General features: G+C 43.3%; 4 protein-coding genes and 1 pseudogene across 5 annotated transcripts; 4 read left to right on the top strand and 1 right to left on the bottom strand.

Annotated features, from left to right (window-relative positions):
• Positions 1-133, top strand: part of LOC100597630 — a 445-nt pseudogene extending 312 nt beyond the window's left edge.
• Positions 134-11620: 11487 nt separating this feature from the next.
• Positions 11621-14107, top strand: LOC100597969 (epididymal secretory protein E3-alpha). Its single transcript, XM_003280902.3, has 2 exons — positions 11621-11722; positions 13281-14107. The coding sequence occupies exon 2, from the start codon at positions 13307-13309 to the stop codon at positions 13748-13750; it is 444 nt and encodes a 147-aa protein (XP_003280950.1). The 5' UTR covers positions 11621-11722; positions 13281-13306; the 3' UTR covers positions 13751-14107.
• Positions 14108-33139: 19032 nt separating this feature from the next.
• On the top strand, positions 33140-35978 carry EDDM3B (epididymal protein 3B). The gene is made up of 2 exons (XM_003280903.4): positions 33140-33241; positions 35166-35978. Exon 2 carries the CDS (start codon positions 35184-35186, stop codon positions 35625-35627), a length of 444 nt encoding a protein of 147 aa, XP_003280951.2. The 5' UTR covers positions 33140-33241; positions 35166-35183; the 3' UTR covers positions 35628-35978.
• Positions 35979-46580: 10602 nt separating this feature from the next.
• Positions 46581-47988, top strand: RNASE6 (ribonuclease A family member k6). Its single transcript, XM_012503852.2, has 3 exons — positions 46581-46642; positions 46756-46852; positions 47216-47988. Exon 3 carries the CDS (start codon positions 47221-47223, stop codon positions 47671-47673), a length of 453 nt encoding a protein of 150 aa, XP_012359306.1. The 5' UTR covers positions 46581-46642; positions 46756-46852; positions 47216-47220; the 3' UTR covers positions 47674-47988.
• Positions 47989-67012: 19024 nt separating this feature from the next.
• LOC115830345 (ribonuclease pancreatic) lies at positions 67013-68729 on the bottom strand. Of its 2 annotated transcripts, none has more exons than XM_030808343.1 (2): positions 68454-68729; positions 67013-67750 (listed from the first exon to the last, which is right to left on the bottom strand). In XM_030808343.1, exon 2 carries the CDS (start codon positions 67723-67725, stop codon positions 67255-67257), a length of 471 nt encoding a protein of 156 aa, XP_030664203.1. In that variant the 5' UTR covers positions 67726-67750; positions 68454-68729; the 3' UTR covers positions 67013-67254. The 2 variants fall into 2 exon arrangements, with proteins under 2 accessions (XP_030664203.1, XP_030664204.1); XM_030808344.1 differs by lacking the exon at positions 68454-68729 and adding an exon at positions 67906-68094.
• Between the last annotated feature and the right edge of the window lie 2510 nt (positions 68730-71239).

Genomic DNA, 71239 nt, shown 5'->3' with positions numbered 1-71239 from the left:
GTCAGTGGGAGAAGTACCACAACAGCTCAATAGCTACACAGAGAGCTTCAACTACATTGAATTCCACTGTGGCAAGGATGGGTATGTTGATAGCATAGGAGACCTGAGGATGGTGGAGCCTATCAGCAACTAGAAGGTCTATGCACATCCTCAGGGATTGATACTCAGTGCTTCCCAAGTGGTGGCCCCTGCCTCGATCAATAGCCCCTGACACTCCCCACTTGCACTTATGCGTCAGTGTTTTCCAAAACTTAGAATTATGAATCGCATGATTTCTTGATGCCATAACCTTGCCTGTGTTGTTTCTCTGCCTGGAATACACTTTTGTCTTCATTTACCTAATTTACTCCTACATGTTTGTCAAGATTCAGCTCGTAATGCATCTGATCTTTACTACTAACCAAGATTTTTCCTGATATTCACTCTAAACCTACACAAGGTGGATGATCTTCCCTTCCCTAAATAAATTGTATTATCCCAATATGTGTGACATTCTGCATATGATGTGTGTAAAGTAAGTATGGTGTAATTGGTATGGGTGTGTGAGATCTGGGCTATGTTTGCCTATGACTTACGCTGTGCAAGGAGTTTAGGGTGTATTTTATGTGGCTGTGTCTGTGCGTGTGATATGTTTGTGTATATCATGAGGATGTAAATGATTATAGGCTAAGCTGGAGACAAATTGTGATGTAGACACTGATTGTGTTGACAATTTGATATAATCAAAAAGGTCATAATCCATTTTTAATGATTTTATTAAAGTGAAAAGATGGGGATGGCCACTCTGTGACACACAGACTCCAGAGAAAGTTAAGCTTTTGCTTATGTAGGAAAAAGACGAAGAAATTAAAAAGGATTACAATATTTTCTATACCAGGCTGGTTCAAGAGTTACAACAAATTAATTAGTTACAGATTTGTCCCCAACCCCAAGACTTGTTTTTATTTATTCATAGCTGTGCTTATTTCTGTTCCAATTTTAAAAGAGTGTATTTAACATTCCATCTCAAGAAAATGTGATAGCAATGAAGTCTTTACATAAAAAACAGAAGAGGGGAGTTCATCCATAATGAAGATCAGCAGTGGAGTGGGAATGAGTCTTCCCTGGCCCCCTTCAGTCATTTTACATTTCATACAACAATGCAGGTAAGGAAGGGTCTTAATCTCTAATCAGAGAAACCAAGGTCACCTGCCTTGGTTACAGCTGCCTAGTATGTGACTCAGGCCACATCATCACTTTTTTTTTTTTTTCTCTTTGAGACGGATTCTCACTCTGTCGCCCAGGCTGGAGTGCAGTGGCCAGATCTTGGCTCACTGCAACCTCCACCTCCGGGTTTCAAGCGATTCTCCTGCCACAGCTTCCCGAGTAGCTGGAATTACAGGACAGTGTCACCATGCCCAGCTAATTTTTGTATTTTTAGTGGAGACTGGGTTTCACCATGTTGGTCAGGCTGGTCTCGGACTCCCGACCTCAGGTGATTTTCCCGCCTTGGCCTCCCAAAGTGCTGGGATTACAGGCATGAACCACCATGCTCAGCCCATCATCACATTTTAAGGTTCAAAATAATATAGAGTTCCAACAGCTTAGATTTTGAGTGAATTGCTTTCACGGTGGTAACATGCTTAGTTCCACTCAGATTCTTGGGTAAAGGCAGAACTGACTGGGTATAAAACACACGGCATGCTTCCTGGCTTATGGTAGTCGCTCAGTAAAAATTCTTTCCTTTCTCATATTACTCTTTGGTTTTCTACTTTAATTTTGACTTTGATAAACAAACATAACAAGTGCCCATCAACATTTCTGTCCCTGACTCTAGAGATGGGGATTTCTTTTATTTTTTATGTATTTATTTTTTTGAGACAGAGTCTCACTCTGTCACCCATGCTGGAGTGCAGTGGCACGATTTCAGCTCACTGTAATCTCCACCTGCTGGGTTCAAGTGATTCTCCTGCTTCAGCCTCTCCAGTAGCTGGGATTATAGGCGTGGGCCACCATGCCTGGCTAATTTTTTGTATTTTTAGTAGAAACAGGGTTTTGCCATGTTGCCGAGGCTGATCTCAAACTCCTGAGCTCAGGGAATCTGCCTCCCTTAGCCTCTCAAAGTGCTAGGATTATAGGCGTGAGCCACCAGGCCTGGCCTAGAGATGCGGATTTCTTTCTTTTCTTTTCTTTCTTTCTTTCTTTCTTTTTTTTTTTTTTTTTGAGACAGAGTTTAGCCCTTGTTGCCCAGGCTGGAGTGTAATGGTGCAATCTCGGCTCACTGCAACCTCTGCCTCCTGGGTTCAAGAGATTCTCCTACCTTAGCCTCCTATTAACTCAGGATTACAGGTGCGCACCACCACGCCCCAGTAATTTTTTTGTATTTTTAGTAGAGATGGGGTTTCGCCATGTTGGCCAGGCTGGTCTCGAACTCCTGACCTCAAGTGATAGTGATCTGCCCGCCTCGGCTTCCCAAAGTCCTGGGGTTACAGGTGTGAGCCACCACACCCAGCCCAAAACTGGTGGAGGTGCCGGAGAGTGAACTGCGGACCTCGTACATGCCAGGGATTTCTAATGCAAAACTACAGTAGGCTATCATCTGTATGTAAGCTATCAACCACACACTCACAGATATCTCTACTAGACTCAATTCCTTAACTATGTTTCTAAGAAGTTTAATGCATGTTAGACGGGCTAAGGCATTACATTTCCTAAGGATGACACATCAAGTAGAAGATATTAGCACAAATGATTTTATTTGATAACAAAAATGTTCGCTTGGCAGAAACATAGGATGGAGGTTGGAGGACTTTAAAATACAATGGTCCTCAACAACGGACTTAAGACCTCAATTTTAGGCCGGGCGCGGTGGCTCACGCTTGTAATCCCAGCACTTTGGGAGGCCGAGGCGGGCGGATCACGAGGTCAGGAGATCGAGACCACGGTGAAACCCCGTCTCTACTAAAAATACAAAAAGAAAAATTAGCCGGGCGTGGTGGCAGGCGCCTGTAGTCCCAGCTACTCGGAGAGGCTGAGGCAGGAGAATGGCGTGAACCCGGGAGGCGGAGCTTGCAGTGAGCCGAGATTGCGCCACTGCACTCCAGCCTGGGCGACAGAGCGAGACTCCGTCTCAAAAAAAAAAAAAACCTCAATTTTGTTCATGGAATGAATGAGAAAGGAAATAGGAGAAAGAAATGTTGGGTTCACAGGCAGGTAGGAACTATGTGAAATTCTGTTTGCTAACTGTAGGAGAGAGATACAAAGTAAGAAATGCTTGTTTCATGTAATTTTGCCTAGGTCCAGTATGGGGAGGAAAAGTGCTAAACATTAAAGTACCTTGTGTTCTTCAGCCTCCTGCAATGTTGAATGGCTCTGGCCTTGAAACAATTACAGAAAAGACCAAAGTATCAACATTATTTATGAGGTGACTGGCACTTCTTTAGAACTCCAGTCTCAATGAGGAGTCAGTGTATCTACATTGGTCATCATGTTCCAAATGCAGTTCCTCAACTTTGCAATTTTTGAGTGCACCTGGGGAGGAACAGACACCTGGGGAAGACAATCTCTACTAACCAAACTCAGAAGAGATTAGTATCAAACCAGTAGCAAGGCCAGGCATGGCGGTTCATGCCTGTAATCCTAGCACTTTGGGAGGCCGAGGCGGGCGGATCACAACGCCAAGAGATTGAGACCATGCTGGCCAACATGGTGAAACCTCATCTCTACAAAAATACAAAAATTAGCCGGGTGTGGCGATGTGTGTCTGTAGTCCCAGCTACTCGGGAGGCTGAGGCAGAATAATCGCTTGAACTCGGGAGGCAGAGATTGCAGTGAGCCGAGATTGCGCCATTGCACTCCAGCCTGGTGACAGAGTGAGACTCTGTCTCAAAAACAAACAAACAAAAAAAAAAAAAAAAAAAAAAAAAAAACCAGTAGCTCCTCCTCAATGGTCAATTTCCATATGGGGAAAAATACTAATTATTTTTCTCATTTGATAAATGCTCTTCAAAATATAGTGTAAGAGAGGAAAAAATTTTCCTTCTACCCTTTTAGGATCTTAGCTGGGGCCCCTATAAGAAAAGTCAGATTAACAAAAGAAAAACAAACAGAATGTGGTAACATGTGTATCTCATGTATACATGGGAGAAGCTCAGAGAGTAACTCAAAGAGGTGGCTAGAATGCCATCTTCAGCTATTTAGATGGCTAAATGCCATCTTCAGCTAAAGCAAAGGAAAACGCACGTGGGGAGCAAGTCATAGGGAAATGACCAGGAAAACTATAGTAAATGAGGGAAAGGTTTGTCATGTAGATTTGTGTCGAGTACCTTCTCCACTGAGAAGGGTCTCTTGTGATTTAGAGTCACCTTTCTCTATCTGGCACAGAGAAGGAGACATCCCATTCATAAGGGAGGTTTCCCGTATGAATGCACATTACCCTTACAAAAGGCCGATGCATACTCTATTTTCAGAGCTTGTCTCGTGTATACTGTTTCTCAAAATAGGCAGTTCAAAATAATCTTTACATTACAGAGCATACCTTGTGGTGGCATATTCTGATCTCCTATAGTAGATTCTCACAAATTTCTCATGTAAGTAGCTCTTTAAAAGTTGCTTTTACCAAAGGGTAAGCAGATGGTAATTCAAAACAGTATAGGAGGAAAGTGCATTTAAGGGCAATTAGTATATTAGGTTTGTATATCAGTGGAATGTGAAGCTGATACAGAAATGAATGAATATGCAGCTACCCAAATCAGGGATAAACATCAGAGCTTTATAAGCTCTAGCTTTCCTGATATCCATCCCTTATTTGAATAGCTGCATATTAATTTCCTTAGGGACCTATCTTCCTCTTTGGTAGACCTTATAGGTGAGGCTGTCCACTAAGGCTTGCAGTCCCTTCTACTAAGCCAAGCAATTGTCATGAGATCCAAGCTAGGCTAAATGACCCTTCTTTTGTAGGACATAAATATATGGCACCCTAAAATATGCCCCAGATACAAAGTCCTGTGAATTAGTGTTTGTGTTGCTCTGCATCCTCACCAGCTTTGGTGATATCAGTTTGTATTGCATTTCAGCCATTCTAATAGATGTGTAGTATTATCACATCTATTGTGTTAATTTGCAGTTCTCTAATGATAATGATGCACTGAAAGGATTAACAGCCCATCAAAGTAGGAAGAATTATAGTTACACATTAATCATTGCATGCTGGTCCACTTGGAGCAGCTTCCCTGCAGCTGCTAACTAACCAAGAGTCACGTAGCATGCTGACCACCTGCTCCCGCATTGTTCCTATAGGTAGAAACTCACAAACAAGAATCGTGGGTCTTTTTTGCTCAAGAATTGCTTCAGGCATTTCAGATCCTGAACTCTAGTGGAAAGGCTGAAACCAACCAGTCCGAAGACCCCCACCATGGAACTGGCTCAGAAGAATGCACTTTTGGCATCTCCCTGTCCCAAGACTGCACTCCTCACTTCTCAAGAATCAAAAATCCCTACACTTCAGCCACTGTCCAGACCCCTCACAAACCCTACCCTAAACCTCTTGGAGAGGTGGATTTGACTTTTCCTCCCATCTCCTTGTCTGACTGTCATAAAAATATTACACTATTTCTCTGCTGCTATCACCATTATCTCAGTATGTTGACTTGCTGGGCATAAGGCAAGGAATCTATTATGGTTAAAGTTTAGTGGAGAGCTAGCCTGGAGGCTCCTCATGGGCATTTGTCCATGGTTCGATACTCTCTTGCTGCTGTGGCAAACCTGGAGATTCACCAAAGTATCTGGAGTCTTCCTTGCCAGCATGGCACTGCCAACTTTCAGCTCAGGCTCACTTGCAGGGGAGAAATGGTTTCCAGAATGGGAAAACATCTCTGGTAAGTGTTCCAACATCCTCTTTTCCTTCTCCTAATCTGCTGGCCTTCTTAGAGGTCTTGTCACCTCTTTGGAGGTCCTGTTGTCCCTCCTTCACAAAGGGCCCTGCTCAAGGCTGCTCAAGGACATTCTTACCAGTTGGAAGGAGCACATAGGGCACTGTACAGCAGAACTATTCCTGGGCTCTTTGGGTTTTAGTTCTGAAATCTGTTTTTTTGTTTTGTTTTGTTTGTTTGGTTGGTTGGTTTTTTTAAAACAGAGTCTCGCTCTGTCACTGAGGCTGGAATGCAGTGGTACAATCTTAGCTCACTGCTGTTGGCTCTCCCTCCTTCACCTGGTGAAGGAACTATGGCCAGGCCACCAGCATTTGACCAAGCGGCCAGGAATGACAAGATGTTTAAAGAAAGCAGAAAGAAATCCCTTATGGACAGTGTTTTGTGTTGCTTTGGCAATATAAGCTGATACAGAAAAATGGAAAGTTATAGTACAGGAGAATGTTACTAAGCCTGTACTGCTGGAATCATAGGAAAAAGACCTATCAAGGAATTAAAAGAAAATAACTAAAATCAAAGGGAAGATGATACTTTGCTAGTTCAATTAAATGAGCTGTTGGCTCTCCCTCCTTCACCTGGTGAAGGAGCTATGGCCAGGCCACAGGCACTTGACCAAGAGGCCAGGAATGACGAGATGCAGGAATGGCCTCCTCTTCTCACACCTGTCAGAGGACCTAATTTGGCCAGGGAACCACTTTAGCCCCAGCAGGACGATTTTCCCTTCAATAATTACCTACAGGAGGTGTTGATGCTGGCACAGGGCAACCCATGGGGCTCATTTGGGTACACTCTCCATTCTCTGTTTCTGATTTATTAAATTTGAAAAATAGTATTGCTACCTAGTTAGATGATCCAAAGCCAGTGGAAAATTTGTTCTCTTCTATATTGTTTTCTTCTATATCCTATGTCCCATAATCCTACCTGGACCAGTGTTCAAACCTGGACTCTGAAAGGGCATGCCAAAGCAGATGAGCCTTAAGAAAGTTCAGGAAGTAAGGCATAAGCCCAATGAAAGCCCTTCAAGTTTTCTGGACTGCATTTTGAAGTGTTCAAGGAATACACTGATATTGGTCCGAAGGCCTCAGAAAATTTAAAGATGATGCACATGACATTTATTAACCAGAGTGTCCCTGACATCCAGTGAAATTTGTGACAAGTTGAAGGGGCACTGGACATATCTTTGTCTCAAATGGCAGAAACAAAGGTGTTCACCAGCAGAGACCTGGTCAGAAACAGAGAGAACTATAAAACATGTAGCAACAAGCCATCTCGCTAGCAGCTGCTTAAGGAACCCTCGGACCATGGCATGGACCCACCACAGGACCCTCACGTAAGTTAGGACCCCCTGGGACCCAGGCTCCCTATAAGTAGGAACACTCTACTTATTGAACTTCATGTGCCAACTACAGACGGAAAGGCCATTGGAAAAAAGACTGACCAAACCACAAAGTGGCCAATAATGGGAAAATCAACTTCCAATTCACCAAATGCCTGAAATATCTCAGGGATCTGGGGCTGAGAACTTCTGTAATAAGAATCAAAAATGATGGGGCCCGAGGGCAGCCTCTGATCCAGCTAGTACCCTCCATATTTCCCACGTGGAGCCCTGAGTCATTATGATGCTGAGAAATCAATTTTTAGCCTTTCTAGGAGATACCAGTGCCACCTACTTAGTATTAAACACACACTTGTTCAAATTGTCTTCTGAAACTATGAAAGTGAAGGCAGTTTTAGAGGAGACCCTAAAAGAACCATTCCTGCAACCCCTAGATTTCCAACTGTGACAGACCTGCCTAAAGCATCGCTTCTTACATATGCCTGAATACCTTATCCACTTCTTGGGACAACATCTCTTGACTGAACTGAATGCAAACGTTACCTTTACCCCAGGATGGGTGAATATTACAGTGTCCGAGATCAAGCCTGTACCTTGCAAGCTGCATTGTTGCAGCAACAGGCTCAGAATCTCTCTCTCATCCTGGAAGAATTCCTACAAGAGGTGGGTACTGATTCCCATCCTGGGCAGATGGGAAACCAGAGAGTGCTAAGTCTGCAGTCCCAGTCCCAGTCAAAGTATATGAGGGAACCACACTGCTGAGTCTTAAACAATACTACCCGAGAGAAGAGGTATGAGGAGGTATTCAGTTTTTGTTGTCTGATTTCCTCCAGTCTTTGTACTCAATAGACCTTGCTGGTCCTCGTGTAAGAAATCTTATCTGGACTTCTCTTAACTGACTACAGCAGAGCATTGTGAAAATACAGCTGCCACTATCTCTCTCCAAGGGAATCCTCGTGTGACCACAGTAGGTGTGTGGCCTGATGCCTACATTCATCTTCTCATCTGTGTCTCAAGGAGTATGGGGCTAGGGTTTTGGGGTTTTTTTTAGTTTCTGTTTTGTTCGTTTTGTTTTTGAGAGAGAGGGTCTCACTCAGTCACCCAGGCTGGTGCTATCATAGCTCGCTCCAGCCTTAAACTTCTAAGCTCAAGCAATCTTCCTGCCTCCGTTTCCCAAGTAGCTGAGGTTACAGGCACGTGCTACCACTACTGGCCTTAAAAATTTTTCTTTTTTTTTTTTTGGTAGAGTCAGGTTATCATTATGTTGTCCAGGCTGGTTTTCAACTCCTGGCCTCAAGCGATCCTCCCATCTCAGCCTCCCAAGTAGCTGGGACTACAGGCATGTGCCACCACACCCAACTAATTGTTTTAATTTTCTGTAGAGATAGGGTTTCTCCCTATGTCGCACAGGCTTGTCTCAAACTTGTGAGCTCAAGTGGTCCTCCCACTTTGACCTTCTAAAGTGTTGGGATTACAGGTGTGAGCCACTATGCCCAGCCCCTACATTTCAATATGGGTGAGTGAAAATAGAGATGTAATTTTCTGCACTGCACTACTGCATTGATCCTATGAATTCCATCCATGGAGCCCTTGGAAGCCCGTGGATCACAGATTAAGACACCTATAGACATTGTCATCCCCTGAATGAGGAACCTAAGTCACTTTTACGGTTTTGTGAAACAGTAGTTCACAAACATTTAAGAATTGAATAGTGGCTAACAAAAGAAATATTGGCTTGGTGCGGTGGCTCACGCCTTTAATCCCAGCACTTTGAGAGGCCGAGGCGGGTGGATCACCTGAGGTCAGGAGTTTGAGACCAGTCTGGCCAACATGGCAAAACCTGGTTTCTACTAAAAATACAAAAATTACCCGGATGTGTTGGTGGGTGCCTGTAATCCCAGCTATGCAGGAGGCTGAGGCAAGAGAATCACTTGAACCCAGGAGGCAGAGGTTCCAGTGAGCTGAGATCATGCCTGGGCTACAAGAGTGAAACTCCATTCCAAAAATAATAATAATAATAATAATAATAAAAGGACATAGCAAGGAATTAACAGAAAATAATTAAAATCAAAGACAATAAAGGATGAACATAATTTTCAAGTGATTTAAAATTTATATTTAAAGGGGAATACCTCCTTAAAAACTGAAATCAAAAGTCACTGCCCAAGGAGCTTCTGTTACAGAAGCTGGTAGACAACTCTAGGAAGTAGACCCATTAAGTGGTTTCCAGAAATACTGGTTGGGTTACCTTCCTGGGCTGCATTGGCAGTGGCTAATTTCTGTAAATATAACCATATACTTTTCCCCAGTTTAGTTTAGATTGCTTCCTAATTGGCTTTATATTCAAAAAGCTTTAGGACTTTGGGCTTAGCTCATAGAAGAGTTCATGGATGTACGCTTGGAGTCCATGATATTTTTTTTTCCATATTAAAAGTGGAATATCAAGTATTTGAGAAACACTAGCTCATACATTGGCTCAGGTGGCTTCTCTCTCTCACCTCTCTCTACATTCATTGAGTCATTACTTGAATTTAAGTCTTCAACAGATAATGCACATTTGTCAGAAAGAGCTCTGGATGTGGGGGCACATGACAAACAACTGATTTTCCCTCAGAATCGCCTCTCAAGTCATCCAAATTCAGATGCCCAGAATTGTTCCCTTTTTGCTCTCCCCTGTCCCCCAAAGACCTAGAGAGTAGAAGGATGCACAGAACCTGCTCTAAAACTATCTCCCGTCCATCCAGTCTATCAGCATATGATTTCCTATTACTCAAGGACGGCTTCACAGGAGCGCGGGTTTGAAGATAAGTTCTAGATATAAACTGAACCTTTTGTCATTCCAACAATAAGGTGGCCAAGTGAGAAAATCAACTAAGGTGGTTTGGCTAGAAGCAGCCTTTGGAGGTGTTGATAGAAGAGATTTGCAAAAGTCTTACTTTATTCATAAATCATAACTTTGACTAGTGTTGATGAACCAGTTTTGGTCACATTTGCCAATTTGTGGGGAGTTGGCATGGAAAATATGGTGGAAAATTCAGGCTGTGATGTTAAAAGTAACCATTGGACACTTGCACAAACTCAGTTGAAGAGTTTGTGGTCTTGTCAGTTTGAGCTGAGTTCAGGACTGAATCTTGAGGTCTTGAAAAACAACTTAGCCAGAACCTTGTGACCTATACTTCACAGTCAGATGTTACATATAGTAGCATTGTAGAAACTATGGCTAGGCTATGTGACATTTTAATAGTAAGCAGGCAGTGTCACCAAACAGCTAAAGGTTAGAATTAAAAAACTGAGTAGAGAAATTTCAGATATGGGCTACCTAATCATTCATAGCTATTTGGCCACTGTTTTCACTAGATATTCTTTCACCTCTCAATGAAGGTCTCACAATTCACAACATTAAAAGTGATTTTCTGGCCTGACTAAGTGGCTCATGCCTGTAATCCCAGCACTTTCAGAGGCTGATGTGTTGAGGATTAGTTAGGCTCAGGAGTTCAAGACCAACCTGGGCAACATGGTGAAACCCTGTCTCTACAAAAATTAATACAAAAAACTAGCCAGGCATGCTGTTGCATGCTTATAGTCCCAGCTACTTGAGAGTCTGAGGTGGGAGGATTGCTTGAGCCTGGCAGGTTGAGACTGCAGGGAGTAGTGTTTGTGCGACTGCACTCCAGTCTGGGTGACAGGGCAAGACCCTGTCAAAAAAAAAAAGGCAAAGGGCTGGGCGCAGTGACTCACACCTGTAATGCCAGCACTATGGGAGGCTGAGGTGGGCAGATCACGAGGTCAGGAGATCGAGACCATCCTGGCTAATACGGTGAAACCCCATCTCTACTAAAAATACAAAAAATTAGCTGGGCATGGTGGTGGGCGCCTGTAGTCCCAGCTACTCAGGAGGCTGAGGCAGGAGAACAGTGTGAACCCGGGAGGCAGAGGTTGCAGTGAGCCAAGATCATGCCACTGCACTCCAGCCTGGGCAACAGAGTGAGACTGTTTAAAAAAAAAAAAAAAAAAAAAAGTTGTTTCGCTTAGTGAAGTTGAAGTTGCCGTGTAACATAGCATAACCATCCAGGGACTTCCCCAGAAGTTTGTTAGAATTGACAGCAGATGCTAAGTCTCTGGTTGTCTCCTGATAGAACCAGATAACCCCTTTCTGGGGTCACCTAGGGTCTTGCAATTATTTTGTGCCCAGGGCTCAGCCTTTGATGTTTGTAGCCTTTGCTCGAGGCTACTGTTTGAGTGAACCCAAGTGTTCCAGATGAAACGATAAGGGAACAAGTTCACATAATAAGGCTGTTCCCCATCACCACCTCCCACCTCCGCTACCCATCAGCTGGAGCGCTGCAGCTCCCCCTGCTATTCCTTTCTCTACTGCTGCAGATTTCCAGGGCTCTGAGGAAAGGAGGACTCAGACTCTGCTCTTCAGATCCACACGCTGATCCCCACTACAATCAGTGACCTTAACTCGGAGTCGAGTAGGGTAAGAAGGGCTCTGCTGAAGATGTTCGGGGGACAGCCGGGAGCACTGGAAGGAGGCTGATTGAACTTTTAGACAGCAAACAATGAAGAAGGATCCAAATCTTGGAAAACAAACACCTGAATTCTGGTCAGCCTCAGTCCCACTGTACAGGCTTTCCCTGCCCCTCCCTTCCTTCACCACCAGTCCTCCTAAGCACAATGCATTAAAGCTGCGTGCATCCTGCTCTTCTATCCTGTGTAGGCCTTTATCACCAGGACAGGGTTCCACAGATGAGGAACCCTGTGTCTGATGTGGGCATTTGACATTGTTAGAAGTGCTCTCACAGGCTTGCATCTCATTAGACTCTCACAGGTCTGTAGGGAGCTGTGATTAGGCCTATCTGAGGACACCGATACTCAGAGCTATGAATCAGGCTAGAGGTTCAGTAGGGCCAGGAATACTCCTCATGGCAAATGAGGACAGAGAGCTGGTAAAGAGATAACTTTTTCAAACGACTATACATCCTATGCTGTGACCACAGTAGCTCTGCGGGGGACTGTTTTAGTTTTGGTGCCTGATTGATTGCAGCAACAGTTTTAAACTGATGTCCTTTTGTGATGGCATTGTCAATAAGCTCTAACAAGTGAAGATCATTTGTAATAGCAATAATTAGGGAAATGGTCTCTGAGAAGGGATGTGGATAATTAATAGTGATCACATGTTTCACCCAGACTTTGGAGAAATTGTTATAAGGAAGTCAAGTTTGGAAAAACATCATTTTTCAGAGAAGTGCAATTGCAGCCTGGGCTATGGTTTCCAGAATCAGTGCCTTCTGCCTAGGAACCACCTCCCAAGTAGTTACTCATCTTCTACATTCCCTTAAAATGCAACAATCTTTTCCACTTTGCAGACAATAAGCTTAAAATGTCATTTTTCTATTGGACACATGATCTCCTGAGAGTTTATTTGGTAAAAGAGAGCTAGATAGTGATTGGCTCCTCAAATTGGGTAGAAGACAGGGTAGACAGGAGATATTTGAAATTCTTAAAAGGTACTTTATCTATATTTTCCAAATTTGTGTCTGGCTCTCACAGGCTAAAGCATATTTTTAGTTCTTAGAAACTGTATTCTTTTTTTTTTTTTTGAAACGGAGTATTGCTCTTGTCATCCAGGCTGGAGTGCAGAGGCGTGATCTCGGCTCACTGCAATCTCTGCCTCCCAGGTTCAAGCGATTTTCCTGCCTCAGCCTCTCGAGTAGCTGGGTCTACAGCCACCACATCCAGCTACTTTTTGTATTTTTAGTAGAGACGGGGTTTCACCATGTTGGCCAGGGTGTTTCTTGAACTCCTGACCTCAGGTGGTATACCTGCCTTGGCCTCCCAAACTGCTGGGGTTACAGGTATAAGCCACTGCGCCCGGCCCAGAAACTGTATTCTTTGATGAGAATCATCATCTTCTAATAGGGAACCAAATAGCAATACGGTGCCCAAGTGCCTGCTTGGCAGGGAAAGGAAGTTTAAGGTGGAGCTCAGCTCTCTGAGTATTGTCCGGATAATGCTTTTCTTTCTCTTCCCTGTAGACACGCAGGTGGCCCTGGTGACTGAGATGACATCCTCTCTAAAGATTTGGGGCACACTCTTGGCCCTGCTTTGCATCCTTTGCAGGCTTTGTGTATACGGTAACAACATTTACTGGAGAGAATTCATAAAACTTCATTACTTAAGTCCAAGTCAAGAATTCAAAGAGTACAAATGTGACGTCCTCATGAGAGAAAAAGAAGCTCTGAAAGGCAAGAGCTCTCATATGTTCATGTATAGCTTATGGTTCAAAATTCAGCGTGCATGCATCAATGAGAAGGGGAGCGACCGATACAGAAATGCATATGTATGGGCCCCAGGTGCCCTCAAAGTACTAGGGTGTCACTGGGAGAAGTACAACAATAGGTACGCAGAGAGCAGAAGCTTCAGCTACGTTGAATTCCATTGTGGCATAGATGGATATGTTGATAGCATAGAAGACCTGAGGATTATAGAACCTATCAGCAACTAGAAAGTCTATGCACATCCTCAGATATTGGTAGAGTATTCAGTGCTTTCAAAGTGATGGGCCCTGCCTCCATCAATAGCCCCTGCCACTCCCCACTTACATTTATGTGTCAGTGTTTTCCAAGTACTTAGAGTTTAGGTACCTCGTGATTTCTTGATACCAAATCTTCATGTGGTTTCTGTATCTGTAATACAATTTTGTCCTAATTTGCCTAATTTACACCCACATTTTTTCCAAGATTCAGCTCATATGGCATCTGTCCTTGACTAACCTAAGACTTTTCCTGATATTGACTCTCTTTATACCTACCCAAGCTGAACGACCCTCCTTTTCTTAAATAAAATATATTATTCTAATGTATGTGACGCTTATATATGTTATGTGTGCAGAGTATGTATCGTGTGATTGGTATGGGTATGGGTGATCTAGGCTATTTTTCCCTATGGTTATGCAAGGGGTTTAGTGTGTACTTTATGTGTCTGTGTCTAATGTATGTGATATGTTTATGTATATCATGTGGATATAAATGATTGTGTGCTAAACTGGAGACAAGTAGTGATGTAAGCACTCATCATGGTATCAATTTGAAATAATCAAAAGGGTCAAAATCCAGTTTTAAAGAGTGGGCTGGGCACTGTGACTCATGCCTGTAATTTCAGCACTTTGGGAGGCTGAGACAGGTGGATCACCTGAGGTCAGGAGTTTGAGACCAGCCTGGCCAACATGGTAAGGCCCTGTCTCTACTAAAAGTACACAAATTTGCCAGGCTTGCTGGCGCATACCTGTAGTTCTAGCTATGGGAGGCTGAGGCAGGAGAATCTCTTGAACCTGGGAGGCAGAGGTTGCAGTGAGCCGAGATTGCGCTACTGCACTCCAGCCTGGGTGACAGAGCAAGACTCCATCTCAAAAAAAAAAAAAAAATGTTTACTAAAGTGAAAGGTTGGGAATGGACATTCTGTGGCACATAGAAATCCAGAGAAATGGGGTCAGTACTCCAAAGTTAAAAGTTAAGTTCTTTTTTATGTAGGAAAAAGAGAAAGAAGTGAGAAAGAATTACATTTTCTATACCAGACTGGTTCAAGAGTTACAACAAATTAACTTTTGTCCCCCACCACATGACCTGTTCTATTTATAGTTGTTTTTCAATTCTCTCCAACTCTAAAGAGTGTATTTAACATTCCATCTTAAGACAGTGTGAAAGCCGGGAGGCCAAGATGGTTGGATCGCTTGAGCTCAGGAGTTTGAGACCAGCCTGGGCCACATGGTGAAACTCTGTCTCTACAAAAGAAAAACAAAAATTAGCCAGGCATGGTGGCATGTGCTTATAGTCCCAGCTACTGAGGAGGCTGAGGTGGGAGGATGGCTTGAGCCCAGAAGGCAGAGGTTGCAGTGAGCCGAGATTGTGCCACTGCTCTCCAGCCTGGGTGACAAAGCCAGACCCTGTCACAAAAACAAACAAACAAAAACAAAACAACAACAACAAAACAAAAAGACAATGTGAAAGCAATGAAGTCTTTGCATGAGAAAGGGAAGAGGGGAGTTAATCTATAGTGAACATCAGCAGCTGAGAGGGGATGAGTCTTCCCTGGACCCCTTCAGTCATTTATAACATTTCACAAACGCAGGTAAGAAAGAGGCTTAATCTCTAATCAGAGAAACCAAGATACACTTGCCTTAGTTACAGCTGCCTGGTACATGAATCAAGCACCATAATCACATTCCTTTAAGGTTCCAAATAATTTAGAGTTCCAACAACTTAGATTTTAAATTGTAGATTTTAACAGTGTGACACGCTTAGTTCCACTCAGATTTCTGGGTATAGACAGAGCTGACTGGGTATAAAACACGTGGCATGGTTTTTGGCTTATAATAGGTACTCAGTGCAAATTGTTTCCTTTCCCATTCACCCACCGCTTTTGTACTTTAATTTTGATTATGATAAACAATCATTATAAGTACCCATCAATTATCTGCTGTCCCTGACCCTAGGGATGGGAATTTCTCATACAAAAATGGAGTAGGCTGTCATCTGTATAAAAGCTATACACACCCAGGATGAAAAAGAACACCTCCTCCATCAACCACACACTTACAGATGTCTCTATTAGACTTAATTCCTTAAGAATGTTTCTAAGAAGGTCAATGCATGTTAAACAGGCTAAGTCATTACATTTCCTAAGGATGACACATCAAGTAGAAGATACTAGCACAAATGGTTTTATCTGATATTAAACATGTTCTCTTTATAGAAACATAGGGCTCTGGCCTTGAAACAATCAGGGAAAAGACCAAAGTATCAACATTATTCATGAGGTGACTGCACACTTTCCTAGAACTCTGGCCTCAATGAGTAGTCAGTGTATCTAGATTGGTCATCATGTTCCAAAGGCAGTTCCTCAGCTTTGCAATTTTTGAGTGCACCTGGGGAGGGTCAGACACCTGAGGATGACAATCTCCACCAACCAAACTCAGAAGAGACTAGTATTAAACCAGGTCAATTTACATATGGGGAAAAAAATACTGTTTTTCTCATTTGATAAATGTTCTTCAAAATATAGTGTAGGAGAGGAAAAAAAATTTTCCTTCTACCCTTTTAAGATCTTAGCTGGGGCCCCATAAGAAAAGCCAGGTTAACAGAGAAAAACAAACAGAAATGTGGTAACATGTTTATCTCATGTATACATGGGAGAAACTCAGAGAGTAACTCAAAGGGGTGGCTAGAACTTGGGCTTAAATGCCATCTTCAGCTAAAGCTAAGGAAAATGCCTGTGGGGAGCAAGTCACAGGGAGATGACCAGGAAAACTATAGTAAATGAGGGAAAGGTTTGTCGTGTAGATTTGTGTCGAGTATCTTCTCCACTGAGAAGGGTCTCTTGTGATTTAGAGTCACCTTTCTCCTTCTGGCACAGAGAAGGAGACATCCATAAGAATGGAGGTTTCCCTTACGAATGCACATTTTCCTTGCAAAAGGGTAACGTGTACTCTATTTTCAGAGCTTTCCTGTGTATCCTGTTTCTCAAAATAAGCAGTTCAAAACAATCTTTGTGCTACAGAGCATACTTTGTGGTGGCATATTCTGGTCTCCTAAAATAGGTTGTCACAAGTACCTCATGTCAGTAGCTCTTTAAAAGTTGCTTTTACTAAAAGGTTAGCAGACAGTGGTTCAAAACAGTACAAGAGGAAAGTGCATTTAAGGGCAATTAATATATTAGCTTTGTATATCAGCTGAATGTGATACACAAAGTGATATACATTTAAAGGCAATTCGCATATTGGCTTTGTGTTGTTTCTCTGCCTTTCCCAGTATTTAATTAATTAATTAATTTATTTATTTATTTATTTTGAGATGGATTCTCCTTCTGTCCCTTACGCTGGAGTGCAGTAGTGCGATCTCGGCTCACTGCAAACTCTGCCTCCCAGATTCAAGGGATTCTCCTGCCTCAGCCTCCCGAGTAGCTGGGATTACAGGTGTCCGCCACCATGCCTGGCTAATTTTTGTATTTTTAGTAGAGATGGAGTTTCACCATATTGATCAAGCTGGTCTCGAACTCCTGACCTCAAGTGATCCACCCGCCTCAGCCTCCCAAAGTGCTAGGATTACAGGCATGAGCCACTGTGCCCAGCCAAGAATTTTGTAAGGTGTTTCAGATCTTGAATTTCAGTGTTGCAACTGATGCCAACCAGTCTAAAGATCCCCACCAAGGAAGTGGCTCAGCAAAAGATCGCAGTTTCTGGCTGGGCGCGGTGGCTCACGCCTGTAATCCCAGCACTTTGGGAGGCTGAGGCGGGTGGATCATGAGGTCAGGAGATCGAGACCATCCTGGCTAACTCAGTGAAACCCTGTCTCTACTAAAAATACAAAAAATTAGCCGGGCGAGGTGGCAGGCGCCTGTAGTCCCAGCTATCAGGGGGCTGAGGTAGGAGAATGGCCTGAACCTGGGAGGCGGAGCTTGCAGTGAGCCGAGATTGCCACTGCACTCCAGCCTGGGCGACAGAGAGAGACTCCGTCTCAGAAAAAAAAAAAGATCCCAGTTTCTTCATCCCCCTGTCCCCATGACTGCACCCTCACTTCTTGATGAATCAGAAATCCCCACACTTCAGCCTGGGTCCAGACCCCTTACAAAGCCTACCCCTAAATCTCTGAGGGAGGCAAATTTGAGTTTTCTTCCCATCCCCTTGTTTGACTGCCCTAGGAATATTACACTATTTCTCTGCCTCTATCACCGTTATTTGGTATGTTGACTTGCTGGGCACCAGGCAATGAATCTACTGTGGTTACAATTTAGTGGAGAGTGTCAGAGATGATAAATTCCTCTTCAAAAGGTTTTAATTCCATGTTCTTCTGGTTTTTTGTTTCTCTAGTTTCTATAGTTACCCGTGCTGTAAACAACCCTTTCCATCCTTGCCACACCCTGACATGCCCTGACAAGCCTAGACATGCCTTGTGCCATAAGGGATAGCCTTCCCCTTCCTGCCTAGATAGCTGTGTTCAATTTCAAACACTAGCCAATTGGGTCAGTTTAGACTGTGTGTTCCAACCCCAGCCAATGGAGAAAGGACACAGCAGTAGGAACCAACTGCATTAGGGATAAAAACCCCTGCCCTACCCCACTCAGTGTGCTCTTGCAATCATGACTGGCACAAGCTGCATCCTTCTGTAGGAGTAAATTTGCCTTGCTGAGAAAATTTCCATTCGAGTGGTATTCCTTTTGCAGCACCAAATCTTGTTTCTAACAAGAGCTAGCCTGGAGGCTCCTCATGGGCATTTGTCTCTGGTTCAGTGCCTTCTTGCCACTGTGGTGAACCTGGAGATACATCAAAGTCTCTGCAGTCTTTCTTGCCAGCACGGCACTGTCAACCTTCAGCTCAGGATTGCTTGCAGGGGAAGAATGGTTTCTGGACGTGGAAGACATCTTTACTGTGTGTTCCCAAGCACAAGCAACATCCCCATTTCCTTCTCCTGATCTGCTGGACTTCTTAGAGGTTTTGTCACCTCTTTGGAGGTCCCATTGACCCTCCTCCACCTATACAAAGGACTGAGCTCAAGGGCATCTTTCCCACTTGGAAGGAGCCCATAAGGCACTGTCCAGGGGAACTACTCCTGGGCCTCTTGGTCTCAGTTGTGAAATCCGATTTCTGACTTGTGAGGTCTCATTACTGTTCTTGTTTGTCCCATTTACCTGTGTGTCAGGGGGCATCCTAAAGGAATTGCTAGCTGAAGCTCAGTAGGTCTGACTCAGGGAACCTATCCTCTCTGCCTCGCAGTTGCTTTTGGTGAGTGCAGACGGACCAACCAGCAGCAGCTTGGTGGCCTAGTTCAGGGTGGCCTTCTGCTCCCTCTTCATCACGAGTGACCATTCACTACATTGCTGGCTAGAGGTCATCCCTCCCCACATGGAGTGGATCAAAGACACTCAGATATTGAGTGGAGCAACTGGTGTTTATGTCTTTTTTGTATGTTAATTGTAATTTTATCTTGGTTGATATGAAAAATGCTAATTTTGTCCTCCCAGGCAGCCTGTTAGGCTGCATTTCACAAAATCAGGCATCCATTGCCTAAGAACCCATTAAAAGAAAAAAACATTCACTTTGGTAATACAACCTGGCCCCTTCACCCATCAGAATGTGGGGGAAAAGTGGCCAAAAATGGGTTCCTTGGTTATAATGTCATCTGGCAGCTAGATCTCTTTTGTAACAAGGAAGAGAAGTGGAAAGAAATCCCTTATGGACAGTGTTTTGTGTTGCTTTGGCAATATAAGCTGATACAGAAAAATGTAAAGTTATGGTACAGGAGACTGTTACTAAGCCTGTCCTGTTGGAGTCATAGGAAAGGGATGATGATACTTTGCTAGTTCAGTTAAATGAGCTGTCAGCGCTCCCTCCTTCACCTGGTGAAGGAGCTATGGCCAAGCCACCGGCACCTGAGTCATAGTCCCCACCAGGGACCAAGAGGCCAGGAATGATGAGATGCAGGAATGGTTTCCCCTTCTCACACCTGTCAGAGGTTCCAATTTGGCCAGGGAGCCACCTCAGCTCCAGCAGGACAATTTTCCCTTCAACAATTTCCTAGAGGAGACATTGACGAGGACACAGGGCAACCCATGGGGATCAGTTGGGTACACTCTCTGTTTTCTATTTCTGATCTGTTAAATTTGAAAAATAGTATTGTAGGCTGGGCACGGTGGCTCACACCTTAATCCTAGCACTTTGGGAGGCCAAGGAGGGTGGATTGCCTGAGCTCAGGAATTCGAGACCAGCCTGGGCAACATGGCAAAACCCCATCTCTATTAAAATACAAAAAAAAAAAAATTAGCTGGGCATGGCAGCATGTGCCTGTAGTCCCAGCTACTCGGGAGGCAGAGGCAGGAGAATTACTTGAATCCAGGAGGCGAGGGTTGCAATGAGCCGAGATGGTGCCACTCCACTCCAGCCTGGCAACAGAGCAAGACTCCGTCTCCAAAAAAAAAAAAAAAAAAAAAAAAAAAAGGCAGAGACAAGTGTTTGCATGCTGACTCCCACAGTAACCTGGTAAGGTCATCTTAGGTTGCAGTGCTCACAGCTGCCCCAGGTAAAATGTTAACACTGGGCATAGGCCCAAGCTCAAGCATTATTGTGATCACATTCTGGCTGGACTCTGTAAAGGAGTGCCAAAGCACACGAGCCTTAACAAAGTTCAGGCAGTAAGGCATAAGCCCAGTGAAAGCCCCTCGAGTTTTCTGGAATACATTTTTGAAGCGTTCAGGGAAAAAAAAGAAAAAAAGGTTATTTTTTCCCGATTTAGTCTTAATATATAGCCTTGAAACATACTTTAAGATTGTTTCCCTCCCTTTCCCACCATACACTCCCTTATACCATACACATTTATCTAATTGTAAGCTGGTATCTAATTATGTGCTTACTTAGAAGTTCCAGGGGCTAATTTTCAGGCAGAACTAGGCATGGAGACCCAGCTGCAAAATTCCAGATGCTACTTTAAGGCAGCTAGTCAACAACCTGGCCATTGTTAAGATGACGCCAGCCCATGCTCCAGGTGGACCACGACTCAATATAGCCACCAGAACAAGACACATAGAGCTTGTACCCAGCACCACTCCCTGCATGCCACCCATTACAAGTTCCCTTTTTGGCCCCTCTCTCCAGTCTAAAGTTTGAAATGGTCCCTTTAAGGCATGAGCTTTGGCCATTCCCCAGCTGCCAACTCTGGAATAAGGTCACTTTCACTGCATCTCATTCTTCTTATTGGCTTTGCAAACAGCAAGCAGCCGAGCCTGAATTTGTTTACAAATTTGGTGGCCCATACGGGGAGCACTGTGTGTTTTGAGTGGTCTGAGCCTGTTGATCTGGTTTCCAACAAGTGAGGCAATTGGCTGCAGAAATGTACCAGGGCTTAACCGTTCATGCTATGAGATGGGACAAGAAACACTAACGAATACCAGCTGCTCATGGCTATCTGACTCCATCGCTGGGCGTTAGGAAATTTCCCTGAAGCTGCTGAGATGTCTTTGTCTCGAGGAACCTCCCTTCTCTCCCTGTCACAGTGTCTGCTACCTACTATCCTTCTCTGGTAGGAAAGTGACATCTGAAGAAGTCAATGGACTTCAGAACTGGCTAAGTCAACCAGAATTCACTTGGATCCCCTCTGTCTCTTCTGTGATGCTACTTGGGATCTGTTCTGTTTGGACCTAGCTGCTTGTGATGCCATTTGGGAGTGTACACCATCCGTGGCACCATGTGAGCTCTGTTCTGTTTGGACTTGGCTCTTCGTGGGGCCATCTGAGGTTGAGAAAAGCATTCAGGATTTGTATGTAGCCCCTCTCAGTTGGGATCTATCTGGGAGAGCACTGTCTGAATCTGACTGTGTGAGTGTGTAGCATCTACATTGGGCCCATACCTACCTCTCTCTTTCTCTCTCTCTTTTTTTTTTTTCCAGAGTCTCACTCTGCTGCTCAGGCTGGAGTGCAGTGGTGTGATCTCGGCTCACTGCAACATCTGCCACCCAGGTTCAAGCAATTCTTCTACCTAAGCCTCCCAAGTAGCTGGGACTATAGGTGAGTGCCACCACATCTGGCTAATTTCTGTATTTTTAGTAGAGATGGGGTTTCACTATGTTGGCCAGGCTGGTCTCAAACTCCTGACCTCAGGTGATCTGCCCACCTTGGCCTCCCAAAGTGCTGGGATTACAGTCGTGAGCCACCCCACCAGGCTTACAATACTGTTTAGACTTTTTACAGATTAGGTGATGAATTTGGCCTCTGAACAGGAGTACCCTGTACTGAGCTTTAATTCAGTTAGAATTATTTCATCAGAGATCTGGGAAATGGGAAGAAGTGCCTTATTCGAAGTTCTCATATTATTGCAAAATCAGGATTCAGGATGGGGCAGGGGGCTTCTGCTGCCTGTACAAAGAGATGAGAAGAGGATCTTTCATAAGCCAGAAAGCCAGATGCAGGAACAAAGGGATGAAGATTTCTTTTAAGTGCTTTAAACCCAGCTGCCCCAGCAGCTCCTGCCGCCATGGCTGCTGCACCACCTTCTCCACAGCTGCTTGGCTGCCTCACCATTACCACACGATGCTCCAAATTTGGAGGAAGGGGCTGCTGCCCCACCTCAGTATGATGAGGGAGTTGGAATGGTCTGTCCCTCCAAGACCCAACAGGGCACTCTATTTGGACAGGGCAATACTGTGACTGGAGCAGGGCAATTCCCACTTAGGCAGATGCCTATGGGTGGTTCACATATAGAAGTGCAATCTGTCAGACATTGCTGGACTTACAGCCTGTTTTCAACATCCAACTTGCTAAATTGGAAAAGCTCCAAACCACCTTATAGAGAAGACCCCCAGAAAATGACTAATCTCTTTCAATCCATCTTTGCTACCCACCATCCTCCCTGGGCAGATGTTTGGTCTTTTTTTATGCTTCTGACCACAGATGAAAGAAGGCTAGTAATGGAGAAGGCAAGTGAAGAGGCCCATCACCTCCACGAGACAAACAATATCCCCGATCCTGCAGGGACAATTCCAGGTACAAACCCTAATTGGGACCCCAATTGAGATGGGGACATGACCCATCTGGAACACTACCAAACATGCATTCAGGTCAGAATCAGGAGGGGGCGCCAAAACAAAAGAGCTTCAGTAAAGTTCAGACAGTCATTCAAAAGGCAAATAAGGACTGCTCTGAATTCTTAGAATGCATTTACCAAGACTTCTGCAGATATACTGATATAAAACCAGAAGACCCTGAGAATTCGAGGTTGGTACATATGACTTTCATGCAGCAGAGTGCCCCTGCTATAAAGAGAAAGCTAGAAAAGAGGCTGCACTGGAATTACCCCTTCTCAGCTAGTTGACATTGCTTTCACAGTGTACAATGGCAAAGAAATACAAGTCAGGCACCATATATGTGGAATGAGCAGAGAAGGCTCCATGCCAGAAAAGTCAGGGTAAGCCTTTGGGCCACAACCAATGCACCTATCATAAGGAAGAGGGCCACTGGAAGGTTAACTGCCCCAAAATGAAGGGAGCCAAAGGCCACAAAAAAGGAGGAAAGCGCGAAGGAAAAGACCCACCAGCAGATGGTGGAACCAGGACTACAGCTCTGATAGTGAATAAGGAATTCCCTCACAGAAGCCCTGGGTGCAACTGACAGTGGGGAACAAGCTAACTGATTTATTGGTCAAAAAGGGAGTGACCTACTCAGTTCCTAACACCCCAGAGGCAAAGAGCACCAAAATGACTGTGCCTGTGACAGGGATTGCAGGAGGAATGCAACAAAAGGCTTTCTTACAACCTTCAGATTGCAAACTGGAAAACCTGGAACTAAGGCACAGCCTTCTCTGTATGCCAGAATGGCTGATTCTCCTGCTAGGACAAGACATACTATGCAAATTAAGTGCTCAAGTAACTTTCTCCCCAGAAAAACAGCAACTATACCTGCAGGTCCCACCAGAACAGACACTGCAACTGTAGATGCTACTCACTCACCCTGAGATGAAAAAGGAAGAAGCTTTTTCCCCAGAAGTCTGCAAAAGAGTCAATATTGCATTTGGGCAGATGGAGGTCTCAGGAAAAGCAGCAAACATGCAGCCAGTGCACATGGAGATAAAAGAGGGGGCTAGAATGCCCTGGAAAAAAAATATTACCCATTAAAAAAGGAAGCCTCAGAAGAGATAAAATCCATCCTACAAAAATTTCTGAAAAATGGACTGACCTGTCCTTATAGGTTCCTATATAACACTCCCATCCTGCCTGTAAGAAAGCCACATTCCAATGAATATCAATTTAAGACCTGAGAGCTATTAATGAAATAGTCCAGGATATTCATCCAATGGTACCTAAGCCATATATTTTACTGCTATACCTGGAAACTACAGATGGTTTTCAGTGTTGGATCTAAAGGATGCATTTTTCTGCATCCCAACAATTGCTTACTTTTGAATGGCGTGACCTAAAGACCGAAGTGACCTTCCTTGCTGGTTTATGCCTGTAATCCCAGCACTTCGGGAGGCTGAAGCACTAGGATTGCTTGAGCCCAGGAGTTCAAGTCCTATCTGGGCAACATAGTGAGACCCTGTCTCTACAAATAATTAAAAAATTAGCCTTGGGCCAGGAGCAGTGGCTCATGCCTGTAATCCCAGCACTTTGGGAGGCCAAGGCAGGAAGATCACCTGAGGTTGGGAGTTCGAGACCAGCCTGACCAACATGGAGAAACCCCATCTCTACTAAAAATACAAAATTAGCTGGGTGTGGTGGTGCATGCCTGTAATCGCAGCTACTCGGGAGGCTGAGGCAGGAGAATCACTTGAACCTGGGAGGCGGAGGTTGCAGTGAGCTGAGATCGTGCCATTGCACTCCAGCCTGGGCAACAAGAGTGAAACTCTGTCTCAAAACAACAATAAAAAATTTGCCTGGCATGGTGGAACATGCCTGTAGTCCCAACTACTTGGGAGGTTGAGATGGGAGGGTCACGGGAGCCCAGGAGTTTGAAGCTGCAGTGAGCCATGATCACACCACTGTACTCCAGCCTGGGTGACAGAGCAAGACCTTGTTTCAAAAAACAACAAGAATGACCAGGCACAGTGCCTCACACCTGTAATCCCAGCACTTTGGGAGGCCAAGACAGGTAGATCACTCAAGGTCAGGAGTTCAAGACCAGCCTGGCCAACATGGTGAAACCTGTCTCTACTAAAAATACAAAAAATTAGCCAGGAGTGGTGGCGTGTGCCTGTAATCCCAGCTACTTGGGAGGCTGAGACAGGAGAATCGCTTGAACCCAGGAGGCGGAGGTTGCAGTGAGCCGAGATTGCGCCACTGCACTCCAGCATGGGCGACAGAGCAAGACTCTGTCTCAAAACAAAACTTGATGGAGTCTTGCTATACTATGTAGAGGACTTACTTATAGATAGCCTCAAGCAGGAAAAATGTTTGTCTAACACCATCCTAGTTCTAAACCACCTGGCCCAGGGTGGATACAAAGTGTCTGTTTACAAATCTGTAAACAAAAAGTAAACTTAGATTCACGTTAAAGAAAATCAAGAGGAGCCATCAAAGCTCCTGAAAGTAGGAGACAACTGCAAGGATTCTTAGGCATGGCTGGCTTCTGTTGGATTTGGAGTCCTAGTTTTGGACTGATGACTAAGCCCCTTCATGAAACCCTAAAGGGATTAGACTCTGAGCCCCTGCCTTGGACAGCCAAGTGCCAACACAGATTTAATATCATCAAGGAAAAACTAGTATCAGCCCCAGTGTTGGGATTGCCAGAATCCCAAAGGCCATTCAAACTCTACATTTAGAAGAAACAAGGCATAGGTCAGTCTAGGTGTACTAATCCAGATGCTGAAGACACCCCACAGCCAATACTCTATTTTTCTAAACAATTGGATCAAATGACCAAAGGGTGGACCCTTCCTTCAAGCATTGGCAGTCACTTGTGAAGTCCTACAGAAAGCAGAAAAGTTTACCCTGGGACAGCAGGTCACTGTCTTTGTGCCCCATCAGGTGTTGACTTTGCTAGAACAAAAGGGAGGTTACTGGCTCACTGTGGGGTGAATGGGGAAATACCAAGCCATCTTCTTGGGTGACTCAAATATCACCTTGCAAACCTCCATGGCTCTAAACTCTTCCTCACTGCTCCCAGCTACTGAACCTGATTCCAGGTTAGAGTATGACGTTTTAGAAATTGTTCATGGAGTCTATTCCAGCAGGCAGGACCTGTCGGACCAGCCATTGGATGCTCCAGATTGAGAACTGTAACCTAGGGCAGCAGTTTTGTGGAAGATGGACAACACAGAGCCGGGTATGTCATGGTGACCACCAACAGGGTAATACAAGCCCACGCCCTTATCTCCACACAAAGGGCTGAGTTAATTGCTCTTACCAGAGCTTTAAACTGTCCCAGGGGAAGCAAGAAAACATTTACACTGATTCCAGCTACGATTTCAAGAAAGGACATGCTCATGGAGCCATCTGGGAAGAAAGAGGCCTCTTGACATCAGGAGACAAGGACATTAAGCACCCAGTGGAAATTCTGGCCCTATTAGAAGCAGTTGCCTTGCCTGCCCACACCTCCGTTATGCACTTCCCTGGACACCAGAAAGATAATTTGCAAACAACCGGTCAGGCGCAGGTGGCTCATGCCTGTAATCCCAGTATTTTGGAAGACTGAGGTGGGTGGATCACCTGAGGTCAGGAATTCGAGATGAGCCTAGCTAACAGGGCGAAACCCCATCTCTACTAAAAAATACCAAAAAAATTATCCAGGCATGGTGGCGGGTGCCTGTAATCCCAACTACTCCAGAGGCTGACGCAGGAGAAACACTTGAACCTAGGAGGCAGAGGTTGCAGTGAGCCAAGATCGAACCATTGAACTTCAGCCTGGGCGACAAGAGCAAAACTTCGCCTAAAAAAAAAATTTGCAAACAACCAAAGGCCATCAGGCAGCCAATAAGACTGCAAAACAGGCTGCTTGGGAAGCAAAAACATTGGAGGCCTTAATATTCCATTTGAACTTACCAGACTTCAAACCTCATTACACTGAACAACATAAAAAACACACCAGGGCCTGGGGTTTGATAAAACAGATTCCAATTCTCTCTGGGAAACGAATGCTTACAGGATGTTCTTACTCCCTGAGGCCTTAGTTTACTCAATTTTAAGTATCTTCACGACGGGACACGCTATGGGAGAGAGGCTCTCGCTGACCTAGTTCATTACAAACGGTGGCTTTTCTTCAAAATAAAACAGACTGCTGGGTCTGTGGGAACTACTCCTTTCCTGCACTGCATGCTTGCCATGGTGCATACAAGCCGCCAACCTGAGCAGTTGGAGTCATTTCTATACCTGGTATAAGAGTTCATACCCATTCCCCTTCTGTGATCATAGCACCTCCCACAGTGGGTTCCCCTCCTACAAGGAAACTCAGAGACACCTTATTTGCCTATTCCATGAATAGATTAACAGTACCCCCACCTTGGGATATGCTGTATGTGATGGCATGGAATGTCTGACCACGGTACAAATACAAGTAATGGGTCAAGCACACCATGGCCCACCATATGGGATGGTTACATCCTCAACAATGTAGCCAATCTCTCCAGCTAACTGATGGTATGTGGCTAGGATAGAAGAATAAAGCCCATCTTCATACTGGGGCCCATCCCTCCACCTGGGGTTGGCTATGGGCCTGCGGCACTCATGGTTGCCTTACTTACCTTATAATGGAACCAGGAGATGCAACTGGGGGTACCCTTATCGGGACACATCCTGTCCCATCTGGATCCTCCCCCTGCCAATTGGGAAAGCATAAAAGCCAGATATTGTCATCAGAAATCAACACCCTTGTGGTTTTACCCGCCAGGAGGCGGCCATAGATGTAAAATTACAAGTAGAGGCCACAGCTAAGCATATGGCCGCTGCCTTTAATAACACTCACTCTGCCATCACCTTTCTCCCTGAAGAAACCTTACAGATTAGACAGCCTTAAAGAACTGCATGGCCTTAGATATCCTGCCTGCAGCCCAAGGTGGCACATGTGCATTAACTAAGACTGAGTCTTGCGTGTATGTGTGTTTGTGTGTGTGTGTGTGTGTGTGTATCAGATTATTCCCACAGTGTAACCCTAGCTATGAAGGCCTTAAATAACTATATTTCCACCATAGATGCCTCATCCCAATGCCTTGTGATGGCATGCTTTAGTCAACTCCCTAGCGCGTGGAAGACTCATATATAGTATAATTGGCACTCTTCTTCAGCTGCTATGGATTTTATTGCTGTTGTGCTGTCTGTATGGGGATGCAAGACAGAATTTCTCAGGAGCCCTTAGTTCCCCACACCAAAATGCTCCAGCAAGTTCCCACTGTCAATCTGGGAATTCGAGAATATTTCCAACTCCAGGTAAGCAGATTCCATCCCATTACCTCCTAATTATGCCTCTTTTCAGCAGCAAGTAGCCAGATCAACTGCATTGACCACTTTCCATAGAAATGGATGGGATTTGACAGTGGGGAGCCGTAACCAAGTAAATGAACTTCAAAAATGCATTTTAGGCTGGGCATGGTGCTCAGGCCTGTAATCCTTGCACTTTGGGAGGCCTACGCAGGTGGATCACCTGAGGTCAAGAGTTCAAGGCCCGCTTGACCAACATGTGAAACCTCATCTCTACTAAAAATACAAAAATTAGCCGGGCGTGGTGGCAGGGCACCTGTAATCCCAGCTACTTGGGAGGCTGAGGCAGGAGAATCACTTGAATCCAGGAGGTGGAGGTTGTAGTGAGCCGAGATCGTGCCACTGCACTCCAACCTGGGCAACAGAGCAAAAACTCCGTCTCAAAAAAAAAAAGAAAGAAAGAAAGAAAGAAAGAAAAGAAAAATGCATTTTAAAACTCTTATCTTTTTTCTCTCTTTTTTTAGTCTCAAGATATAACCTTGAAGCAAACTGCAGAAATTTTTTCCCCTCCTCAGTCTTAATATATAGATATATAGGTTTGAAACATACTAAGAGTCTTTGTTCCCCCGCTGTTTTCCACTGTACACTCCCTTACATCACATACATTTATCTGACTGTATGCTTGTATCTAAATATGTGCTTACTTAGAAGTTCTGGGGACTAATTTGGAGACAGATTACAGGCATGGAAACCCAGCGGCAAAATTCCAGAGATTACCTCAAAGCAGTCAGTCAACAGCCCGGCCATTGTGGGGATGATGCCAGCCCATGCTCCAGGTGGACCATGACTCAAGATAGCCACCAGAACGAGATGCACAGACCTGTACCCAGCACCGCTCCTTGCATGCCACCCACTGTAAGTTCCCTTTGTAAGCCCCTCTCCCCAGGCTAAAGTTTGAAATAATTCCTTTAAGGCACAAGCCATGGCCACTTCCCCAGTGCTAGCTCTGAAATAAAGCTTCTTTCTTTTCACTGCATCTTGTCCTTGTTATTGGTTTTGCAAGCAGCCAAGCCTGCATTTGGCTATATTTTACGGTTTTAAAACTACTTTCAAATACATTACTTCTAAAAATTCTCAAAATTACTCACTGATGTACTAGAATATATCATCAGATATGATGCCTTGAAAAGCTATAGAGCTCTTTCTTAGCTTGCTTCTTCAAACATTGGCTCAGGTGGCTTCTCTCTCCCACCTCTCTCTACATTCCTTGAGTCACTACTTGAATTTAAGTCTTCAATAGATAATGCACACTTGTTGGAAAGAGCTCTGGATGTGTGGGCACATGACAAACAACTGATTTTCCCTCAGAATCGCCTCTCAAGTCATCCAAATCCAGATGCCCAGAATTGTTTCCTTTATCTCTTCCCTATCATCAAAAGACCTAGAGAGTAGGAGGATGCACAGAATCTGCTCTGAGGCAATAAGACAGAGCAGGGATCTATCTCAGAGGCTGGCAGGGCACCCTCCCCAACCCAGCATGGAAATAAAGGAAAATCTTCAATTTCTTAGCTAGCCTTGAAAAGAAAAAAGAGGAAATAGATAAGCAAGAAGGTAATACTAGCTTAAAACAATAGCCAGGGAAGTTAGAATAAGGGGATGTTTGGTTCCCTATAGAAACTAAAAATAACAGCTTAACATACGTCCCTGAGTTCTTCAGAAACTCAGACCCCCACCAAACAGATCTGCTGGCACATAGATCTCAGATAAGGGAGAAACTGAGGACTAAACTCTCACCACCATTCTTCTAAATTATTTCGAGTGGCCTGGAGAAAGTCACACCCATGATCCAAAGCTAACATTCTGTTCTGCTGACCCCCTATTCTTAAATAAACTTTCATCTCCTTAACCAATTGCAAATCAGATGATCTTTGAATCTACCTATGACCTGTGAACCCCTGCTTCAAGATCTCACCTTATTCAGCCAAACTAATGTGTAATCTCCACATATTAATTTACTATTTTGCCTGTAACTTTTGCTTTCCTGAAATTTATTCCCGCCCTTGTTTATTTATTTATTTATTTTCTGAGACGGAGTTTCGCTTTGTCGCCCAGGCTGGAGTGCAGTGGCGCAATCTCGGCTCACTGCAAGCTCCGCCTCCCGGGTTCACGCCATTCTCCTGCCTCAGCATCCTGAGTAGCTGGGACTGCAGGCACCCGCCACCACGCCAAGCTAATTGTTTTTTTTTATTTATTTTTAGTACAGATGGGGTTTCACCATGTTAGCCAGGATGGTCTCGATTTCCTGACCTCGTGATCTGCCTGCCTCAGCCTCCCAAAGTGCTGGGATTACAGGCATGAGCCACCTCACCCGGCCTTTTCCCGCCTTTAAAAACCCTTACCTGAAGTCGTCAGAGAGGTCAGGTCTTCAGGGTGAGCCACAAGGTTCTCCTTGCTTGTTGCCTTGCAAATAAACTTCCTCCTTTCTCCTGCTGCAGACCTGGATGTTTGATCTTACTGTGCTGGACAATCAGACCCCAGTTCCGTTCCATAGGAACAATCTCTCCTGTGCCCCACAGAGTCTATCAGCATATGATTCCCTATTATTCAATGATTGCTTGACATGAGCTGAAGTATGAAGAAAAGTTCTGGATATAAATGGAATATTCTGACATTCTAATAGCTAGGTGGTCCAGTGACAAACTCAACAAAGGTGGCTCAGGTAGGAGTGGCCTTGTGGATGTTGATAGAAAATACATTTAAGACCAGGTGCAATGGCTCACGTCTGTAATCCCAGCACTTTGTGAGGCCAAGACGGGCGGATCACTTAAGGTCAGGAGTTCGAGACCAGCCTGGCCAACATGATGAAACCTCGCCTCTACCAAAAATACAAAACACTACCTAGGCGTGGGGGTGCCCACCTGTAGTCCCAGCTGCTTGGGAGGCTGAGGCAAGAGATTCGTTTGAGCCTGGGAAATGGAGGTTGCAGTGAGCCAAGATTGCTCCACTGCACTCCAGCCTGGGTGACAGAGGGAGATTCTGTCTCCAAAATAAATAAATAAATAAATAAATAGAAAAAGAAAATACATTCAAGTATCTTACATTATCCGTAAGTGAAACCTTTGGTTACTGTTACTGAAACAATATTCATTGCATATACCAATTTAGGGGGAGTTGGTATGAAACGTGGTGGAAATTCCAGATGTGATATGGAAAGGTAACCCATGGGATGCTCACACAAACTCAGTTTAAAGGCTGGTGGTCTTGACCAGCGTAAGCTGAGTTTAGGGCTGAGTCTTGAGTTCCTGAAAAACAACTAGATCAACACCTTGTGACGCATACTTCAGAGTCAGATGTGATGTGTAGGAACATTGTGGAAACTACGGCTAGGCTACCTGACATTTTACTAAGGCAGTAAGCACTATAGCATCAGCAAAGGTTATTCTTAATGAAGACTAAACTCTGATTTTTTTTATCTTGCCCAAATTCCTGTCTAAGGGGTCTGCGAAGTCATGCCCTACAAATCATAAATTCTCATCAGATGAGTTTTATTTAACCCTATATTACATATCATGTTTTACTTTCCAACCTGACTCTGGCATAACATTACCAGACAAAAAAGAAAAAGTATTTTGCCCCAAAACATGTTTCTTTGCCACATTTTGAAATTGCCCTGCAAAGCTGTTCTTTGTGGGGAAAATTTGCATCTGTAAAGAATCTCTATTAACATAGCTAAATCTTTTTCTTCCAGACCTTTCCAATCCTAAAGAGATTAACTAAGATCTGAAAGGGAAACATTTGTCATCTATTGTCTCTAAGGGCAGCCACTATAAGACTTCAAAAGAATTGGTCTCTACAATCTTTATTTTAACCTGAACATTCCCTTTCTATCAATCCCAGGTCTTTAGACAAAACTAGTTGTCAACCAGAAAATGAATGTTTAAATTCACCTGTAGCCTGGAGGCCCCCTGACTCCCCACCAGCTTTGAGTTGTCCCGCCTTGCTGGACCAAACCAATGTATTTCTTAAGTGTATTTGATTGATGTTTCATGCCTCTCTAAAATGTATAAAACCAGCTGTGCTCCAACCACCTTAGGCACATGTCCTCAGGACCTCCTGAGAGCTGTGTCATAGGCCATGGTCACTCATATTTGGCTCAGAATAAACCTCTTTAAATATTTTACAGAGTTTGACTCTTTTTTTTTTCTTCTTTCTTTCTTTCTTTTTTTTTTTTTTTTAAGATGGTGTTTTGCTCCTGTTGCCCAGGCTGGAGTGCAATGGCATGATCTCGGCTCGCCACAACCTCCACCTCCCAGCTTCAAGTGATTCACCTGCCTCAGCCTCCCAAGTAGCTGGGATTACAGGTGCCCACCACCACGCCCAGCTAATTTTTGTATTTTTAGTAGAGATGGGGTTTCACACATCGGCCAGGTTGGTCTTGAACTCCTGACCTCAGGTGATGCTCCCACCTTGGGCTCCCAAAGTGCTGGGATTACAGGCGTGAGCCACCACACACAGCTGACTCTTTTCATCGACAATAACAAACTGCCTAGTAAAACTTCAGATACTGGCTACCTAATCATAACTATCTGGCCACCAGTTTCACTAGATGATACTCTTTACCTCTCAGTGAAAGTCCCACAGTTCACAATGTTATAAGTGGCTTTCCTCAGAGAAGTTTCTGTGTAACATAGCATAAGCCTCCAGGGACTTCCCAGAACTTTGTCAGAAATTGAGTGCAGAAGCCAGGTCTCTTGTTGTCTACCGATAGCACCAGATAACCCCTTTCTGGGGTCACCTCACTGTAGAGTCTTGCACTTCTTTTGTGCCCTGGAGTCAGTCTTTGATGTTTGCAGGCTTTGCTTGAGGCCACTGTCTGAATAAACTCAAGTGTTCCAGATGAGAAGATACAGGTACAGGTTCACATAATAAGGCTGTTCCCCATCACCACCTCCGCTACCCATCAGCTGGAGCGCTGCAGCTCCCCCTGCTATTCCTTTCTCCACTGCTGCAGATTTCCAGGGCTCTGAGGAAAGGAGGACTCAGACTCTGCTCTTCAGATCCACACACTGATCCCCACTACAACCAGTGACCTGAACTTGGAGTCGAGTAGGGTAAGAAGGGCTCTGCTGAGGATGTTCGGCGGACAGCCGGGAGCACTGGAAGGAGGCTGATTGAACTTTTAGATAGCAAACAATGGAGAAGGATCCAAATCTTGGAAAACAAATGCCTGAATTCTGGTCAGCCTCAGTCCCACTGATACAGGCTTTCCCTGCCCCTCCCTTCCTTCACCCCCAGTCTTCTCAAACACAATGCATTAAAACCGCTTACATCCTGCTCTTCTATCCTCTGTAGGTCTTTATCATCAGGACAGGGTTCCACAGATAGGAAGTACCGACCCTTTGTTCTGTGTCTGATGTGGACATTTGACATCATTAGAAGTGCTCTCAAATACATGCGTCTCATTAGACTCTTGCAGGTCTGTAGGGAGCTATTATTAAGTCCATCTGAGGACACCAATGCTCAGAGTTGTGAATCAGGTTAGAGATTCAGTAAGGGCAGGAACACTTCTCAGGGTAAGTGAGGACAGAGCACTGGTTTAAACGGCAGACTCTTTCAAAAAGATCTCCACACTCCATGCTATCACCACAGAAGCCAGTGTGGGGGCTCTTTTAGTCTTGGTACTTGATTGATTACAGGAATATTTCAAATCTGGAATTCTGGTTGGGTGTAGTGGCTCATGCCTGAGAATCCCAGCACTTTGGGAAACTGAGGTGGGTTGATCACTTAAGGCCAGGATTTTGAGACTAGCCTGGCCAACATGGCAAAACATTGTCTCTACTAAAAAAAATACAAAAATTAGCTGGGTGTGGTGGCGGGCACCTGTAATCTCAGCTACGTGGGAGGCTGAGACAGAGAATCTGTTGAACCCTGCAGGCGAAGTTTGCAGTGAGCCAAGACTGTGCCACTGCACTCCAGCCTGGGTGACACAGTGAGACTCTGTCTCAAAAACAAATAAACAAACAAACAAAAACCTCAAAACTGGAGTTCTTTTATGACGACATTTTCAAGGAGCAGCTCTGACAAACCAAGATCATTTGTAATAGTGATAATTAGGGGAATGACCCCTGAGAAGGAATATGGTTGGTAATGAACATATGTTCCACTCAGGCTTTGGAGAAAGTGTTATAAGGAAGTCAAGATTGGAGATGCATCATTACGTAATTGGAGAAGCATGCAAGAAGTAATGCAGGCTGGGCTGTCATTTCAGGGAATCGAAGCCTTCCTACCTAGGAACCACCACCCAAGTAGTTACTCATCTTCTACATTTCCCTAAAATCTGACAACCCTTTCCACTTCAAGGACATAAACCTTAAAATATCATTCTCTTTGGACACATGATCTCCTGAGAGTTGATCTGGTGGAAAGGAGCCAGCTGAGGGTGATTTGCTCCTCAGGTTGGGTATAAGAGAGGGACGAGAGGAGATGGTTGGAATTCTCAAAATGAACTTCATCTATTTTTTCTTTTTTTTTTTGAGACGGAGTCTCGCTCTGTCACCCAGGCTGGAGTGCAGTGGCGCGATCTCGGCTCACTGCAAGCTCTGCCTCGCGGGTTCACGCCATTCTCCTGCCTCAGCCTCTCCAAGTAGCTGGGACTACAGGCGCCCGCCACCAAGCCCAGCTAATTTTTTTGTGTATTTTTAGTAGAGACGGGGTTTCACCGTGGTCTCGATCTCCTGACCTCGTGATCCGCCCGCCTCGGCCTCCCAAAGTGCTGGGATTACAAGCGTGAGCCACCGCGCCTGGCAACTTCATCTATTTTTTCTAATTTTATGTTTTGCTCACACAGGCTGAAGCGTGTTTTTAGGTCTTAGAAACTCTATTCTCTAATGAGAATTATCATCTTCTCATCAGGGAACCAAATAGTAAAATTGCACCCAAGTGCCTGCCTGGTGGGGAAGGAATTTTAAGGTGGAGTTCAGCTCTCTGGGCATTGTCTGGATAATGCTTTTCTTTCTCTTCTCTGTGGACACGCAGGTGGTCCTGGTGACCGAGATGGCATCGTCTCTAAAGATCTGGGGCACACTCTTGGCCCTGCTTTGCATCCTATGCACACTGCTTGTACAGAGCAAGGAAGTTTCTTGGAGAGAATTCATGAAACAGCACTACTTAAGTCCAAGTCGAGAATTCAAAGAATACAAATGTGATGTCCTCATGAGAGAAAATGAAGATCTGAAAGACAAGAGCTCTCACATGTTTATCTATATCTCATGGTACAAAATCGAGCATATATGCACTAGTGACAACTGGATGGATCGCTTCCGAAATGCATATGTATGGGTCCAGAATCCTCTCAAAGTACTCAAGTGTCACCGGGAGAATTCCAAAAATAGCTACACAGAGAGCAGGAGCTTCAACTACATTGAATTCCATTGTAGCATGGATGGGTATGTTGATAGCATAGAAGACCTAAAGATGGTAGAACCTATCAGCAACTAGAAAGTCTATGCACATCCTCAGGTACTGGTAGAGTATTCAGTGCTTTCTAAGTAGCGGCCCCTGCCTCCATCAATAGTCGCTACCACTCCCCTCTTGCATTTATTTGTCAATGTTTTCCAAATACTTAGAGTTATGAATTGCATAATTTCTTGATACCATAACTTTGCCTGTGTTGTTTCTCTGCCTGGAATACACTTTTGTCTTCATTTACCTAATTTACTCTTATACTTTTGTCAACATTCAGCTCATATGGCATCTGTTCTTGACTAACCCAAGACTTTCCTGATGTTGACTCTCTTGATACATACCCAAGCTGAACAATCTTCCCTTCCCTAAATAAATTATATGACTCCAGTGTGTGTGACATTCGTATATGTTATGTGCACGGAGTAAGTATAGTGTGATTGATATGGGTGTGTGTGATCTAGACTATGCATGTGATCGATGCTGTGCAAGGGATTCAAGGTGTATTTTATGGGTGTATATCTAATGTATGTAATATGCTTGTGTATATGATGAGGGTATAAATGATTGTGTGCTTAGTTCAAGACAAGTTGTGATGTAGGCATTGATTGCAGCATCAATTTGAAATAATCAAAAGTGTCAGAATCCAGTTTTAAAGAGTTGATTCAAGCAAAAGGCTAAGAGTGGCCATTCGGTGACACACAGACTCCACAGAAATGGGGTCAGTGTTTCAAAGCTGAAAATTAAGTTCTTGCTTATGTAGGAAAAAGACAAAAGGATTTAACAGGATTACAACAATTTCTATAAGAGCTGGTTTAAGAGTTACAACAAATTAATTAGTTATAGTTTGTCCCCCAAGTCTTCTTTTCTTTATAGCTTGTTTTCATTTCCTTTCCAATTTAAAAGATTGTATTTAACATTCCATCTTAATGTGATAGTGATGAAGTCTTCCTTTTTTTTTTTTTTTGAGACGGAGTCTCGCTCTGTCGCCCAGGCTGGAGTGCAGTGGCGCAATCTCGGCTCACTGCAAGCTCTGCCTCCTGGGTTCACGCCATTCTCCTGCCTCAGCCTTCCGAGTAGCTGGGACTACAGGCGCCCGCCACCAAGCCCGGCCAATTTTTTGTATTTTTAGTAGAGACGGGGTTTCACCGTGGTCTCGATCTCCTGACCTCGTGATCCACCTGCCTCAGCCTCCCAAAGTACTGGGATTACAGGCGTGAGCCACCACGCCCGGCCGCGATGAAGTCTTTCTAAGAGGAGAGGGAAGTTACTCTATCATGAAGATCAACAGTGGAGAGGGAAAGAATCTTCCCCTGGACCCTTCAGTAATTTACAACATTTCACCAAACAATGCAGGTAAGAAAGAAGGTTTAATCTATAAACATAGAAACCACGGTTACAGCTGCCTTGGTTACAGTGGCCTGGCACGTGCCTGAGGCCCCCAAATCACATTTCTTTAAGGTTAAAAATAATTTAGAGTTCCAACAACTGGGTTGTTAGATTGCTTATTTTCACAGTGGTGACATGCTTTAGTTCCATTCAGATTTTGGGGCATTGGCAGAACTCACTCTGTGTAAAACATGTAGCATGGTTTCTTGCTCACAGTAGGTGCTCAGTGAAAATTGCTTCTTTTCTCAACTCATTATTTGGCTTAGTACTTTCATTTTGACTTCGATAAACAAACATAACAAGTGCTCATCAATCATTTGATCTCCCTAACTCTAGAGATGGGGATTTATAAAATAAAAATACATGCTAGGTATGTTGGCTCACATTTGTAATCCCAGCACTTTGAGAGGCTGAGGCAGGTGGTTAGGTGTTTGAGGTCAAGAGTTTACCATTTGAGGTCAGTAGTTTGACACCAGCCTGACCAACATGGTGAAACCTTGTCTCTACTAAAAACACAAAAAATGAGCTGAGTGTGGTGGCACATATCTGTAATCTCAGCCACTCGGGAGGCTGAGGCAAGAGAATCACTTGAACCCGGGAGGTGGAGGCTACAGTAAGTTGAGATCGTACTGCTGCACTCCAGCCTGGGTGACAGAACCAGAGCATCTCAAAAAACAAAAACAAATAAACAAACAAAAAATACAGCAGGCTGTCATCTGTGAGGACTGAATTCTTACCTTTTTTCTCTCTTGCCCAAATTCCTATCTAAGGGGCTTGGAGCATCACACCCTGAAAACCATAAAATATTAGGTGGGTTTTTTTTTTTTTTTTTTTTTTTTTTTTTTTTTTTTTTTTTTTTTAGTGTGGGGTTTTATCACTCCCTCCAGTTACCATTCTCCTACCTCTTAGCTGGACTACCCCCCCCCCCCACTATTTTTGTATTTATAGACTTCAGTGTCTATCTCCTATGATCAGTCGGCCCAATGATACAGCTACCCCCCCGCCATATTCTTTTACCCAGTCAGTTCTGCCAATACCCCAAAATCTGAGTGCAACTAAAGCATGTCACCATTGTGAAAATAAGTAATTTAATGTGGCTTACCTTCCAACCTGACTCTGCCATAACATCACATGACAGATAAAGAAATCAGAATATTTTATCCCAAAATATTTTTTTGCCTTATTTTGAGAAATGGCCCTGCAAAGCCATCTTCTGTGGGGAAGGGTTGCATCTGTAAGGAATCTCTATTAACATAACCAGATCCTTCCCCTTCCAGGCCCTCCCAATCCTAAAGAGATTAACTAAGAGTCTAGCACCTTTTAAAGGTCTGAATAGGGAACATTTGCCATCTATTGTCCCTAAGGGTAGCCACCTATGAGACTTCATCTACATAATAAGAACCTTGTCTCCACAACCCTTTATTTTAACCCAGACATCCTTTATCTATTGAGTCTAGGTCTTTCCGATAATAACACCTATTTCAAACAATTGCCAATCAGAACATCTTTGAATTCAACTAATTCCTGTAAGCCATTGCTTCAAGTTGTCCTGCCTTTCTGAACTGAACCAATGTATACGTCACATGTATTGAGTGATATATCTCCCTAAAAACTATACAACCAAACTGTAAACCAATCACTTTGGGCACATGTTCTCAGGTCCTCCTGAGACTGTGCCTTGGGGCACTCCTGAGACTGGTCACTCATATTTGGCTCATAGTAAACCTTTTTAAATATTTTATGGAGTTTGACTCTTTTTGTTGACATTTGTATGGAAGCTGTACCTGCCTAGGATTAAAAAAAAAAAAAAGGAACTCCTCTTTTATCAACCACAGAACTACAGATGTCCCTACTGGACTCAATTCATTAAGAATGTTTCTGCCGGGCGTGATGGCTCTTGCCTGTAATCCCAGCACTTTGGGAGGCCAAGGCGGGCAGATCACGAGGTCAGGAGTTTGAGACCAGCCTGGCCAACATAGTAAAACCCATCTCTACTAAAAATACAAAAAATTACCTGGGTGTGGTGGCGGGTGCCTGTAATCCCAGCTACTCAGGAGGCTGAGGCAGGAGAGTCGCTTTAACCCGGAAGGCGGAGGTTGCAGTGGGTCAAAATCACTCCATTGTACTCCAGCCTCAGTGACAGTGCGAGACTCTGTCTCAAAAAAAAAAAAAAGAAAGAATATTTCTAAGGGCCAGGTGAGGTGGCTCATGCCTGTAATTCCAGCACTTTGGGAGGTTGAGGCAGGCAGATCACTTGAGGTCAGGAGTTCGAGACCAGCCTGGCCAACATGGTGATACCCTGTCTCTACTAAAAATAAGAAAATTAACCAGGCGTGGTGGCCCATGCTTGTAATTCCAGCTACTTGGGAGGCTGAGGCACGAGAATCACTTGAACCAAGGAGCCAGAGGTTACAGTGAGCTGAGATCGCGCCACTGCACTCTAGCCCTGGCGACAAAGTGAGACTCTATCTCAAAAAACAAGAAAAATGTTTCCAAGAAGATCAATGTATATTAGATGGACTAAAGCATTACATTTCCTAAGGACAACACCTCAAGTAGAATATATTAGCACAAATAATTTTATCCGAAAATAGCCATTTTTAGGTGGTAGACACAGGGCAGGGGTTGGAAGACTTTAGACTGCGATACTACTCAAGAATGGAGCTTAAGACTTAAATTTTGTTGTAGGAAAGAGGAAATAAATGGGATAAAAAAGTGTTGGGAAGGCCGGGTGTGGTGGCTCATGCCTGTAATTCCAGCACTTTGGTAGGCTGAGGCAGGTGAATCACAAGGTCAGGAGATTGAGACCATCCTGGCCAACATGGTGAAACCCCATCTCTACTAACATACAAAAAAAAATTAGCCAGGCATGGTGGCACGCACTTGTAGTCCCAGCTATTCAGGAGGCTGAGTTAGGGGAATCACTTGAACCCAGAGGTGGAGGTTGCATTGAGCCGAGATTGCGCCACTGCACTCTAGCCAGCCTCAAAATAATAATAATAATAATAATAATAATAATAATAATAATAATAATAATAATATTGGGTTCACAAGCAGGTTGAGTCCATGAGAAATTCTGTTTGCTAATTGCAGGAGTGAGATGCAAAGTAAGAAATGTTTACTTCATACAATTTTCCCTAGAGCAGTATGGGCAGGGAAAATGCTAAACGTTAAAGTACCTTGTGTTCTTCAGACTCCTACAATGTGGAATGACTCTGGCCTTGAAACAATTAAAGAAAAAACCAAAGTGTCAACATTATTTATTAAGTGACTGCACACTTTCCTATAACTCTGGTTATGAGTAGCCAGCGTGTAAGGCAGTTCCTCAGCTTTGCAATTTTTGAGTGCACCTGGGAAGGAGCAGACATCTGGGGATGACAATCTCTACCAACCAAACTCAGAAGAGACTAGTATTAAACCAGTAGCTCTGCATGTAGGATCAATATACATATGAGAAGAAACAATACTGTTTGTTTTTCTCAGTTGACAAATGCTCTTCAAAATGTATGTAGGGAAGGAAAAATATTTTCCTTCTACCCCTTTGGTTCTTGGCTGGGGCCACTGTAACAAAAGTCAGATTAACAAGAGAAAAATAGAAGTTTAGTAACATGTGCATCTCATGCATACATGAGAGAAACTCAGAAAGCAACTCAAAGAGGTGGCTAGAACCTGGGCTTAAATGCTTTCAGTTAAAGCAAAGGAAGAAGCCTGTCCGGGAGCAACTTACAGGGAGATGACCAGGAAAAGTATAGTAAACAAGGGAAAGATTTTTCATGCAGATTTAAGTCAGTACCTTCTCCTCTGATAAGGGTTTCTTTTGATTTAGAGTCACCTTTATCTTTCTGGTGCAGAGAGGGAGACATCCTTACAAATGAAGATTTCCCTTATAAACGCAAATTTCCCTTACAAAAGAGCAACGTGCACTCTATTTTCAGAGCTTGTCTTGTGTATACTGCTTCCAAAATAAGCAGTTCAAAATAATATTTATACTACAGAAGCATATTTTGGGGTGGCATATTCTGGTCTCCTATAGTAGGTTCTCACAAATACCTCATTTAAGTAACTCTTTAAAACTTGCTTTTATTAAAGGGTTAGCAGATGGTTGTTCAAAATAGTATAGGAGGAAAGTAGATTTCAGGGCAATTAGTAATAGCTTTGTGTTGTTTCTCTGGCTTTCCTGGTGGTCCACCCCTTATTTGGATAGCTGCATATTGACTCCCCTTAGGTATCTACCCTTCCTCTTTTGTGTGTAGTATTGGTGAGGCTGTCCACTAAGGTCTGCAGTCCCCTCTATTGAGCCAAGCGATGGTTATGAGATCTAAGCTAGCCTAACTGAACTCTCATAGGAAACAAGAATATGTCACCCCAAAATATGCCTCCAGGTTCAAAGTCCTGTCAATTAGCATTTTTGCTGCTCTGCATCCTTACCAGCTTTGATGATGTCAGTTTTCACTGCATTTTAGTCATTCATGTAGGTGTGTAGTATTATCCCATTGTTTTAATTTGCAATTTTCTAATGATAGATTGAAGGGATTCACAGCCCACCAATATGGCAAAACTGCCCTTGCAGAGTTATGGAGCGTTGCAAGCCAGGCTCTAGGCAGAACTGCACATTAATCATAGCATGCTGGTATACTTCAACCCACTTCCCTGTAGCTTCTAATTTCCCGAGTAGCATGCTGACCACCTACTCCCCAATTCTTCCTATAGGTAGAATCTCTGACACTAGAATCATGAAACCTTTTTGCTTAAGAAATGCTTAAGGTGTTTTTCTGACCCTGAATTCCAGTGCAACAGCTAATGCTAACCGGTCTAAAGACCCCTACCAAGGAACTGGCTTGGCACATGAATGCTGAGTTTCTTCATGTCCCTGTCCCATGACTTCACCTCTCACTTCTTGATGAATCAGAAACCCTCACACTTTGGCCCTTGTCCAGACTCCTTAAAAACCCTATGCCCAAACCCAAAACCAAATTTTAGGTTACCTCCCATCTACTCATGTGGCTGCCCCATGGAAAATTAAACTCTCTCTTTTTCAATCCCTGTCGTCTTACTATATCTATTTGTTGTGCATCAAGTAACAAATCTGTTATGATTATAGTGGCATGGAAATTATTTTAAACTGAAAATGTCTGAACAGACAGAAGCTGCAGAAAGAAACACTATTTAAACTTAACCAGAGCCTCCTGAAAATTCAGCTGCCATTGATCCCTTTCAAAGGTATTTTCCTGTTTGAAACGAGACAGCCGCTTAGCACTGGGATGTGTAAATTAGTTGCCATAAGCCCCCATACAGGGAAACTTACAGCCAGGAAGAAATCAATCTACCCATTTCTATGAGCATCAGAAAGCTTACTAGAACCTTCCATATTTTCCTTTTGAAGCCCCAACAAAAATCTTTTTTTATTTTTTATTTTATTTTATTTTTGAGACAGACTTTCACTCTTGTTGCCCAGGCTGGAGTGCAGTGGCACAATCTTGTCTCACTGCAACTTCCGCCTCCCGGGTTCAAGAGATTCTCCTGCCTCAGCCTCCTGAGTAGCTGGGATTACAGGTGCCCACCACCATGCCCAACTAAATTTTGTATTTTTAGTAGAGATGGGGTTTTACCATGTTGGCCAGGCTGGTCTCAAACTCCTGACCTCAGGTGATCTGCCCACCTTGGCCTCCCAAAGTGCTGGGATTACAGGCGTGAGCCACCACGCCCGGCCAAATCTTTTTTTAAAAAATAGAGATGGCGGTCTTGCTATGCTGTTGGTTTCAAACTCCATGCCTCAAGTGATCCTCCTGCCTCAGTCTCCCAGAATGTTAGGATTACAGGCATGAGCCACTGCACTTGGACAAAAACACTTTTTTTAAAGTTGGTATATAACTTTACCTCTGGCTATTCAGCAAGTTACTCATTACGTAATACTCCTGTGTGCATGTGTAAATAAACTTTGAATTTTCTCCTGTTAATCTTTTTCTAATTCACAAGCTCCTTTACCACCACCTTTAAAACCTAAAATGATAGAGGAAAAGTTTTTCTCCAAACAATGTGATGCTGAACATCTTTTCATTGCTCATCTGCCATCTGTATATCTTGTTTGGTGAAGTGTTGGGGTGCAGAGAATCATACTACAAACTATGATGCATTGGCATTCTGAGCACTTTTGAATTAAAGAAATTAAATTAAATTAAAGAATTAAATTTAACTAGATTAAAGAATTAAAGAAACCAAAAGTTCTTAGAAGCTGCCTCAGGACCAAAGATGTTCTAATCTTCTCTCGTTCCTCCCCTAGCTCTCAAATGCAGAGAGGAGCTCTCTCTGGGAGTTCCCTTGTCTGGATAAGGAAAACTTCTTCCAAGAAATGCAATTGTCTTAAGACCCCCCTTTCTAAAAATCTCATCAGATAACCAGGAAATATTAGCCACCTGGAAAGAGAAGAGACTAAAAGTCTCTTCACACCACACTCAGATAGACCTTTCATCTATTCTTCCAAGAGCAGCTCCAAAAGAGTACCTGAGACTTTACCTGTATAGTAAGACAACCTTTGTTCATAGTGCAGTTCCACCCTTCACCTTCCCATAACTCGTCACCCTTCCATTCAGCTTCCAAAGAGACTCATTTACAAACTATTGTCTGCTCTTTGGGGCCAATTCCCTAAAAAATATTTAAAACTCCTCAAAATTGCCTACATTTTCCCCATGTTCCTCTCCCCTATGAAGAGAGTATATGAATTTCAACTATTTAGTCTTTCTTTGAGTCTCATAATTTGTATGGTTCCCATGATTATGCACAATAATAAATTTGTATGCCTTTTTCTCCTGTTAATCTGTCTATTGTCAGTTCATTTCAGAAGTTTTGAACCTTTAGAGGAAGAGGAAAAATTGTCTTTGCCCCATACCATTCAGATGTTTTGCCCATTTTTCAACTAGGTTGTTGGTTTTCTTATGGTTGAGGTTTTTTGAGTTCTTTGCATATTTTGGATAATGTTCTTTTATCAGATATATCTTTTGCAAATATCTTCTCTCAGTCTCTGGCTTGTCTTTTTATTCTCTTAATAGCATCTGTTGCAGAGCAGAAGTTTTCAATTTTAATGAAGTTCCGCTTATCAATATTTTTCTTTCATGGATTGTGCTTTTGGTATTATATCTAAAAAATCATGGCCAAACACAAGGTTGCCTAGATTTTCTCCCATGTTGTTTTCTAGAATTTTTATAGTTTTGCATTAGGTCTATGGTCCATTTTGAATTAACATTTGTGTGGCCAGGCACAATGGCTCACACCTGTAATCCCAGCACTTTGGGAGGCCGAGGTGGGCGGATTACCTGAGGTCAGGAGTTCGAGAACAGCCTCACCAACATGGTGAAACCCTGTCTCTACTAAAAATACAAAATTAGCTGGGTGTGGTGGTGCATGCCTGTAATCCCAACTACTTGGGAGGCTGAGGCAGGAGAATCACTTGAACCTGAAAGGCAGAGGTTGTGGTGAGCTAAGATCACGCCATTGCACTCCAGCCTGGGCAACAAAAGCGAAACTCCTTCTCAAAAAAAAAAATTGTGAAAGATGTAAAGTCCAGGTCTATGAAGAGGTATGAAGTCTAATCTATGAAAATATTCATTTTTTGCATGTGTACATTCAGTTCTACTACCATTTGTTGAAAAAACTAACTTTTCTCAATTGAAAATTGATCCTTTGTCACAGATTAGTTCACTGTATTTGTGTGGGTCTACCTCTGGGCTTTCTACTTGGTTCCATTGACCTATTTGTCTATTTTTCACCAATAACACACTGTCTTAATTACTGTAGCTTTATAGTAAGTTTTGAAGTTGGGTCACGTCAGTTTTCTGACTTTGTTCTTCTTTTTCTGCATTGTGTTGACTATTCTGAATCCTTTTTTTTTTTTGAGATGGAGTCTCGCTCTGTCGCCCAGGCTGGAGTGCAGTGGTGCGATCTCGGCTCACTGCAAGCTCCACCTCCCATGTTCAAGAGATTCTCCTGCCTCAGCCTCCCAAGTAGCTGGGACTACAGGCGCCTGCCACCATGCCCGGCTAATTTTTTGTATTTTTAGTAGAAACGGGGTTTCACTGTGTTAGCCAGGATGGTCTCGATCTCGATCTCTTGACCTCATGATCAGCCTGCCTCAGCCTCCCAAAGTGCTGGGATTACAGGTGTGAGCCACTGTGCCCAGCCTGAATCTTTTACCTTTATATAAACTTCAGAGTCAGTTTGTCACTATCCACAAAATAATGTGCTGGGATATTGATTGAGATTTTGCTGAATCTATAGATCAAGTTGAGAGGAAATGACATCTTAACATATTGAGGCTTCCTACTCATGTACATGGAATATCGATGCTTCCTCAATTTCTTTCATTAGAGTTTTAAATTTTTCCTCATACCAATTTTTACATAATGTGTTAGATTTACACCTAAGTATTTCACTTTGTTTGGTGCAATATAAATGGTATTGTGTTTTAAATTTCAAATTGCAATTGTTCATTGCTGGTATATAAGAAAGCAACTGACTTTTGCATATTAACCTTGTATCCTGCCACCTTGCTATAAACAGACATTATGTTTATTCTGCAGACATTTGGAGCCATAAAAGCATGGGGCAAGAGTGTTGTACTATTATATCTTGCTCAAAAAAAGACTAATCTGGAAGTAATATGTAGAATGGATTGGAAGGAGAAAAAAACAAGGCAAGGAGTCCATGTGGGAGGCTTTTACGTGAGCCCTCCATAAGACAATGAGTTTCTGAATAAGGGTGTTGCAGTACCAGTGAAAAGGTAAGAACAGATTCAAGAGGCAAATGTCCTAAATTCGGCCTTCTTCTTCAGGCTTACAGGTCTTTTCATACACAGTTCTGTCTTTGGGAGGCCCTTAACACTCTCTTCACCTACCTTCTAATTATTCCTCAAAATTCAGTTCAGGTGTTGTGCCCTCCAACAATCCTTCCCCTCTACTATCTTCCCGTAGCCTCCTGCAGTGTCCTCCATCACACTGTATGTGCTATTTATATTAATATAATCTACTTGTCTATACACTTACCTGCCTGTCTCTAATCTCTTTCATTAAATCATGAGCTCCTGGCAGATCACGAGGTCAGGAGATCGAGACCGTCCTGGCTAACACAGTGAAACCCCGTCTCTACTAAAAATACAAAAAAATTAGCTGGGTGTGGTGGCGGGCGCCTGTAGTCCCAGCTACTTGGGAGGCTGAGGCAGGAGAATGGCACAAACCCAGGAGGTGGAGCTTGCAGTGAGCAAAGATCGCACCACTGCACTCCAGCCTGGGCAACAGAGCAAGACTCTGTCTCAAAAAAAAAAAAAAAAAAAAAAAAAATTCATGAGCTCCTGAATTTGTGTAGCCCAGTACCTGGCCCAATAAGTATATGCATAAATGAATAATTTATTCACATCTGTTGTAGGAACTTACAACATTACCAAGTATGTGGCAGGTATTATATTTATGTGACATATTTTCTCTTAAGAAACAGGAATCATAAAGCTTCAAAAAAAAAAAAAAAAAACACTGAAGCCTCAGATGAGGCAGGAAGCACTCATTCCATATCAGGAAGTGATCAGTTCCTCAAAACTGTGAGTTTTCAGTCATGTTTCTTTAAGTTGGCTTAGCCTTCCTGTATACATGTGATAATGATACTGTTTTAAAGAACAGGTGTGAAAGTCTAAGAGTTTAATCCAGACTCTGCACAGGAAGTTAATCTGCCAAACCATAGGATTCTCTTTCTGAAATCTCAGAATATTTCTTCCCCTTCCCTACACACACAGGGCTGGAAGTGTTAGAGAAGAAAGGCAGACAACAGCTTCTGAGCTTTGGGCTAATCACAGCCTCTGTTCTCAGCAGGAGCCCCAACACTGAGACCAGGTAAGAAAGAAGGCCTCAGGGCTGGAGCGAGTAGAGCAGTAAAGACGGCTGGGAGGTAGTGGTCAGATAAAGGGTAAATATTTCAGGAGGGAAGAGGGAAGAAACTGTTTCTGATATGACAGCCATCAAATGCATGAGTACTGGTGAAAGAAAATGGGATATGCCAATCAAAGGAGAGGTCATATTTCTGTTTCCTGGGCTTCAGGTTCTTTATAGAATTGTGAGAGTCTGTGAGAAAGAAGATGGTTTTTAAAAGGGAGCTATAAAATCTTAAAAGGCAAAATAAAAATCTAAATAGTTATGATTACAAATTTTGCTCTTATTGCTTCTCCTACTATAATTATCTTCTCTCTTTCTACATAGAAAAGATGGTGCTACGCTTTCCTCTTCTTTTATTGCTGCTGGTTCCATGGGGACCAGTGTGTCTGCTTCATGCTTGGCCTAAGCATCTCACCAAGGCTCACTGGTTTGAAATTCAGCATATACAGCCAAGTCCTCTCCAATGCAACAGGGCAATGAGTGGCATCAACAATTACACCCAGCACTGTAAGCATCAAAATACCTTTCTGCATGACTCTTTCCAGAATGTGGCTGCCGTCTGTGATTTGCTCAGCATTGTCTGCAAAAATCGTTGGCACAACTGCCACCAGAGCTCAAAGCCTGTCAACATGACTGACTGCAGACTCACTTCAGGAAAGTATCCCCAGTGCCGCTATAGTGCTGCTGCCCAGCACAAATTCTTCATTGTTGCCTGTGACCCCCCTCAGAAGAGCGACCCCCCCTACAAGTTGGTTCCTGTACACTTAGATAGTATTGTCTAAGGCATCCGCTGCTTTTCCTTTCATTTGACAGAGCTTCTGTTACAAGTGCATCCACGTTTTCTTTTCTTTTGTTGATTTTCTTGTTCCCATGGAAGAAAGAAGAAAGGTGTTGGGAGAATTAGAGTGCCTAGGATGCCAGACCAGAGTTAAGACAAAAAGAAATAAGATTATTTTCTGCTTTGCAGTTCTGTACTTTTTGAGAGAAGGGAATAAGGAAGAGAGCAAAGAATGATTCAGATTTGTAACCCTGCAACTTTTGCCAAGCTTTATTGCCCTGTGTTCACAGCAATAAAACCACTTCCTGCTGCATTCTAATGAGTGTGTGTTTGAGATCCGCTTTCAAAGCATTGTTTACTGGTATTCAAAGGAACACTGTTTTGACTTTAAGTCCCTAGAAAACTTTTGAGGCCTCCCTGGGGCCTCTACCGCTTCCTTGCCCACAAGAAAGGAGAGCGTTTGGGACTTTGGAGCATTTCTTCAAACTCTGCTCATGAGTTTATATATTCCCCTGGAAACCATTGTCTATGTTTAATTGGAAGTAGTACTGATACCTCAAAGACACTTGATGATAATTTCATAGATTCTGACACTGGCAACTGAAGGATCCTACGTCTTTTCTATTTGTTTTTTTTAAATCAGATAATGTTTTAAATATAAGGTAATAGTAGTAGTAATAGGGATAATAATCCACTGTAGTAACCTTAGAGTCAGTCCTCCATTATCTATTGAAATGGACAAATAGAAAGCATAGATTGAGAAAAAAGCACTAGGCTGGGCGTGGTGGCTCACACCTGTAATCCCAGCACTTTGGGAGGTCGAGGCAGGTGGATCACCTGAGGTCTGGAGTTCAAGACCAGCCTGGCTAACATGGTGAAACACTATCTCTACTAAAGATACAAAAAAATTAGATGGGCGTGGTGGTGGTGCCTGTAATCCCAGCTACTCAGGACGCTGAGGCAGGAGAATCGCTTGAACCCAGGAGGCAGAGGATGCAGTGAGCCAGTATTGCACCACTGCACTCCAGCCTGGGTGACAGAGTGAGACTCCCATCTCAAAAACAAAAAAAGAAAAAGAGAAAAGCACCAGGAGACTGGATGCAGTGGCTCACACCTGTAATCCCAGCACTTTGGGAAGCCAAGGCAGGCAGATAACTCGAGGCCAAGAGTTTGAGACCAGCCTGGCCAATGTGGTGAAACCCCATCTCTACTAAAAATATAAAAAATTAGCCGGACATGATGGCAGGAGCCTGTAATCCCAGCTAATCAGGAGCCTGAGGCAAGAGAATCGCTTGAACCTGGGAGGCATAGGCTGCAGTGAGCTGAAATTGCACCACTGCACTCCAGCCTGGGTGACAGAGTGAAACTCCATCTCAAAAAAAAAAAAAAAAAAAAAAGGAAAGAGAAAGAAGGAAAGAGGAAGGAAGGAAGGAAGGAAGACAAAAGCACTAGGAAACTAAAAACATTCTAGTCCTGTGTAAATATTGAAATATCACAGAAATATTGGGGTTTTGGAACAGAACCTGAACTAAGTCACTTTCACAGAAGGAACTTCAGTTTCTTTGCCAACCTCTAGAGTCATTGGGCTAGTGGGCCAGGTGTAAATCCCAAGTGCTTTGTACAGTGATGAGTCTTTAAGTAGCAGCCAAAGACAATGAAGTTTGAAAAGGCTACATATTGAAGTGTATTCATTACCTGTGCTGCAAATGATTCTTTCCAAACCAGACTGTTAGTTTAATAGATATGCTAACTCAGCTCACCTTCCTTTATGCCACACATTTATGTCATATCTTAGGAACAAAGAATGGAATATGAGGTTTCAGGAGCCTGCATTCCAGGGTGATGACTGATCAAGGGCCCTCCCATTGGGAAGAGATTAGCAGGCCAGGGCAATATGGCACCTAAGAAGGTGGGTACCTTATAGAGGGAATCCTACAGTGGGACTTGAATGCTCTAACTCAAAGCAGCTTTCAATTGTATTCAGCTTTAAGCTGTGTTGCATTTACATTTTATTGTCTCAGAGTCTTCATGTAAAGTGTGGTGGAATGGCGGGGAGAATCTGTGCTCCTGTTTGGTATGAACAAGTATACGAAAGTAGCAGCATCTGAAAGGAAAGGGGTTGAATGGATTTATATAACATATGAACATTACCTGGAAATTGCCAGAGATTCTTAAAGGTAAACTAGTAAAACCAAACCACTCAATTGCTCATGCTATTGTTATTTATATAGTAAAGGTATCTCATGGATTGAATACATCTGTGCTGCAAAAGTTTTTCAACTGTCAGAAACATTAGGGAACATGGAATATTACTTAAAATTAGTGAAATAAATTGCGAGGTCCAAAATACTGCAAATATTTTGTAACGAATGGTTAAAAACAAAAATATAATGAGTGCCATCTTTTGAAGAGATTTGCAGCAACAATATCTAATCTTCCCCACCCCCCATGACAAATCTATCCCCAACAACAATTACAGTCACTTTCTGTTGCTGATCAAGGAAAAGGCAACAATGAGGGTAACTTTTCAACAATCTATTATGCCCAAACTTTTAGAAGGTGTTAGTTCTAAACAAGTGGAATAGACTGGGATAGAATCTCTCATAGATTTATTTTCTATTCTACATGCAATTATGTATTGCAGAAGAAGTTCATTACATAATTGCCAAGAAGTTCACTTAGATATATCCCTAGAATATACAGAATGATCCCAAAGCAGGCAAAGCTTAGAAATGAATTCAGCAGATGTTCCAGCAGCTCTCAACTCTGGCTTCATATTACATTCACCTGGGAGCTTTTAGAAAAATACCAGTGACTGGATCCACTAAATAAATTTTGTGAACATTTAATGAACAGTTAAATGAATATCCGGGGGTGAGACCTGGGCACTAGTGGATGTGTGTTAAAGATCCCCATGTAATTGTAATGGGCAGCAAATATTGGTAACAACTGTTGATGCAGGGGTAAGCAAACTACATCTGCAGACCTCTGGCCTGCCGCGTCTATTTTATACTCCCTGGAGTAGTGTGGTTTTTACTTTTTTTTTTTTTTTTTTTTTTTTGAGATGGAGTTTGGCTCTGCCGCCCAGGCTGGGGTGCAATTGCTCGATCTCGGCTCACTGCAACCTCCACCTCCTGGATTCAAGCGATTCTCCTGCCTCAGCCTCCTGAGTAGCTGGGATTACCTGCCCCCACGCCCAGCTAATTTTTTTTTTTTTTTTTTTTTTTTTTTTTTTTTTTTTTTTTTTTTTTTTTTTTTTTTGTGAGACGGAGTCTCACTGTCTCCTAGGCTGGAGTGCAGTGGCGCGATCTCGGCTCACTGCAAGCTCCGCCTCCTGGGTTCACGCCATTCTCCTACCTCAACCTCCCGAGTAGCTGGGACTACAGGCACCCGCCACCATGCCCGGCTAATTTTTTGTATTTTTAGTAGGGACGGGGTTTCACCATGTTGGCCAGGATCGTCTCTATCTCCTGACCTCGTGATCCGCCCGCCTCGGCCTCCCAAAGTGCTGGGATAACAGGCATGAGCCACCGTGCCCGGCCGTAATGAATTCTTAATATTCCTTTCTGTGCACTGTTTCAGTCTTTTTCTGTAATGTACTCATTTCCTCTGCTTTTCTTTTTCACGCAGTAAGTAGACAGTCATCCCTTTCCATCTTACTTTCTAATTTTCTCTGAAATATTATTTATTTTTGAAGGGATTCTGACTGATCACATAGATCAGACATGACCACTAGGACAGAATCACATTGCAAAAAATAGCTTCCAGGAGCCTTTCTTGTGGACCATGCAGAAGAGAGGGTTAGAGAGAATTGCCCCTAAGGCTGGCCAAATGGGGTCTCCGGCCTCGCCTGTTCCTCAGGCACCCCCTTGCATCTTGGAATACCCTTCTCAACATTTTCTAAGTCTCTCATCAGTGGCTGCCGTCAGCCCAGGCTGGTAGTGCCTGGCCTGAGATCTGCATGGGATCCTATTCTCTTTCTCTCCTTTGGGGCTTTCTCCCACCCTCAACGCTTCCTTCCAGCACAGGAAGCCCTACAGAGCTTCAGGACTCATGTCTGTAGCATTGTCTTGGGGCCAGGACTGGTTCCAGGTGAGTTAACCCTGGTTAGAGATGTCATAGTTCTCAGAGAAAATGGGTTAGACAGACAATTCAATACTTTTTCTTTAACCACACAGTGTGGAAACAGAAATTAAATAACAATGTACTCTTGAGGAATAGAGGAAAGTTTATTTTAAGACCGGAGGATGTGAGACTGGTAAAAACATTAAACCACTTTTACAGCTTTACTTAGTTACTTAGTGAGTTAGGAGTTAATTAATTCCATCTGAAAAGAAATTATACAATCTAAAACTGATTTTATTGATTCTTTTGATACTGTGAATATTTCTTCAAGTCATCTCTTTAATTTGTAAAGTTATTTTTGAAAATGCCATCTTATCTAGACAGTGCTAATAAAAACAAGAAAGTGTTTGTCCACATTTGAGTCAAGATTGCAAAAAACCCCACAAAAACTCAGGCGTGGGGATGGCAATAGCAAAGCCAAAGAGCCTGGCAAGGAGGAGAAGCAGAAGCTCGTGGGGATGGGAAGTCTTTGGGGGCTCTTCATACTTGATGGATTTTGTCAAGTTTTTCCCTTGCTCTCTCTCATGAGTTCACTTCATTTTTAATGGGATTATTTACTTTTCAAAAATTAAACAATCCAGATAAATACAATATACTAGTGGCATGCAAAAGAAATAAATATTAAGTGTTTCATTTGCTTAATATTTTAAAATAAATAAAATATAAAAACATCGGGGTCCATTTTATTCCTCTCTGATCATTCTTCTTAACTCTTCTCGGCCAGGTGCGGTGGCTCATGCCTGTAATCCCAGCACTTTGGGAGGTCGAGGCGGGTAGATCACGAGGTCAGGAGATAGAGACGATCCTGGCCAACATGGTGAAACCCCATCCCTACTAAAAATACAAAAAATAAGCCGGGCGTGGTGGCGGGCGCCTGTAGTCCCAGCTACTTGGGAGGCTGAGGCAGGAGAATGGCGTGAACCCGGGAGGCGGAGCTTGCAGTGAGCCGAGATCGCGCCACTGCACTCCAGCCTGGGCGACAGAGCGAGACTCTGTCTCAAAACAACAACAACAACAACAACAACAACAACAAAAACCCAACAAGACAAAAAAAAACTCTTCTCAGATGAAATCATACATTTGGGGTATATTCAGTCCTATTTTTATACTCTTCAAGTATAATACATTCATAAGCAAAATATAGTGTTTCAGTGTGCAATTTTATTTTTATTTATTTATTTTTTTGAGACGGAGTCTCGCTCTGTCGCCCAGGCTGGAGTGCAGTGGTGCAATCTCGGCTCACTGCAAGCTCCGCCTCCCGGGTTCACGCCATTCTCCTGCCTCAGCCTCTCCGAGTAGCTGGGACTACGGGCGCCCGCCACCATGCCCGGCTAATTTTTTGTATTTTTAGTAGAGACAGGGTTTCACCATGGTCTCGATCTCCTGACCTCGTGATCCGCCCGCCTCGGCCTCCCAAAGTGCTGGGATTACAAGCGTGAGCCACTGCGCCCGGCCTCAGTGTGCAATTTTAATACATCATTTGTATAAATACTATCATAAGGTACATATCATTCTGCAACTAGTTTTTTTCACCCAACAGTGTTTCCAAGACTCATCAATATTAAAATGTGTATTTGTTGTTCTTTTATTTTTATTGATTCATTATTTTCCCCTTTGTTAATACAAAGTATACCACCATTTATTTATCTGTCTTCTGGTGGATATTTAGGATGTTTCCAAATTTTCACTCTAACAAGCCATGTTGCAGTGAATATCTTTGTACATTTCTCTTTGTGCACATGTGGTAAATTTTCACTAAGATATGTCCAGATGTGGAATTGCTAAGCCATATTCATGTCCAATTTTACCAAATATTGCCATATTTTCTTCAAACTAGTTGTAGCCAATTGTATTTTCCAAAATGTCCACACAGCCAGGCACAGTGGCTCAAACCTGTAATCCCAGCACTTTGGGAGGCTGAGGTGGGCGGATCACTTGAGGTCAGGAGTTTGAGACCATGGCTAACGTGGTGAAACCCCATCTCTACTAAAAATACAAAAATTTACCGGGCATGTTGGCACACGCCTGTAGTCCCTGCTACTCAGGAGGCTGAGGCAGGAGAATTGCTTGACGTGGGAGGTGGAGGCTGCAGCAAGCCGAGATCGCACCACTGCACTCCATCCTGGGTGATAGAGCAAGATTATGTCTCGAAAACAAAAACAAAAACAAAATGTCCACGCCAACACATCCCATTCTACATGTTCTTTGTACATTGTAACATTGGCTCTCCTCTATCTAAAATAGGCTCTATGTTCCCTTTCCTTGAGTGTGAGTTAGTCTTGAGAACTCACTTCTAATGGGTAGAATGCAGTGAAAGTGACACTGCCTGACCTTCAAGACTAGATCATCAAAGGTGCTACAGCTTCTGCTTTGGCTTACCCTCTCTGTCGTGAGACACTCACCCTTGGACCCAATCTCCACACTGTGAGAACATCTATGCTACCTGGAGAGGCCTTCTATAGCTATTTCAGTCAACAGGCCTAGTTAAAGTTTCAGCCAGCGTCAACCACCCAACATGTGGGTGAGTGAACCCTCAAATGATTGCAGCTCCCAGCCTTTGAGTCTTCCAGTTGTGGTCCCAGTCATTGAAACAGAGTCAAGCTGCCCCTGCTGTGATTTATCTGAATTTCTGACCCACTGGGAGCATAATAAATGATTGTTTTATGTTACCAAGTTTTGGATTAATTTGTTAAACCGGTACGGCAACTGAAGCATTGATTGTACAATTTCATATTCAGAAACTATGGTATATGAGATTTTGTTTTTCTATATTCTATCTGTAGCAAAACATGACATGGTTATACTCCTACATTTTTGCCAATCCGATGGCTATGAAATAGCACAGTGTTTTTTTATAAAGAAAAAAAATAGCCCACCATTATTCCATTATTGTTCTGTAGGAAAAAACAACAACGACCACAGATGTTATCAGTGTCATTACATCCTCAGTTCCAAAAACAACAGCAACAATAAATCCTGTTTCTAGCACAATGCCTGGCACTAGTAGGTTTTTAAGAAATATTTGCTGAATGTAGGAATTAGTAAGTGCCACTATTTGCTCAACTCTATTCTAAGTGGTTTATGTAACTTGATTTCCTTAATCTACACATTAACTTTAATGAGCATACTTATCTTCATTTTGTAAATATTGAATAGTCTTCAGGAGATGAAGGCATTTAAATGAGGTCGTATTTATAAGTGGCACTTATAATTGGCAGAGCTTGAATTCAGACACAAAACCCTTTCCCTTTCTCTTTTACATTAAGGCCCAAAGAAGCTTACAAATTATATAACACTTTTTAAAAGATTATATTTTATTCTACTTACTACTTTATTTTTATGTCTTTCGTCAAATATTTGCCCTTTATGGGTCACTCAGATTGCCACTACATAATTTATATCAGAGTTGGTCCTGAGCTAGTTGACAGCCTTCTCAAGAAACAAGCCATAAAATATTTGGTTCTCTTCATTCAATCAGTAGGATGTCTCAAGACAGCCCAGTGTTTTTAAGACAGCTGTAGATTCTCTATATATCATTTAATCATTATTCATTTATTCATTCAAAAATTTACTATGTGACAATTATGTGTCCAGGCTGCATTGAGAGCTACTGATGTAATGATGGACAAAGAGTCATGCTCTTTGTTTTCATGGAATGTAGGGTCTAGTGGGGGAAATAGATATTAACCCAATAATCACTCAATTTGAGTCAATTCTAGAAAGAAAGTGTATACAGAGTTATGAGACCATTAAGAAGGAATATGAGTAAGTTTAGAGGGTCAGGAATGACTTCTCTGAAGAAATTATGCCACTTGATTTTGAGACAGGAGAGGGCAAGGAAGTGCTGGGTAGAGAAGGGTAGGTCCCTGGCTAGGGCTCCACCTCCGGGCCTGTGCCCACCCACCTAGGTGAGGACAGGCGTTTCTGTTTTTGTGTCCAAATGTTGCATTTTCCAAGACCACCCTGGCCCACCATGTCCCCATCCTGTGCCTATAAAAACCCCGAGACCCTAAAGGGCACAGACAGAAGCAGCTGGATGTCAAGAGGAACACACCACTGGAAGGACACACAAGCTGCTAGATGTCGAGATGAGCGTGCTGGCAGAAGAACACACTGGCAGACACCAGCAGATGCTGGCATGCCATGTACCAGTGGAACGACATGGACGCCGAGGGGAATTTGGTGCTGGGCAGCCTGACTCCAGGGGAAAACCACCTTCCCACTCCATCCTTTTTCTGGCTCCCCATTCATCTGCTGAGAGCTACCACCACTCAATAAAAAACCTTGCACCCATCCTCCAAGCCCACACGTGATCCAATTTTTCCAGTACACTAAGACAAGACCCCCAGGATACTGAAAGCCCTCTGTCCTTGCAATAAGGCAGAGGGTCTAATTGAGCTGCTTAACACAAGCCACCTGTGGATGGCTAAACTGAAAGAGTGCACTGTAAAACACACCCACTGGAGCCTCAAGAGCTGTAAACACTGAACCCTAGACACTGCTGTGGGGTCAGAGCCCCACGACCTGCCCGTCTGCATGCTCCTCCTAGGGTATGAGCAGCAGGGCACCAAAGAAGTGAGCCCTGGGAGGGGGATAAGGGAACTTTTCCCATTTCAATTTGATATGTGAAGAATCAATACCATTTCAAGGCAGTTATTATCAGTTCATAGGTGAAGAAACTGAGGTTCAGAATCTTCCCCAAATAACAAAATTAGTAAAGGGCCTACCTGTGATTTGAAATCAGATCTAGTTGAATTAAAAACTCAAACTTTTCCTTCATTTATAACAAAAAGTGCCAAGGAAGAAAAATCTCTCACACAAATCTTGGAAGGGAAACATTCAGCAACATAACTGCCTATGGTCCCACTTACAGTTTTTACCACAAATGCGGAAATGTTCTTTTTTCTTCTTCTTCTCGTGGTCCTGTTTCATAGCACTTAACAACAGTTGCAGTTGATAAGTTAAGCCAAGGTCTCAGGACAGGGTCTTGCTCAAGGCGTCTGGAATCCCACTAATGCTGTGTTCCAGCTACTATTTTAATCAAAGGTGTGCTCCCTGAGAAAGTCCCGGAGTGTTCACTACCAAGGACAAAGTGAGGAGGGGGAGGGTTTGGGTTGGTTTTTTTTTAATTATTGTTATGAACTAGAGTCCTTACTTTATTCGGATTTCCTTAGTTTTTACCTAATGTCCTTTTTCTGTTCCAGAATTCTATTCAGGACACCACATTACATTTAATTGTAATGTTTCCTTAGGCTCCTTTGGCTATGACAGTTTCTCAAACTAAACTTTTTTTGATGACCGTGACAGCTTTGTGGAGAATTGGTGAGGTATTTTGCAAAACGTTAACTGATGTATTTTTAACTTGACTTCTCTTTCAAACAGTGTCATCAATTATTAGGCCCAGGCATTCAAAATTTCTCCTGTTGGCAAAAGGAAGCAGTTGACTTTTGTGGTGAAGATATGTAGTCAAAATAAACAAGAAAATCTCCTTGGAGGTGGGGCTTGAGGATTATTTGGTACAGGCTTTTTCTATGGAAGCGATAGTGCCCTTGAGGGGGCAAAAATTATTTTTTGGCCAGGCACAGTGGCTCATGCCTGTAATCACAACAATTTGGGAGGCCGAGGCAGGCAGATCACCTGAGGTCATGAGTTCAAGACAAGCCTGGCCAACATGGCGAAACCCCGTCTCTACTAAAAATATAAAAATGAGCCAAGTGTGGTGGCGCGTGCCTGTAATCCCAGCCACTCAGAAGGCTGAGGTAGGAGAATTGCCTGAATCGGGGAGACAGAGGTTGCAGTGAGCCGAGATCTCATCACTACACTCCAGCCTGGGCAACAGAGCGAGATCTGTCTCAAAAAAAAAAAAAAAAAATTCTTGAGGGGTAAAAAAATCTTACAATGGTTTGTGGTCCTTCAAAATAAACCCTACTCAACAAAGTATTTAATTTCATAGGAGGGTGGAGTGGTTAGGAAGAAAAATATCTAAAAGGGCTCCTCCTATGTATTTGTCCCCTCCCCAGTTCACGTTGAAAGGTAATTGCCAGTGTAAAAGTATTAAGAGGTGGGATCTTCAAGAGGTGATTAGGCCATGAGGGCTCTGCCCTGAATAGATTAATGCTATTATTGCAGGAGTGGGTTCCTTACAAAAGGACAAGTTCAGCCCCTTTTTATCTCTCTCTTGCTCTCCCTTTGCCCTTCCACCATGTGGTGATGCAGCAAGAAGGCCCGTGCTAGATGCTGGCAATTTGATATTGGACTTCCCAGCATCCAGAACTGTGAGTCAATAAAATTCTGTTTATTATTAATTACTCAGTCTGTGGCATCCGAGATGGAGTTTCACTCTTGTTACCCAGGCTGGAGTGCAATGGCACGATCTCAGCTCACCGCAACCTCTGCTTCCCGGTTTCAAGCGGTTCTCCTGCCTCAGCCTCCTGAGTAGCTGGGATCACAGGCGTGCACAACCACGCCCGGCTAATTTTGTTTTTTAGTAGAGATAGGGTTTCTCCATGTTGGTCAGGCTGGTCTCAAACTCCCAGCCTCAGGTGATCTGCCTGCCTCGGCCTCTCAAAGTGCTGGGATTACAGGCGTGAGCCTCTGCGCCTGGCTGGCATCCTGTTATAATAGCATGAACTAGACTAAGACAGATCCTTGGGGATCTGATAGGAAAACAAAGATTGAGTATAATGTTAAGTGTAGGGTTTCTGTGATGATGTCTTATTCAGTTCAGGCTGCTATACCAAAAATACTATAGACTGGGTGGTTTAGACAACAAACATTTATTTCTCAAATTTCTGAAGGCTATGAAGTTCAAGATCAAGACATCAGCCAATTTGGCTCCTGGTGAAGACCCACTCACTGGTTTGCAGTGGGACACCTTGCTCTCTCCTCACATTTCAGAGGGATAATGGTCTTCTCTCTCGTGTCTCTTTTTATCAGGGCACTAATCTCATGATGAGAGCGCTATCCTTATGACCTTATTACTGCCCAAAGGCCCCATCTCCAAGTATTAACACATTGGGGATCAGAGTTTCCATATGTAAACTTTGGAACGATATAAACATTTAGCCCATAGCAAATACCCTAAAGGTTGAGAATTTCCCTTCTATTACTAGTGTGCTGACAGCTTTTATCAGAAATGAATGTGGGGTTTTGTCAAATACTCTTTATGTGTCGGTTGAGAACATCAAATGGTTTTTTTTTAGTTTGTTAGTATGATGAATTATATTGATTGACATGAAAAATTACATCAACAATTGTTCCTGGAATAAACCCCACTTGGTCGTGATATATTATTCTTTTCATACATTGTTAGGTTTAAACTGCTAAAATTTTGTTTAGAGTTACATTTATGAGAACTATTGGTCTGTAGTTTTCTTCTAAATGTCTCTGGATAATTTGTCTTGAATGACATCAGAGAATTAGTTGGAAAACTTTTTCTTCTGGAGTAGTTTGTATAGAATTAACATGACTTTCTTAAATGTTTAATAAACTTCACCAGTCAAGCATAACATTTTCTTTGTGGAAAGGTTTTTAAGTGCAAATTTAATTGCTTAAATAGATCTATGGCTATTCAGGTTACCTATTTTTTAAGTGAGCTTTGGAAATTTGTATCTCTTACTTGCCCATTTTATTGAAGTTTTTAAATTTATTGACATGAAGTTGTTCATCATATTCTCCTATTATCTTTTTGCTATCTGTGTAATCTGTAGGGAAGTCATCTCTCATTTCTGATATTGGTTGTTTGTGACATCTTTCTTTTCTCCTCCTCAGCTTAATGAAAGGTTTAGCAATTTTGTTGATCTTCTCAAAGAAACAGGATTTGGTTTTATTAAATTCCTCTATCATTTTTCTGTTTCTTATTTCATTGATTTCTGCTCTCACCTTTATTGATTTCTTTCTGCTTCCTTTGGGTTAAATTTTATCTTTTTCTATTTTCTTAAGGAGGATCCTAAGATCATAATTTGAAATTCTTCCACTTTTCTGATATAGGTATTTAGCGATAAAACCTTTTAACCTAAGTAACAAACAGAGAGAGGGTCTTTAAAAGAAAAAGATATTTATTTGGGAATAAAGTATTGCAATGGGAATACATGTGTCATAGTAAACTGTGTGCATATTCAGGGAGGTAAAGGAAGACAAAGGATTTTAAAAGAAAAATGAAGAGGATTACAAAATTGTTTTGAAATGATTATCCTTGGCAACAAAGATCACTAACAAGGATGACACCAATTTGAGGTTGGATAGGCAGTTGTTGAGTAAATATCCTTGCAGAAATATTTTTTAGATGTTGTTGCAATGGCCTTTATGCAAGATGGTGGTTTTTGAGGTCTTTTGTGATAGTTATCAGTCATACAAGCATAAGAATTCTCCCTTCTTAGTTTTCCCCAGCTCTATTTGTCAGGATTTTTGTTGTTGTTGTTGTTGTTTGTTTTTCTGAGATAGAGTCTCACTCTGCCACCCAGGCTGGAGTGCAGCTGTGCAATCTTGACTCACTGCAACCTCTGCCTCCTGGGTTTAAGTGGTTCCTGTGCCTCAGCTTCCCAGGCGGCTGGGATTACAGCTGTGTGCCACCAAACCCAGCTAATTTTTTTTTTTTTTTTTTTTTAGTAGAGACGGGGTTTCACCATTTTGTCTAGGCTGGTCTAATCTGGAACTCCTGGCCTCAAGTGATCCACCCACCTTGGCCACCCAAAGGGTTCAGATTACAGGCGTGAGCCACTGTGCCCAGCCTTGTCAGGATTTCTTTAACATTAGTGACTCCGTTTTGATTCTGACAACTTTCACAAAACTTTCTCTTAATTGTACTTTCTCATCATCACCCAATTTTTTATATATTGTATATATTTTAATTTTTTTCTCGATTTCGACTTTGACCCAAATGTTACTTAGAAAATGTTATGTTAGGCTGGGCGCAGTACTTCACACCTATAATCCCAGCATTTTGGGAGGCTAAGGCGGGTGGATCACCTGAGGTCAGGAGTTTGAGACCAGCCTGGCCAACTTGGTGAAACTCCGTCTCCACTAAAACTACAAAAATTAGCTGGGTGTAGTGGTGTGTGCCTGTAGTCCCAGCTACTCAGGAGGCTGAGGCAGGAGAATCGCTTGAATCCAGGAGGTGGGGGTTATAGTGAGCCAAGATCATGCCACTGCACACCAGCCTGGGTGACAGAGCAACTCAAAAAAAAAAAAAAAAAGAAAATGTTATGTTACATTTCATGTATATATATGTATGTGTGTGTGTGTGTGTGTGTGTATATACACGTGTGTATATATTATACGTGTGTATATATATTATTTATATATAAATAATATATAAATGTGTATATACTTTATATATAAAGTATATATACACAATATATTTTATATATAAATATATAAAATATATATACTTTATATATATAAATATATAAAATATATTTATATATATATATATATAATATATAATATATATAAATATAATATATATAAATATATATGTAAAATATATAAATATATAAAATATATATAAATATATAAAATATATATAAAAATATTTATAAATATATAAAATATATATTATATATATAAATATATATATATATAAATATATATAAATATATATATAAATATATATAAATATATATATAGAAAGTTGACTATAAAACAACCTCAGGCAGGCCCTTCAGGAGGTATTCCAGAAGAAGGCATTGTTGTAGGGGATGATAGCTCCATGTGTTATTGCCCCTGTAGATCTTCCAGTGGCACAAGATATGGAGGTGAAAGACAGTGATATTGATGATTCTAACCCCATGTAGCCGTATGCTAATATGTGTGTTTGTGTCTTAGGTTTTTTTGTTGTTGTTGTTGTTGTTTGTTTTTTTGAGATGAGTTTCGCTCTTCTCTCCGAGGCTGGAGTGCAGTGGCGTGATCTCAGCTCACTGCAACCTCTGCCTCCTGGGTTCAAGCAATTCTCCTGCCTCAGCCTCCCAAGTAACTGAGATTACAGGCATGTGCCACCACGCCCAGCTAATTTTTGTATTTTTAATAGAGACGGGGTTTCTCCATGTTGGTCAGGCTGGTCTCAAGCTCCTGACCTCAGGTAATCCACCCGCCTCGGCCTCCCAGAGTGCTGGGATCACAGCTGTGAGCCACCGCACCCAGCCTGTGTCTTAGTTTTAACAAAAAAGTTTAAAAATGTTTTTAAATAGAAACAGAAAAACAGATAAGCCTGAGCAACATGGTGAGACCCTGTCTCTACAAAATATACAAAACTTAGCTGGCATGGTGACACGTGCCTGTAGTTCCAGCTACTCAGGAGGCTGAGGTGGGGAGGCAGAGGTTGCCGTGAGCCAAGATTGTGCCACTGCTCTCCAGCCTGGGCAAGAGAGTGAGACCTTGTCTAAAAAAAAAAAAAAGAAGAAGGAGAAAAAAGCTATAGAATAAGGATATAAAGAAAACATTTTTGTACAGCTGTATAATGTTTTAAGCTACGTGTTATTATAAAAGAGTCAAAATTCTTTTTATTTAAAAATGTATAAAGTTTAAAAGTTATAGTAAGCTAAGTTTAATTTATTATTGAAGAAAGAAAATGTTTTCGTAAGTTCAGTGTGCCCTAATGATACAGTGTTTATAAAGTCTACAGTAGTGCACAGCAATGTCCTAGGCCTGCACAATAACTCACCACTCACCCATTGACTCACCCAGAGCAACTTCTAATTTTTTTTTTTTTTCTTTGAGATAGAGTCTTGCTCTGTCACCCAGGCTGGAGTGCAGTGCCACGATCTCAGCTCACTGCAACCTCTGCCTCCCAGGTTCAAGTGATTCTCCTGCCTCAGCCTCCTGAGTAGCTGGGATTACAGGTGCACACCACCTTCCCCAATTGATTTTTGTATTTTTAGTAGAGATGGGGTTTCACCATGTTGGTCAGGCTGGTCTCGAACTCTTGACCTCACGATCTGCCCGCCTTGGCCTCCCAAAGTGCTGGGATTACAGGCGTGAGCCACTGTGCCTAGCCGCAGCTTCTAATTCTATAAGCTCCACACGTAGTGTCTTACAGAGGTGTACCATTTTTTACCTTTTATACCATATTTTTACTGTAATTTATGTTTACATACACAAATATTTACCATTGTGTTATAATTGCCTATAGTATTCAGTACAGTAAACTGCTGAACAGGTTTGTAACCTAGGAGCAATAGATATAACATATAGCCTAGATGTAGAGCAAGCTGTACTGTCTAGTTTCAGGTAATATAGTCTATAAGGTTCCCAACAATGATGAAGTCACTCAACGACACATTGTATCCCCATCATTCAGCAAAACATGACTGTACTTGGTGTATACACTGGTTTTATACTCCCTCTTTTGAGAGTTGGTTCTTGAAATCAAGTTTAGGCCTTTCTACCATCTCTGCCTGATCTTCTGTGCTTTCTAGATCTCTGGTTATCCCCTCTCTTGGGATGATAGAATTCATACTCCTATGAGTTCCAGTACTAATGTTCCTGGCCCCCCTTTCATCTGAGGCCCCCAAACAAAGATCATATGTTGGCACCTTGAATTATAAATACAGAAAACTGTAGTGAGACATTGCCAATTCTGTCCCCAGTCTTGGATTGGTTGCATGCAAGTGATAGAATAGGATGTATGATTCTTGATTCTAAGAGTAATAGCTTTTATTATGTACAGACATTGTCCTAAATATTTTTTATATGTGACCTCAACTAATCCTCAACAAATCTCTGCAGTTGATACCATGATTATCATGAATTTTACATAGGGAACCTGATGTTAAAAAAGTTACGTTCCTTGCCTGCGGCCACACTACTCCCAAAAGGCACAGTGGAGTGTGAAACAAGTCTGCTTCACTCCAGAGCCAAGGCTCTTAAACACCATACCACATGCCTTGGTGATAGTGGCTAACTTTCTGAGTGTCCACAGATGCTGAACACTATGCTTTCTCTGAATGTTATCTTCACCACAGTACTTCTAATTAATTGTTACGAATATTTTCATTTTACAGAAGTCCAACAGGCACTTGGAGTTGTTATCCTGTCTCAGGTTTTTAAAATCCAGGCTAGACCCATAAAAAATAAGCTAATCTTTGTAACTACTGCACTCCCTCCAACCTCCATTCATTCACTCCTTCTTTCACAAATGCTAGAAAAATGTTCCTTTGACTTAAGAATGTGTATGTCCAGACATTCCCTGGATTTTAAAAGGGCAGATTTTTTTTGGTAGAAGAGTATATCCGTCTCTCTATGTTCATTAATAGTGCATTGGGAATTTCTGAATTGAATCATATTCCAAGAGTAACTGAGAACATGAACACTCCTGAACCGAGAACATGAACTGAGAACATGAAAGCTCAGCTGATGGCAGGGGAGAAGTTGCAGAGGAAGCGTGAGGGCTGTTGCACACTAACTAGCTGGCGGTACACAACTGACCAAGCATGCACGAAGGCTGCCTCACTTCACATCTTCCCAAGGGCTTTCATGCCCCTACGTTTTTTCCCCCCCTACAGCAGCCTCAGAAGGGAGGCAGGGCCAGTTCCCTAAGACCTGTTAACAGTTTCTAAAGTCCCTCCACTCCATCCAGCTGTCCCAGGAAGAAGTAGGTGTTCATTTGTCCCCACAGACACTTCTATTTACCCTGCAGCCACCCCATCCCCACCACTGTGGCATCTAATTTAGACCAGCCCCCCATAGGGATGTGTCAGGGCAGCTACAGATGCAATCCAAGAGAAGTGGAAGAATTGGTTAGAGGGTGTATTCATTTGCTAGGGCTGCCATAACAAAATGGGCGGCTCAAACGATAGAAATGTATTTATTTTTTAAAATTTTGAGACAGGGTCTCATTGTTGCCCAGGCTGGAGTGCAGCCTCGACCTCCCAGGCTCAAGTGATCCTCCATCTCAGCCTCCCGAGTAGCTGGCATATAGGTATTTGCAACCTTGCCTGGCTAATTTCTTAATATTTTTTATAGAGACGGGGGTCTCACTATGTTGCCCAGGCTGTTCTTGAACTCCTGAGCTCAAGCAATCCTCCTGCCTCAGCCTCCCAAAGTGCTGGGATTACAGGCGTGAGGCAGCATACCCAGCCAGAAATTTATTTTCTCACTGGAGGCCGGAAGTTCAAGAACAAAGTGTGGCAGGTTTGGTTTCTCCTGCTTCCTCCTTCCTTGTTCTGCAGTGAGCAGGTCTATGCTACTGTACCCCCAAGGGCTGAGGGAGATGAGAGGCCAAAGAAAGGGCTTGACCGAAGTGGGAAACCGAGAAAATAGCAGAATCATAACATATGTAATAATAGTAAGAGAAATGGCAATAGTTCATCGAATGAACTGCTGTATTAACCAAGCCTGGAAAGAATTTAAGTAGCCCCCCTGAAGTTAAAGTTAGAAGAGAATATTAACTGTCTGTCCCAAGAAACGTTAACCATATCTATCCTCCACATATTTTGTAGGCTCTGTAAACTGTTTCTTTCTTCCCTGCACAGCTGCAAGGTCACAAGACAGATAAGCATAAGCTGCAAACCAAGTTCTCACAGAGATGTAAGACGTGTTGCAAAAGTGTCACAGTAGCCTTTTGTTCTCGCTTCTGTAAGCCTGCTTCACTTAGTTCCCGCCTCAAAATGCTTAAAAGGGACTCATTTTCTTTGTTCTGGGCTCAGCCTTTTAAGACACAAGTCCGCTGGGCCAGTGTACACCTTAAAATAAACACCCTCCTGCACGCCATCTGGTCTCTCTGGTTCCTTAAATCCCACTTCACGACAAGTTCAGTTTCTCAAAAAGAAACATTTAATAGAGACTTACAAATAGATGCCATGTCTCAGGCAGCCACAAGACAGTGGATCTCCGCACAGGGCCTGCAGAAAGTATTCTTTATATGGCAAGCTTCCCCCCCCCCACCCCGCAAGATGGAATCTTGCTCTGTCCTCAGGCTGGAATGCAGTGGCGCGATGTCGGCTCACTGCAACCTCTGCCTCCCAGGTTAAGTGTTGACAGATGCCAAAGGTAGTCTTTCAGTGGCTGTCAGGACGGGGGGCCAAGAATGGAGTGGACTCACAGGCTAAGAACACTGGGAGCCTGTGAGAGCCCACCAGCAAGCTCTGGGAGACAGCTACTGCTCCACAGCACTTAGGGAGGAGGGGAGCTTTCTTCCTGAGTTACAACAATGGCTTCCTGAGTTACAACAATGGCTTGGAAGTCAGGAAACTAAGGTGTAGTCCCAGCTGTGCCACTAACTAGCAACAAGCCACGTGGAAGTCACTGGAAAGGCAGGGGTCACATTTGGTCAGGGATGGCAAATGTGTGGCACACACACCCTTCCCCCTCTCATGCCTTCAATAGAGGCTGTTGTTCAACCACATCACTGTCCAGAATTTTTTTTACAGCATTTTGGGTAGGCACTTTCTTTTTCTTTTTGAGACAGAGTTTCACTCTTATTGCCCAGGCTGGAGTGAAGCGGCACCATCTCAGCTCACTGCAACCTCCGCCTCCCAGGTTCAAGTGATTCTCCTGCCTCAGCCTCCCTAGTAGCTGGATTACCACGCCCCACTACTTTTTGTATTTTTAGTAGAGATGGAGTTTCACCATGCTGGCCGGGCTGGTCTTGAACTCCTGACCTCAGGTGATCCACCTGCCTCAACCTCCCAAAGTGCTGGGATTATAGGTGTGAGCCACCGCGCCCGACCGGCACTTCCAATTAGAGTTGGTAGACAAACTGAAATCTACTTGCTATCCCTCAATTCCGTGCTCTCCAAAGTCACTTCTAGCTCTAAAATGTAAGGTTCTGGCAACTAAGAGGTGCACATTTTTCTGATTTAGTAATAGCTCACTAAAAAAAAAAAAAAAAAAAGGAAAATGGAAATTTAGGATCATAATTTCATTGAGTCCTCATCCCCACCCTGAGGCTAAGCAGGATCTTCCTGAGGTCACACTTGCCCTCCTCCTGTGCCAGAGAATGATTGTATTTGAGCTTCGCCCCTCTGTCAGGTCACCCTGCATGGCAGTGTCCCAGGCTGTAGCTCCCTTTTGTCGAAAACAGCCCACACTTAACAGTTTTATGTTTGGCATCAACGAATCTACAAGGAAAGGAATTTTCTCAAGCCACTAAAATCCAAGTCAGAAGGGAAGGCATTTAATTACTTCATTCACCGTTCTCCAAAGTGAATCAGATTTACAGTTCTTACCCATCGCTGGAAGGCAACGCCAGAAACAGTACCTAGACAGAACCGCTTCAGAAATCAGGTGTTTGCAACTGTGTTTTATTGAAAGAAAGAGTGGAGGGGTTAACATGGGGCCCACCTCACAACCCACTCTTCACCCCTAAAATCACGCAGGGATGGGACTCAGGAAAGGGAAGCATGCGTGTGTTGAATAGGAGCCCTGACTGGGGTTGCTTCTTTCACAGCAGGGAAGGAAGAGGGAGGAGGCAGCTGTGGAAAGGATGAGGTTGAGGGAGGTGGGGTATCTCGCCGCTCTGATCTTAGGTGGAGTCTTCCACAGAAGCGTCGAAGTGGACTGGCACATATGGGCTCCCTTCACAGGCCACAATGATGTGTCTCTCCTTCGGGCTGGTCCGGTATGCACAGTTGGGGTACCTGGAGCCGTTTGTCAGGCGGCAGTCTGTGATGTGCATGCTGGAGTTGCTCTTGTAGCAGTTGGCCTGCCCGTTCTTGCAGGTGACCTTTTCCTGGAAGCAGACATTCTGGACATCTACCAGGGGCTCGTGCACAAAGGTGTTCACTGGTTTGCACCGCCCCTGTGTCATATTCCGGCGCCTCATCATTTGGTTGCAGTAGGTGGAGTTGCTGCTGGGGGAACTGTCTGAGTCCATGTGCTGCCGCTGGAATTTCTTGGCCCGGGATTCCTTGCCCAGGGAAGGCTGGACCCAGCCCAGCACCAGCAGCATCAGGACAAACAGGGGGAGCAGGACAAGAGACTTCTCCAGAGCCATGGTGGCCTCACTTTCCCGGAAAAGCCTAATTGAGAAAAGGAGAGAGAAGGAAAAGAGCCCTATTAGAAAAAGAACTCCAGCTCCCACCTACGGCTTCCCTGGTTTACAGTTTCTGTTTCAGGTCAGCCAGAAAGACGTCCATCCCACTTCCTGAGGTTTTTCGTGTAATGAGACACTCACGTGTACCTTTCTCCACAAGCGTTTTATTCCCACTCTGCAAAGCGAGGTCTTCCTCCCCTCTAGGTGGTGACCTACGAAGTGACCTAAAATCCTGTCAGTTACTATCTTTGAATACTGGAGTTTCTTTGATCCAAAATACATTTGTACCCAGTGCTCAAATGGCTCATCGAAACGTCAGTTTGAATAAATCATGAACCAAATTGTATCCCCGACATCCAGGACCATGGGTGACAGAGCCTTGTTGTCCTACAGCATAAGGGAAGTCAGGCCAGTGCCTGACGCTGGCATCATAAAAGATTCCATTGTATTCCAAAGAGAAATGCTGGCCTCCCCCAACTTGGGGGCTCCTTCTTCTCCAGTCCCATGGATGCTCTGCAGCCTGCACGTTCCATCCTGACCCCTCTGCCCCCAGCTGATGTTTGCCTGGGCCACATGTTTTCAGCGCTAGCATCATCCAAGCTTTGTCAGTGCTGTGGACTGGCCCTAGCTCCCTCCTCTCCAACCCTGAAGCAGAAGCGGCACCTGAGAACACCTCTTGGGCTGCTTACCTGGATCTGCAGCTTGGTGTCTGAGAGAGATGGAAGGCCAGTTTCTGCAATCACTCAGCTCCTACGGTGTGGGCCTTATACAGATTACAAAGGGGTTTGGCTTCCAAGAGGAAAAGGGTGGGAGGAGCATCTAGAGCTCAGTTCAAATAAAATCAAGGACGTGAGGAAGGAGTGGTGAATCACCCAGGCCGCCGTCTTTCCGGAGCTGCTGAAGAAAGAGCAAATCTTTGCCTACATTAGTCCTTCTTCCTATGTGAACCACATCTGTCTGCTGATGCACAAGGAGCAGCAGAGAAAGCCACTACAGCACTGGTGCCCAAACCCGGCACACTAGGAACAAAGTCCTTGTCACTTCTTCGCGGGCCGTTTTCACCAAGTAGACTTGGAGGTTAACAAAGGACACAAAGCAGAGGTTCTAATGGGAGATGTGGAATTCTGGCCAAAGCTATTTCAGGGCTCCTAGGGAGCAAAACCCAAGTCTCTTTCTAGGAGGGCATTCTCCCAACACTACCACCTCTCCCGGGGGTGGGAGGCGGGCTCGGGGGGAATGGAGGCTGTCCTGCTGCCCCCAGCTGGAAGGCTTCCCAGATCTGGAGAAGAAAGGGGGAGTAACTGAATAGGGAGGAGGAGGAGGCCTCTAGGGTGCGCTCACCCAATTCTGGCCACTTCCCGCCCACCCTCCACCCCTGCTCTGGGGGCATCGAGAGGATGAGGCTGTTCTTATCTAGAGTAACCACTGACCCTGTAGGTCGGAATTGAGTAGAGGAACTAAAGATAAACTTCAATCCCAAATCTCAAATTCTTTTTGGGGAAAAAATACAAAGAATATCATATTTGTTAGCAGCAGAATGCCCTCCTAGAAAGAGACCTGTTTTTTTGCTGAGTAACAATTTGGATACCTCTAAGAATTATCAAAATATCCCTTCGTGCTCTGTATTCAGATTGTTTCAGCCTTTCTGTGTAAAAAGCGGCCACAGTGAAATTATCTGACCTACTTGTGTGATTGTAGGTCATAAGATCCTCATTCCAGAGAGGGTCCTGCCCTCCATACCCAGAAAAAAGGACGAATGCTCAGACAGGCCAAGAAGAATCTAGACGGGGAGGCCATGCTAGGTTTCCCCACTCAGTCTATTTTCATTAGATTGCACCCCTGTTGTCCAGTCATATTTCTACACAGCTGTTCATACTTTGTTGATACCCAAGCGTAAAAATGCCCACTTTCCCCTGTATCTTTGGGTCTTCTGAAGGCTCCCGTGTCGTGTAAAACTATGATCAAATAAATTTGTATGCGTTTTTTCCTACTAATCTGTCTTTTGTCAGTTGATTTTCAGCAAACCTTTGGAGGGTGAAAGGGGAATTTTTCCTTGGCCCCTAAAGTTTCCTTACTCCCCCAGCCCCCACCTATATTTTATTTTTCTGAGTCTTGAATAATACTTTTATTCTCTTGAATAGTCAAGTTAGAATGTGTTCATTCATTCGTTGAACTGTGGGATACAGACATAAATAAGGCACAGGACTCACCTGAAAGGGGCCTGGTGGGATGGTTTGGGTTAGTCAGGTGGACCCCACTAAGGCACTGGGCGTGGCTGCACAAAAGTGGCCTCCACCCAGCAAGATGATTTCAGAACCACAGTTCAGATGTGAACAGATCTTCTGTAACTATAATAAGGCTCTTCAACAGCCCCTGGCCCTAGGAATCCTGAAACTACAGGAAGCCATTTTGTCTATTTATGCACAGTAATCTAGACAAGCCCTTGGAGTTTTAATTGCACTTTGTGGGGAACCATCAAAAGCCCTTACTGCAGCCTTATTCTCGACCCAGTTGCAAAGGCATAGCCCCGCTTGTCTTAGGGCAGTAGATGCCACGGCAACACTTGTTGCTTCTGCTGAACTTGTTCTAGGCTCCATGCTTGACCTCCTGGTTTCTCATGCAGCACAGGCATTACACCCGACTGAGAACTCACTGCACATTTCAGGCAGCCGATTAAGCTCTTATAAGATTCTATCCCTCTCTCCCTCTCACAAATTACTACTCATCTCTGCAACACCCTGAATTCTGCCACCCTCTGTCCCTACCAGAAGGGGAGCCTCTTGATTGTCTTACCTCAGTAGGAAACATTCTGCATGTCAGTCAGATTTATTAGCAACTCCTATTGAGAACCCAGACCTAATATGATTTATTGATGGATCATACCTTAAAATTGAAACTTGAGGTTAGTACACTGAGGAAAGAAAAATCAGTTCTTCCTTTACCATCCTAGAGGGCTGGGGGCCCTGTAAATTAAAATGACAAAAGACAGATTTAACAGGAGAAAAGGCATAAAAATTTAATTTAATATTAATATTCTACATGAATATGGAAGTCTTCATAAAAAAAGAAGTGAAGACTCAAAGAAGCAATTAAATCTGAGAGTTTATAGGCCATTTTGACAAAGAAAATTGTGCAGAAGTGACAAGACAGTGTTCCATAAAAGAGCCACATATGTGAAGTGGCCCCAAATGCTGAAGGAGCCTAGAAACTAAAGAAAGGCAGACAAATTCAGTTTGTCAGTAAAGGGTGTTTTATTCTATTGGGGAACTTATAGCCGGAAGTGTTGTCTTGGGCAGCAGCAGGACAGGTAAATCTCAGCACTGTTATTCCCCAGACCTAGAGCTTATATACCATAGGGAAAAGGGGTACGTGCTGTATAGAGACAGTGAAAGGCAACCCTTCAGAACAGGCAAGAATGCTGTATTTGTCATAGCCCATAATTTGCATGATAACATTAAGGTTGTTTTGATCTAAA

This window comes from Nomascus leucogenys, unplaced genomic scaffold (genome assembly GCF_006542625.1).
Source record: "Nomascus leucogenys isolate Asia unplaced genomic scaffold, Asia_NLE_v1 Super-Scaffold_361, whole genome shotgun sequence".
In the NCBI taxonomy this organism is placed as follows: domain Eukaryota; kingdom Metazoa; phylum Chordata; class Mammalia; order Primates; family Hylobatidae; genus Nomascus; species Nomascus leucogenys.
This window is presented reverse-complemented; position numbering and strand designations above follow the sequence as displayed.

Excerpts from the sequence above, each read along its gene's own strand:
- LOC100597969 (XM_003280902.3), top strand. The coding sequence starts at position 13,307 with ATGACATCCTCTCTAAAGATTTGGGGCACACTCTTGGCCCTGCTTTGC.
- EDDM3B (XM_003280903.4), top strand. The coding sequence starts at position 35,184 with ATGGCATCGTCTCTAAAGATCTGGGGCACACTCTTGGCCCTGCTTTGC.
- RNASE6 (XM_012503852.2), top strand. The coding sequence starts at position 47,221 with ATGGTGCTACGCTTTCCTCTTCTTTTATTGCTGCTGGTTCCATGGGGA.
- LOC115830345 (XM_030808343.1), bottom strand. The coding sequence starts at position 67,725 with ATGGCTCTGGAGAAGTCTCTTGTCCTGCTCCCCCTGTTTGTCCTGATG.